The sequence below is a fragment of the Anabrus simplex genome, chromosome 2, assembly GCF_040414725.1.
Source record: "Anabrus simplex isolate iqAnaSimp1 chromosome 2, ASM4041472v1, whole genome shotgun sequence".
Classification (NCBI taxonomy): domain Eukaryota; kingdom Metazoa; phylum Arthropoda; class Insecta; order Orthoptera; family Tettigoniidae; genus Anabrus; species Anabrus simplex.
This window is the reverse complement of record NC_090266.1, coordinates 1,064,882,991-1,064,955,079: the sequence shown is the minus strand read 5'-3', so window position 1 is coordinate 1,064,955,079 and position 72,089 is coordinate 1,064,882,991. Positions and strand designations below refer to the sequence as shown.

General features: G+C 39.2%; 1 protein-coding gene across 3 annotated transcripts; it reads right to left on the bottom strand.

Moving 5' to 3' along the window:
- Window positions 1-18,826: 18,826 nt before the first annotated feature.
- On the bottom strand, window positions 18,827-70,196 carry LOC136864700 (SUZ RNA-binding domain-containing). 3 transcript variants are annotated; one of them, XR_010859358.2, is made up of 6 exons: window positions 70,099-70,196; window positions 69,531-69,592; window positions 32,537-32,735; window positions 32,325-32,413; window positions 31,830-31,988; window positions 18,827-20,616 (listed from the first exon to the last, which is right to left on the bottom strand). XR_010859358.2 is itself a non-coding variant. In XM_067142019.2 (6 exons), the coding sequence occupies exons 1-6, from the start codon at window positions 70,156-70,158 to the stop codon at window positions 20,572-20,574; spliced, it is 633 nt and encodes a 210-aa protein (XP_066998120.2). In that variant the 5' UTR covers window positions 70,159-70,196; the 3' UTR covers window positions 18,827-20,571. The 3 variants fall into 3 exon arrangements, 2 of the variants coding, with proteins under 2 accessions (XP_066998120.2, XP_066998121.2); XM_067142019.2 differs by having other exon boundaries at window positions 31,830-32,007; XM_067142020.2 differs by lacking the exon at window positions 31,830-31,988.
- Between the last annotated feature and the right edge of the window lie 1,893 nt (window positions 70,197-72,089).

The window sequence follows — 72,089 nt, the reverse complement described above, 5'->3', positions numbered from 1 at the left end:
TTTGAAGAGATGTCATATAGCACAGGCCTCTGTATTGCTTGTTCAAAAGAAGCAAAATACGCCGACAGAAAAACTTCTGGGATGATCCAACACTTAAAAACATGTATTATACATAAGGAGGAATAGTCACAGAACATCTCTGACCAGGTCTGAATCACAAGAAGCTATCCTGCCGACGATTGTGAGGCATCCAGGTAGGTTTTCATCCTAATAACAGTTATTAACACATTATACGGGTTATTCAGCTAAAAAGTACACCTGAAATTACTCGTGAACTGCTTAAGATAGCCTACTGGCATTCTGCCTTCACTTTCGTTAATGGTATTAAGGATCTCATAGTTCAACATGCAGTGCTTTCCTAAGCTGTTGACAAAATTTATCGTCACACACGTTTCCTTATAAGAACTGCTGATGATAAGTATCAAGCTTATACTCGTAGTCACTGGGACGTCGCACAGCCCGCAGCACACGAGAATCGGTCTCGAGAGCAAAGCATTGGAGCAAAATCGGGCATTTTAGATTACACGTTCCACTCATGTGTAATGGTGGTTGCATATGTAGCAAAGCACATCTTCCCCGTCGCAAGTTCGAATAATGCACGCCTCTAGTATCCAAGTAGGTGTACATCCTATCTACAGTTATTCACAAATTATGCAGGGTTATTCAACTAAGATGGCCACCCCAAATATTAATATACGGACATTCGTTTTTCACTTTCGTTAATGGTATTAAGAGGTTCATAGTTGAACATGCAGTACTTTTCCAAGCTTTTGACAAAATGTATTGGTTCACACGTTTTCATATGAGAACGTTATATCACGCAATAACTTCCAATGATATATTATCAAGTTTACAGTCGTAGTTACTGGTACGTCGCACAGCTTGCACTACACGAGGATCGGTCTCGAGATTCTCGAGCGAGAGCGTTGCCCATCACTAACGGTACCTACCTGATTATGACGCGAATACTCTATAGCAGGGCCATCCAAACAGCGCTCCCCGAGCGCTAGCGCTCTGGCCGCGCTCCAAGCCAGTGCTCCGAGGGCTTTGGGGTAAGGTAGTTTCGGTAGTGGTGGGAGGAGCTTGGCTAGCTGAGCGAGCGGTCTGCCCGCCGGGCCGAAGGGAGCAGCCGATTTTTTAGTGTGCCACTGAGATTTTATGTGTTAAAATACACAATTTGTAACGGCATTACAGTGCCAACCACAGGGATGATTACGGTGATTTGACAGACGCCAGTCGCCAATCGAAGTTGGAAGAACTGAAAGAAAATTTCAAGCAGCACTGTTCTGTAAGTATTATTGTTTTAATTTTTAATACTTGTTTACAAACGAGAATGAATAAATGATTCAATTATCTGAAGAACACTAAAGTTGTGACTTGCCGTATTTTTGTCTGACAGGAGATTGAGGAGAGTGAGGTTGGTGGACCCACTTTAAGAACAAGCTACAAATGTTCGTCGCAAATTGCCAAAGCTGGGAAACCCTTCGCGGAAGGGAATGTAATCAAGGAGTACCTAATGGACGCGGCGGCATGTATTTGTCCTATGAAGCTAGTTGAGAAGTTTCACAAAATCTTTCTTTCTCCTCACACTGTGGCTCGCAGAATAGACAATATGGCGGTTGATATGGAACAGCAATTAATGGAGAATGCAGCAAATTTTGTATCCTTTTCCATCGCCCTCGATGAATCAACCGACACTGCGGACACAGCTCAGCTCGTTATTTTCATTCGAGGGGCAGATGACGATATTCGGGTCACAGAGGATTTCCTAGACTTGGTAGCTCTCAAAGACACCACTACCGGTTTCGATATTTTCAAAGCAGTGGGGGGCGTTTTGAGTCAATGGGATTAAAATGGGAGCGGTTGACGAGTGTAACGACGGATGGAGCTCCTGCATTACGTAGTCTACGCACGGGGTCCCTCAGCTATGTAAAATTAAAAATGACTGAGAGCGGTAGTACCCTAATGGCGGCGATCCAGTGCTTGATACACCAGGAGGGAATCTGTACAAAAGTCGCCAAACTTAAAGACGTAATCGGAACAGTTGTGCGAGTGGTAAATTTTCTTCGATCCCATGGACTCATGCACCGTCACTTCAAAGAGCACCGGGCGAGTTGGCCGTTCAGTTAGGGGCGCACAGCTGTGAGCTCGCAATCGGGAGAACCCCACTGTTGGCAGCCCTAAATAGGTTTTCCGTGGTTTCCCATTTTCACACCAGGCAAATGCTGGGGCTGTACCTTAATCAGTACCTTAATTAAGGTCACGGCCGCTTCTTTCCCATTCCTGGGCCTTTCTTGTCCCATCGTCGCCATAAGACCTACCTGTGTCGGTGCGACGTAAAGCAAATTGCAAAAAAGAACAAAAAGAAAAGAAAAAAAGAAAAAGAAATTCAAAGAGTTCTTGGATGACATCGAAGTGGAGTATCCGGATATCCCGTACCATGCAGAAGTAATATGGCTGAGCAAGGCGAAGGTGCTTCATCGAGTTTTTTGCTTGTAGAATGCAAGAGATACCTTTTATGACATAAAAGGGCGGCCCGAAATTATTTTGCGTGATCCGAAGTGGATGGCGGACTTGGCCTTTTTAAGTGACTTTACTGCCCGTCTGAATACTTGAACACTTCGCTTACCGAGCTCGATAGCTGCAGTCGCTTAAGTGCAGCCGGTATCCAGTATTCGGGAGATAGTAGATTCGAACTCCTCTGTCGGCAGCCCTGAAGATGGTTTTCCGTGGTTTCCCATTTTTACACCAGGCAAATGCTGGGGCTGTACCTTAATTAAGGTTACGGCCGCTTCCTTCCCATTCCTATCCCTTTCCTGCCTCATCGTCGCCATAAGACATATCTGCGTCGGTGCGACGTAAAGCCAATAGCAAAAAAGAAAAAAACTTCGCTTCAGAGCGGAAAGCACAATATCTGCGATTTGGTGGAAGAAATTCAAGCGTTCAAAAGAAAATTGATTTTGTGGGAAAACCAGTTGCGTGCAAGGAACACAGGACATTTTCCATTGCTTGAAACAGTGAAATAAGGTGTCGACCTTGATGAGTACTGGCAGGTAATTCGCCAATTACAAGAAGAGTTTGAAAAGAGATTTTCAGAATTATCAGAACTCCAAGCGGTGTTAGATGTATTTGTTCGAACATTTTCACTTAGTGCAGACAGTGCTCCACAGCTATTTCAGTTAGGGTTGCTTGAACTGCAGTCTTAAAGACCGCTTTCTAATGTCACGAAGTTTGGAAGAATTTTACAGCGGTTTTCCGCAAGAAGAATACTCCCTTTTATATAAACATGCATGTAAAAGTTCTATCAATGTTCGGCTCAACGTACATTTGTGAGCGTTTCTTTTCAGTTCTTAAGCTTACCAAAAGTAAACATCGTGCAACGACGAGCGATAGAAACTCGCGTAATTGTTTAAGAATATTGGTAAAATTTTGTTTAATTTTCCTCTCAGATATGTTCATAATTTCAGTTTTGAATAAATCGCATCACTGTATTCTTTACTTAACACTTGATTTCGTTTCCTGCATATTCCATACATCGGAGTACCTTTCGATTTGTATATGCGGTATATGTGTTATGGCAAAACAGCCCTATCAATATGATGTCAACAAACCCACAAAAGCCGTCGGACGCACGACTGTACGTATCTATTCAGCGCGGTCCGAACATCGTCCGTCTCAGGTCTCCTCGCTGCCACACTGTAGTGGTGGTAGGGGAAGGAGCGCTCGTCTGACTGCCCAGTGCTCCCCGAGCGCGGGCGCGCTCTCGGAGCGCAATAGTTGGATGGCCCTGCTCTATAGCAATTTAGATTCCACATTCCACTCGTGCGTAATGGTGGTTGCATATGCAGCAAGGCGCATCTTGCCTCGTCTCGAGTTCGAATAATGCATGCCTCTAGTATCCAGGTACGTGTAGCTACACTAGCCGTCAGGTTCTGTACTTAAACCACTCATTCGTGTACCTACCAGTGCATACAATGCCCGAATGCGTATTCTTTATAATTATGTTATACTGCGTCAAAATAGCCCTCGGTTTAAATGAACGCCCTAGTCGCTTGTTGACACGTATTTACGAAAATGAGGCCCGTGGTTGGCTATTCGCATATTCGGAACAAACAACATTCAGCTCCGACTACCTGCAGGCCTACGAAACGCTGCTCGCCGCACATTGTGGGGTCAACGTTCTCGAGATTTCTCGCGAGAAATAATGCCTGCGCTAGGCTCGAAAAATCCCGAGAAATCTCGAGACCTCGTCTCAGACTGCCCATCACTAGCTCACATGTCTTATTCTCACCCGTGTTTGTTTCCTTTCTTATCTTTTGTTGCGTCACTAGTCTCTTAACTCGTGGATGCTTTAAAATTTTGGAAGGCTTTGCCCGTTATTAGAATGAATTATAGCTAGGCTTGAGTAGCTGCAGGCTGTTTGTGTGTGTGTCATTGCTCCATTTTAATTGTGGAACAAGTAATTTATTCTTCCCTTTGTAAATTTATAATTGGTTTGGGGAATATTCTCTACTAATTATTATCCTTTTTTAATTTAATTATCTATTTGTGTAATTTTCACTACTGATCCTGTCACATTTTGTGTTTGTATCCATGCTTTCGTGATTGCTTAAACATTCACGTAAGGATGAATGCAAACAAATTTCAGTTTAACCAGATTGTTACTGGCCAGTATTTAAATTTTGAAAGGCGTACCTTAAAATTAAATTTTAACAGTAATCATCTACACGCATGTCAACCTTTTCAGTATTCTTAGTTTTTGAGCAAATGGTTCAACTGAACATTATTTAGTAACTTACTAATTGATATCTGTTTCTCAATATATATGTTATTGATCCTTTGAGTTTATAATGAAATTTTAATTTTATTATTTTAAAAGATAATTTGATTGTAAATATTAATGAAATTTAAACCTTTATTCTTTAAGTAAATATTTTAATTTAACTTTTAATTTAGTCTCTTATTTGCTTTGACCTGGAAACCTCGCAAGTATTAATTGAAGATCCTGTCCTCTTTATTCCTTAATATTTCTGGGCCCTTCCACATTTTTATGATGATGCTGCTTGTTTAAGGGGCCTAACATCGAAGGTCGGGGTCGAAGGGGTAGTATGTGGTCCTATGGGTGCACTTCTTGCTGATGGGAGTGCACTAGCAAAACACAGGAAATGCCATTTATTCCTACCAAGTCCTATACATGCACGTCCACGCCGTGGCCTCTGGGCAACGGCTACATTCTTTAAGGCACACGGCTAAGTCATGTAAGGGCAGAAAGCGAGTTCCCGACGCTTAAATGGGGACCAATCAGCTAAGGGAGACAACCCTAACAGAAAACATCGGTCCTCCAGGATTGCTGAGGGTTGGAGCAGGGCTAACGATGAGCTAAGCTAAAGGCAATGAACTATGCAATTGGTACATGGAATGTACGCACACTTCTACGAGCCGGAGCACTGAAAGTACTGATGCAAAAACTAGAAGTCAACAAAGTGGACATAGCAGCCATACAAGAAACTAGATGGTCAGGAAGGGATGAGATCTGGGACACCAAAACCCACACAATATTCAGTAGTGGGAAGTCAAGGAATGCACAAGGAGGAGGAGTAACATTTATAGTACAAAAACAAGCCAAAGATGATGTACTACAGTTTTTGGCAGTAAATGAAAGATTGGCAACACTGCGTGTTAAAATGCGATTCGATAATTTAACAATTGTAAATATATATGCACCAACGGAAGACAAGGAACAGATAGTCAAGGATCAGTTCTATGCTGAACTGGAACGAGTGCTAGATTCAATCCCATCAAACGATGCTAAGATGATAATAGGAGACCTAAATGCACAAATTGGGAAGTAGGAGATATATCAAGGAAGAATAGGGATCCATAGTTTACACAACAATATTAATGCTAATGGACAGATTGCTTGACCTTGCTACCAGCAGAAACATGAAAGTGATGTCAACTTGTTTCCCTCATAAAAAGGTACGTACACAAGCAAACATGGATATTGCCGGATGGAAAGACCTGTAATCAAATAGATCATGTAATGATGGAGAAAAGATGGGCATCCAATATCATGAATGTCAGATCATTCAGAGGAACAAGTTGTGGCTCCGACCACTTTCTAGTTCAAGCAATCTTAAGGTGTTGCATTATGAAAACAATAAAGGAAGGAATGAGTAGGATAGAAAAGTACAATACTAGTGAACCGAAGAATAAGGAAGTATCAGAAAGATACGGAAAAGAATGGCAGAAGTGCTGGTAGAGAAATATAATAAGGACCAAACAGCAACGGTCGAGACCAAATGGCTTGCTCTGAAGGAAAGCGTTAAGGCCGTGGCAAAGGACACACTAGTCATTGTACTCAAAAGGAACACAAAGGAATGGTTTGATGAGGAATGCCAAAAAGCCATAGAAGAAAGAGATAAAGCATACCAAGAGAGACCAGCAAGGGTGAAGAAACAAGAGGTTGAAAACCAGAATAAAGAAGTAAGGAATGTATGTCGAAGAAGAGAAGAAAATTAAATGAGAAAATGTCTAGAATAGTGGAGGAATTTAAAGAAGATAATAGCTACATGGCTTACAGAGAAGTTAAGGAAGGCTTTTGGGAGATAAAGAACAGTGTTGCCAAATTAGCGGATTTTCCGCTAAATTTGGCGGAATTAGAAGACTGTCAGCGGAGAAATATATCATTTAGCGGCGGAATTCTAGATTTATTATAGCGGAATTTAGTGTTTGATCCATTTTACATATTTTTTAAATTTGTACGCGTGTCTGTCTCCGAGCTATTTCGTATTTCCTGTCAGGAGCTAGCAGTCACATGAGGAAAACCTGATATTTTGATCTGATGTTATGAGATCATGGTATCATAAATTTGTAATGCGTGCGGAATGGGTACTTATCTCTTACTTGACGAATGACGACAGATAATGAAACTGTGAAAGAGTAGTATTTATATTTATGCTATGAAGGAAGACCGTTTCATGAAGTGGCCTGTTCTGTGTATGGCTCTTGAGGTAGGGGATTCCTAATTTTCACCCGGCAGTAAAACGCCTACAAGTTTTAGCTCGCCGGCTCGCAGGCAGGGGTTAATCTCAGTGAAACTCACAGATCAGGTGAGTGCAGACATTTACTTTTATTATTGTTGCTGTTTATTTGAGATCGGATTTCTTGGCGGAATTTTAGTAGTATTTAGCGAATTTTGAAAATATAAGTTGGCAACACTGATAAAGAAGGGATCAAAGATAGTGGAAGGAATATTTCTAACACCTCCTGAACCCAGTAAAAAAGAAAGGGAAAACACCAACTACTTCAAGGAATAACACTGAGACAAATGAATCAGAAGTCATAGCACCATCCATACAAGAAGTGATAGAAGCCACACAGCAACTGAAAAACAATAAAGCACCAGGTATCGATGGAATCCCTGCAGAGCTGTGGAATACAGAAGTGCAGAAGAAATGCCTGAAGACTGGCGCAAAGCATCATATGCCCAATATACAAGAAAGGGGATAAGTTGGTATGTAGCAATTATAGAGGGATCACACTGCTGTGTACAGTACATAAGCTGTTCACCTCCATCCTGAAGAAGAGACTAGAACCCCTGGCAGAAGAAATTCTAGGAGAATACCAGGCAGGTTTCCGGAAAGGAAGATCCACTATTGATCAGATATTTACTGTGAAATAAGTGTTGGAGAAGTGTTGGGAACGGGGCATAGATGTGGTACAGATGTTTATCGACTTTCAACAAGCATACGACTCTATTGACAGGGATAAATTAATGGAGATATTAAGAGAGTTCAAGATACCAGAAAAGCTGGTGCGAATGGTGGAATTAACTATGAGAAATACGATGGTGGGAGTGGAAATTCAGACTGAAGTAGGCAGCTTCTTTGAAGTGAATCAGGGATTGAAGCAAGGAGATGGCTTAGCACCAATTCTATTTAACCTGGCACTAGAATCAGTGATTAGAAAGTTAAGGGTGGACACCAGTGGAACACTTCTATACAAAACAGCTCAACTAGCTGGATATGCTGATGACATAAATTTGATGGGAAGAACAACAAGGGCAGTTAAAGAAGCATTTGAAGACTTGAGTAGAGAAGGCAAAGAGATTGGACTTAGGATCAATGAACAAAAGACGAAGGTAATGGTGTAGGCTCGGAGAAGGAAGTATACTAATGACCAACTTGTCCCTGAAGGATCCAAAGTGGAGGTGGTGGATGAATTTAAATATCTTGGTGTACATCTAAGCAACAAGAATGAGGAAATGGTGGAAATACAGGCAAGAATTCAAGCTGCCAACAGAGATATAAACCAGAGCCTAAGAGTTATGCTATACAAAACCCTCATTCGCAGTATAGTGATGTATGGAAGTAATACGTGGACCCTCCCAAAGAAAGCTGTGGAGAAGATAGATTCCTTCGAAAGGAAAATCCTGAGGAGAATTTATGGACCCATATGCGTACAAGGGGAATGGAGAATTAGATATAACAATGAACTATATTCCCTGTATGGGGAGGCACCCCTGTCGCATGCCATTCGAATGAAGAGACTTAAATGGGCAGGTCATCTAATTAGGATGGAAGAACACCAAATCCCAAAGAATGTATTCTTAGGAGACTTTGGAGGAGGAAGGCCTGTGGGAAGGCCACGTAATAGATGGGAAGATGGTGTACATCAGGACACAGCACACATCCTCAAGATCCAGAATTGGAGAGTAGCTGCACGAGATCGACAAGATTGGCGGAGAGCAACTGGGGAGGCCATGAACCGAAAACGGGCCGTCACGCCATAGGTAAGGTAACATCGAAGGTCATCGGCCCCCTTCCACGTTTTATGTTTGATGCTACTGCTCCAACATACGTAATTTAGTGCTTTATGTTGATTTTGTCATTTCTGTGCATTCATTGTTGTATGTGTCCTTGGGCATTGCACCTTTGATGTAATTGAACATGACAAGCTATGGTGATGTTTGAATGAAATGGGAACACCAGCACACCTGATCAGATTAATGAGATCATTTTAAACACCAAAAAGCAACCATTAAAAAACCATATAGGGACACAGACTGGTTTAACATCCGAAAAGGAAAATGTCAAGGTTGTATCCTATCACCTTCGCTTTTAACATGTACGAAGAAACTGTCATGAGGAAGGCTGGTCTGGATGAGTCTTGGATTGGTGTGAAAATTGGAGGCAGAAATATTAACAACCTCCGATATGCTGATGATACCACCCTTTAGGCAGAAAGTCAGGAGGACCTTCACTATTTGGTACAGAAGGTGAGGGATGAAAGTGAACAGGGCGGGGTGTTTTTAAATATCAAGAATACAAAAGATCTTGATGACAGCAGAAAGCCTGGATATTAGGATTAAAATTAACGAGGAAGTTGACGTATTCAGAGGCATCTTAAAACCACCTGAAGCCAAGGTAGAGAGTCAAAGGCTATCCTACTTCGGCCACACAATGAGAAATACTTCCCTGGAAAAGGATGTCATACCAGGAATGATGGGTGGTAAAAGAAGACTTAGCTGGCAAACGTTGCATTGGTTAGATAGCATCTAACAGGACACTGGTATGTCTAGTGCCGAAGTGAAGGAAGCTGCAAGGAGGGATGAATGGCGAAATGATCCAAGGGATAACAGAGTCGTATTTGAACGGATAAATGAGCTATAATTTTATAGTTAAATGCAAAGATATTTAAAAGAAGAGAATGCATAATTTCAAAGAATAACATTAGTCAGTTTTTAACTGTAAATAATATTCCATCTGTTTTTGAGAGAGTTCCTAAACTGGGTTTTATCCCATTAAATTTCTCTCTGCAAATAAGCAGTTATGTTAATACAGTGGACTCTTTTTTAATTCGAACTCCAAGGGAAATTACAAAAATTTCGAATTATCCAAAATACAAATTAACCAAGAATGAAAATTTAACAAAAAAAATAGTATAGTATTATGCATTCTACTGTACCTTAACAGCTGCCATGTTGTCCTGTACTGTAGATGAAAGTTTTCACACAAAAACACACTGTATAAGCACTAGTAAAACAAAGGTGTTTGAAGTAAATAGTGATTTTTGTTTGGGTTTGTTCAGTTTTACATCATAGACAAAATGTTCAATTTCATTTAAAGCTTGAAATGTCTCAAACATTTGGCTGAGCTTCAGATGTGGTCGATACAGGCTCTTCCATGACATCGCGACTGCTCTCCTTTTCATCATTGGATGGACTGGAATTTTTTAGCACCTCTTGCAGAATCTTGTCTCCCACCTGATCTCCACATGCTTCAACTGAAGTATAAACAGCTAAATACACGTCATAACCAACAAGTCACTACTTCTTGCCAATGCCCACGTTGAATGAAATAGGAACACCAGCACATCTGATCAGATTAATCAGATCACTTTAAACACCAAGAAGCAACAATTAGAAAACCATATAGGGACATAGATTGGTTTAACATCTAAAAAGGAACATGTCAAGGTTGTATCCTATTGCATTCACTTTTTAATATGTACGAAGAAGCTGTCATGAGGAAGGCTGGTCTGGATGAGTCTGGGATTGGTGTGAGAATTGGTGGCAGAAATATTAACAACCTCCGATATGCTGATGATACCAACCTTTTGGCAGAAAGTCAGGAGGACCTTCACACTATGGTACAGAAGGTGAAGGATGAAAGTGAGCAGGCTGGGCTGCTGGCCTTGACATTTTTCAGCGAGAAGAAATTCCTACCTGTGAAGCTAAGATTATTATCAGACCTGCTTTTTCCTACCCTTTAACAGATGTAACTGAACTTCAATGTATAATCTGTACATAATAATGCTTTACTAAAGGTATTCCCTATTCTTCTGCAATACTTTGATGTACAATCAGGTTGGAGATCAAAAGTTAGAGACCAACTGCAGCTCAAAAGAAAATCCAGACAATAGCCAGTTATCTGACACAAAATAAAAACTCGCCAAAGGAAGGAAAGTAATAGCTTTTTTCTGGTGGCATTAGAAGCAGTTCAGGAAAAAATGTCTTAGGGAAGAACTTGTCTAGTCCATGTACACTGAATGGCCAAAAGTAACGGGAAGGGGTGTTCCATAAGAAAATGTTCTGTTTATGACCCCGGAGCGTTCCGGCTAGCTGCGGCGTAGCTGAGCAGTTCGTCACAGACACCAAAGTTGTGAAGATGGCAACACATTGCGAGTTAACAGATTTTGAGTGTGGGATGATCATCGGCGCATGGGTCATATAGCATTGCAGAGATTACACGTGAATTTGCATTTCTCAGGTCAACAGTGTCGAGGGTGGAGCCTCAATATCCCAGAGAGAATGTTACTACACACGTAAATCTGCTGCACGGGAGGACCACATGTATTTAACAAACGGACATCACGTCACCTCCGCTGAACCATAATGGGTGCTTGACGGGCTACTGTAAATCAGATCACCGCCCAGTTGAATGTCAGGAGTCAGGAACCCATTTCTACCAAGACTATAAGGAGGCAACTGGACCGCATAGGCTTCACCAGCCAACGACAAACTCTCGTCCCTTTGCTGACATCTCGACACAGAGCTCGACATGCATGGGCCTGCGAACATTGGCGGCTTGTGGTATGGTCCGATGAATCCAAGTTCCAGTTGTATTGAGTTGATGGGCGCGTGAGAGTGTAGCGTATGCCCCATGAAGCTTGGATCCTGCAAGTCAACAAGGTTCTGTCCAGGTGGGAGGTAGCTCAGTTCTGGTCTAGGTGCTGTTCTCATGGACGCAATTAAGCCCCAATGTCCAGCTGCAGGGAGCGCTGACAGGTGCACGTTCTTTCAGACCATCTGCATCCCTTTCTAGCCCTAGCATACCCTGATGGGGATGCCATAATTCAACAGGACCAATGCGCCATGTCACTGCTCTGTGGTGGCACGCAGGTGGTTGGAGCAGCACTCCAGTGAAGTTACAACCATGGATTGGCCCTCCAGATTCCCCAATCTTAATCCAATCGAGCATTTATGGGGATGTTGTCGATGCTGGTGTATGCTTCATGAACCCTGCACCAACTACACAAGACAAATTGTAGGTAGCAGTGGAGGATGCATGGCTCCAGATCCCTCCAGAATGATTCCAACACCTTATAGAGTCTATGCCTCGCCGTATTGCTGCCATTTTGAGGGTTTACAGAGGTGCAACTCAGTTAAGTGAATCATTCAGCGCCCTCCCATGACTTTTCACCACTCAGTGTACTACTTAATGCACTTCTCCCACACCACAAAGCTCAGTGTCCACTATAATCAAATCCTCTTTGAAGATTAGTTGGGTGAAGCAAGACAAATTTATTTAGTTTTTGATCACAATCTTCCACAGAAATACACCCAATTTGGAGAAGGAATCAAACTCTGTAGCTGAAACAATTTCAATTTAGGAAACTACTTTAGGGGCAATTCAGGGAAGATGACAAATAATGTTATTGGTTTTACACTCCACTTCACATTTTTACAGTCTTCAGAGAGAGTGAGATGCCAGAAATTTTGTCCCAAGGGAGTTCTTTTCATTGCTGGCTAATTCACTGACAAAAGGTGGCTGTATTTCAGCTGCTTCAAACACTACCAACCTAAGGTGGGATTGAACCATCTTGGACTCAGAAAGCCAATGATCCACCATCTGAACCACTCGACTTTGCTAAAGAACGGCTGTGAGGCATTCCAATTTCTCTAGGTAAAAGAGATAATTCAAAGGAGAGAGGGGTCATGTCCTAGCCATTCAAACAGTTACAAATGGAGTAACAGACTGTTATTCTGTAATATCAAGTATTTGAAAAAGTAGTTACCTCAGTATTAAACATCAATAATTAAAATGGCTGAAACTCTCAAGGTTTAAAGAGATGTAGAAGAAACTGTCAAGCACCTTCACGGAGAAATATATGAAATAATCGATAGACTGCTCTTTGCAGTTTTATTATCTGACAAAGTTTCTGAAAATTCTGAAAGGAAGTAAAAGGAGGAACTAGGAACTAAAATGTGGAGTCAATATTTTAGTCAGTAAATGCTTCATGCCAATTTTACAATTTTTGTTTACTCCCACCCACACTATAAATACAGACTCTCTTTTCTCATGGATGAATGCATAGAAAACTAAGGGCACACACAGCTTCATAACTGAAAATGTGGGTGTGCAGTACAATTTCAAATATCTCAGCTATGTTCAGTTTTATGAACGCTTACTATGGAATAACAATTTTTAAAATATATTACTTCTGAAAAGTAATCATGGCCCGCAAACTTGACTGAAAATGACAATGGTGAAATGCCCTGAGTAGAGTGATGGAGAAATTGACCCTTTACACATTGAAATATGAGCACTATCATAAAAAAAGTCTCTTAAAAATAACTTTGATCAGAAAAAAGTAATATTTACATAAGCCACAATTTTGGTCACATGTTAGCTACTGAGGAACATGCCTCCAACTATACAAAGAGCTTTCCATCTGGGTTATCACTGGATCATCCTGAGAAGACTTGTGTGACTCTAGATAAACCACCAACATATATGTCCTTTCTCCCCTCTTACCTCTAGCTAGCCTGTAATCTTCTCTTCAACAGCAATTTCTATAACTTTTCTTCTAACACGTGCAGTACATTGCAGCTATATATTTCCCCAAAATTCTTTCAGCTCATAAAATTTGAGAAGTTTAATATTCAAAGAATATTCTGAGTTCTCTCTTTTCATAACCAACACTAACCACATCATTTCTTCAATCACAGGAATAATGCTACTATTAATTCTTTCCTTGCACACAGGATCCATGTTTAATTTTCGCGGAGTGTCATCCAATTGTAAATTTTTACCTTCTAATATATAAAGCGAATGAATGATGAAAGAATGCCAAAAAAGGTGATGGAAATGCAAATGCAAGGAAGGAGAGGCAGTGGACGACCATGATTGAGATGGAAGGACACAATCCAACGCAGTATTTGAGAAATAAACCTGGACTGGATGAGGAGTGGTGGAAAGACCGAAGAAAGTGGAGAGGAACCATATTTGCCCCTACCCGGCTACAGCTGGATGATGGGAAATGATGATGATGACCCTGAACAAAATGTACCAGCTTATTCTTGATCACAATTTAACCACTGTAAAATAGCTATTCTAATGTACCACCAATTCTATTACTGTAGTATACATTTAAATTCATCACAGTTCTGTTAAGACCAACTTACAGTTGCCTCTTTAGTGATTTCATTCATAATACCCTAATACGTCCCCTCAGAGCGAGATAACTACATTCTTATCTGGATTTATCTTAATGTACTGTTTTACTTTCTGTAGAAGACACCTTGAAATACTTTGTTTACACATCAACAAAGGTGTACTATTTTCCTTTTCTATTATACATTAGGGCTGATTTGATTGTTGGTTGATTATACCACTATATTACTCTTCGCAAGAAACTATTTTCCACACCAGCAAACTAATGTGCTGCATTTTCCTTACATAACAATGGTTGGTTCCAAATAGGCTCTTCTCATACACTAAATTTTTTCTCCCATAAATGACCAGAAGAATGTGGACATATTCACAGTTGTGGTTCATGCCTACCCACCATCAATATTTTCATACTCTATTCCTGTATGCTAAAAACATTGATAATTTATTTGAATAAATATCTACTACACTCCCATTTACTAGCTTTATGATTTTAACTGCTTTCACTTCAATTAATTTAGACAAAAATTACTTCCTATACCAATATCATTTTACAGGAAAAAATAATTTTATTTACAAACCAGAACAATTTTTGTTACACAGATTGTTTCTCAGTAGCTGTGGCCTATATTTGACCAATGTATGGTAGATACTTTGAAGCACATGCCAACATGTAAACTGGCTTTTTGAACACATCACATATGACCCTTGTCTCATGTCTGGCTCTTTCACAGGAACACTCAAAGAATCCATCACTGATCTGCATTTAGGACTGTCACCCAGGTGGCAGATTCCCCATCAATCAACGATTCAACAAACCTTGAAATTTAATGAACATTTTCCTTGATAAATTATTCCATTCCCTAACTCCTCTTCCTATAATAAATGAATATTTGCCCCAATTTGTCCTCTTAAATTCCAACTTTATCTTCATATTATGACCTTTCCTACCTTTAAAAGCTTCTTTTTTAACCGGGCGAGTTGGCCGTGCGCGTAGAGGCGCGCGGCTGTGAGCTTGCATCCGGGAGATAGTAGGTTCGAATCCCACTATCGGCAGCCCTGAAGATGGTTTTCCGTGGTTTCCCATTTTCACACCAGGCAAATGCTGGGGCTGTACCTTAATTAAGGCCACGGCCGCTTCCTTCCAACTCCTAGGCCTTTCCTATCCCATCGTCGCCATAAGACCTATCTGTGTCGGTGCGACGTAAAGCCCCTAGCAAAAAAAAAAAGCTTCTTTGTCTACTAATGTCATTCCACGCCACCTCTCCACTGACAGCTCAGAACATCCCGCTCAGTGATGATGCTTGTTTGAAGGGGCCTAACAACTAGGTCATCGGCCCTATCCTGCTTAGTTCAGCAGCTGGTATCCTTACTCTGGAATCTTCTTCATAAACTCTAAGAATTGTATCCAATTTCAAACTCAGCAAATATAATTTTTGAAATATGTAGAAATCATGGGGCCATGATAAAAGCCCTTTAACCCTCCAAACTGTACCATATGTATATATCTTAACATTACGTATTTTTTTAAAATAGTGGCATTCATATCAAAAAAGGCTTTCACGGCCGCAGATCTTATAATCACAGCAATAGAACCAGCTTTTGGGTGGTTAGGCTGTGTGCATTATGCAGAGTTTCGTCCAGACGTGCCATTTGGACTCATCAGCTGGAATGGCACGCCCCTCCAGGACTCTGCTTAGCAGTGGCAGACCAAACTGTGTGGCCCCGCCGTGTTAGCAAATCAAGTTTGCTAACCTGCTAAAGGAGCTCCTACTCGTGTTTGGGCTGGAAGATATATGAGAAATGATCAAAACAGCACAATAAACAGCAGTACTATTGTACGCGCACTTTTTAGTGATAGATATTTGTACTCGGTTGAGGAGTAAGGAGGGAGCACTGCCGGTTCCGGTAATAGTGCCAAATGAATGGAAATGAAATCTGAATTGAATCGATAATATGATCGATCGATATGAATTTTCTGAACCTTTATCATCTTACGCCAACAACTGTGTCACACACACAATATATAATACTATATAACATTTCTCGATGCGAAACGAGTTCCTAGCATGAATTCTATAGTTTTGATTAGCTGTGTAAACAACAACAGTACGAGTACGTAAAGTGTACGCCAGATGTCGCCCAGCGATCATAAGCGATTCTTAGTTTATGTTTCAAAAGTTGCCAATACGAATCTCGAAGATAACAGATAACGGAAGTCGACCGATTCAGCACTAGGGTATAAATCTATTGCTAAAAAGTGCGCAGATAATACATGAGGCAAGGTTCATATCCACAGTAAACGTGCCTGGCATGGCGATTTCCTTCGGTATCAAAAACAAGTTGAAAGGCAGACAAACATCTCTGAATCCATGTCTGTGCTGAGAGTTCCAAAAAGGCACATTAGATATAAGGTAAAAGCACAAAAATAACTTCTTGTTGTAGTGATAACCTATGAGCAATTACATTATTAAAGGTAGGTAGACCACAGGAGGGGAAACGGATAAGATACAAAATGATCAGTTTGTAAGAAAATTCTAGATGGATGTTTCACAGTTACAATCCACACACACTAAGACTGGTTAGACTCAATCCGTCTTACTAATAAACGGTATATAACTTCTATACAAGGTTTATACACCGTTTATGTGAAATTCGTTACTAATAAACCGTGTATAAGCCTCCTGTGTATACATCTGTTATAGTTATTCATTGGATTGCTTATACAGACCAGGACCGTTGTATAAGCGTTGTATAGCAGCGAGGAGCGGAAAAAGAAACGAGTGAGCAGTTTATTTTCGTGGTATTTATTGTCTACAGTAATATAATCGCGGTGAAATATTCGACTTATCCATGTAACATTGAAAGAATGGACGATAACGTTGATGATCTTCACGATATTTTAAACATAGAAGACATACACCATTCAGAGGTTATGGACGCTAGACATCTTCGTAAAGTAAAACACTTTAAAAAGACGGAATGGCAATGAATAACTATAAAATAAATTATGGTTGGGCGTATTTTTGTGTAGTAATGTGTTACTGCTTAATAGACACTTGATATTGCGAGTTTATTATACATTATCTGCCCCTTCAAAGATCTTTCTCAAATTTGAGTACCTATAAAATGGGACATATTCCTCGAGACGAAAAATGGCATAACTTGAAAACCATACGTAATATGATTTCCATACTTTGTAGCTGAATACCCAGAAATATGATGTATAAATGCCTAATAGAAACTTTTTTTTATCAAACCTTTTTTCTAAGCTACAAAACAGTTTTTCCTTTCACGTGAAAAGTAAGGATTTTGGAACGTGTACCCTTTTCAACTCGCCGATTCAATTACAATTGCTTACGTTTTCGGTACTACCCCAGTTAGGAGCTTTTGATCTTTTCTTAGCTTTTCCATTTCTTTTTTCGCGTTCATTACACAAGCAAGCTGAAGAAATGTTGATAACAATGTAAGTCTATTTCCAGCTGTCTCATGGAATGACAATGAATAACAAGTTATAAAAGAAATGATGGTTGGGCGTATGTTTGTGTAATAATGTATTACTGCTTAATAGACTTTTGAAATTGCGAGTTTATTATACATTATCTGCCCCTACAAAGATCTTTCTCAAATTTGAGTACCTATAAAATGGGACATATTCCTCGAGATAAAAAATGGCATAACTTGAAAACCATACGTAATATGATTTTCATACTTTGTAGTTGAATACGCAGAAATATGATGTATAAATGCCTAATAGAAACTTTTTTGATCAAACCTTTCGTTTAGCTACAAAACAGGTTTTCCTTTCTCCTGAAAAGTAAGGATTTTGGAATGTGTACACTTTTCAACTCGCCGATTCAATTACAATTGCTTGCATTTTCCGTACTATCCCAGTTAGGAGCTATTGATCTTTTCTTAAGCCTTTCCATTTCTTTTTTTGGCGTTCATTACACAAGCAAGCTGAAGAAATGTTGATATCAGTACAAGCCAATTTCCAGCTGTGACAGTGTTGCCACTGCCTTTTCGACATGCCGTGCTACTGTGCGACTTTCCGGAAAGTTTTGCTCGTAGATAACCAGCAGAAGCGATCATAAAGGCGGTGAACGTTCGAAATACGTCAGTGAACTGCAGGAAGAGATTCCTACGCCTTGGAACGAGTGTATACGTGCTGTATAGTAATACAATGTGTATACCTCGTTTATTAGTAAGAAAAATGTAAAACGCTTATACAGGGTTTATTCACTATTTAACTAAACAAGAGTTAAACAACTGTATAAGGACTTTTTATTAGTAAGACGGTTAGTCTACTTCATCTCTACTAGGGCTCCTACATTCATTACAGGAAGTTTTTGAATGGTTTTAGAACATAAAACTTCATCAGTGCTGATAAACTACAAGGCAGGGTACATGTTAGTTTTTATTACTGGATACAGTCAAATGCAATTCCGTCAGATAATTCAAGTTTTGTTACTGTACAGCAAATAACTGTTCAGAAGGGATAAGAAAAGTTCAGTACAGTGAAGATGAGATGTTGACTTATGAAACAATTTTAGTACTTAAACTACTTAGCCAAGCTAGTTCAACTCATCTCTTTGTTTTCTTACCTCTTTAACACTTTGGTATACTGCTGGATAATACAAAAGAGCACGCCTTTCTCTAAGAATATATTTATCAGTTTTGATACACACAATGTTTTCAACATGTATATACAATGCACAAAGAACACTGTTCCTATTATGATCAAAATCTATTGATACTTCATATCAAAAGTATAAAAGTGTGCAAAATAGACACTACTGATCACAAAAGGAAGCACAAGGCAGCAGTAGTTGACGTGGGAAGGATGGCTGCTATTCTTCTGAATTCAAACTCTCTAGATTAGTATAATTTTAAGGGCAGAACATTCCAACTGTAGCAAAAAGCCATTACGGTATAATCTTAATATTTGTAACCCTGCTCAATATTATTGTTCTGTGGTGTTCAAACTGAGATCAAAAAATCAGTGAGAGTCAAGCTCATAATCTCTTATGACAGTAAGGTTAGTCTATATTTGTCTAGACTTTCTTGAACTGCTGCTACTTTACATGCGATCAACTTTTGTCTGTACTCTCAAAATCAATAAATATTTGGCTCCCTAACTTCTGGTATGAGAAGCCTCTTAGCTCTAAAGTGCATACAACTTTTGTCACTTTTTCTTAATCACTGTACATTCATTGTATTAAAAAAATCTCACAGGCTACCCTAGTTACACACACCTCTATCATAAATGAGCATTAAGATACTTTAACAAAAATAAAATTTGTTCCAAGAGATACATCAGACAACCAAACCCTACGGCATTAAAATATGGCCAACTGAAACCCTTCTTTACATCTGTACATCCAAAACAAATGACCAAGCATATGCCGTTAAAACCCAAGCTCAGTTGTGAATATCTGTATGTACAAATTCAATATTCCAAACTGATCAGGGATAGTAAACAGTTGAGTTTGCCTTGCTGACTGATTTTCTCGACTGGCTTTTACCATTTTTTAAACAGAAAAGCTTAAAACAGTAGTAAGAAATTATTTTCGTATGTACAAATTAATTGCTGTAAATGACCTTACCCACTTTTTACTTTAAGTAAGACCACATAAAACATTACTTCGTATGTACAACATCAATATGATATAAATGAATACAAGTTCATTAATTAAACAAAAATATTTCTATATGCACAACTTTGATAAGAATCGTTTAAATTGTCATTTAGGAAAGAAAGAGAAAACTTTTCGTATGTACAACTTCAACTTTACAGACACATTCTCTCCTCACTCACACATATAAGTACAACTCCAAGAAATGTTGTAGATGGCTGATATTGTACTTCCATATCATTTAAAAAGAGCTCTCAGATTTTTCCATCATATACACTGCTTCATACACCACCACATTTAAACAATTTCAACAGCATTCACACAAAAAGAACAAAAAACATCAAAGCTTTCAAAACAAATATTCAAAATCATTGCTGAAATAAATTCATATATCACAAATTTAATTCTGATACTATTGAGAAAACACTCATGTTTCAAGAATAGTAAAAGAATTTCAGATGCCAATGACAATTTGAAGTCGCAGCACCAACAGTATTTTTAAAATTAGGCCTTACGCTGTGGCAGCAGCAAAAAGCCATGTCGCAAATTATTTGCTATCCAGCAATGCACATTCAAATCATTTAGCCATTCTTCTTGCCTAATTTACTTGAAGTGAGTCACAGTAGTCCGCCAATGTTCGATCTTGTTCAAATGATTCTGCTTCCATGAACACTGCTGTATGAAGATATCACTACCTTTGAAGATTGAAACCTCTTGAACCATCAGGTCCCTTGGGTAGCCGTACAACATTTGCCGCATCAGATGCTCTTAAGAGCTCCAGTTTTGTTTGGATTTTGCTTATCCTGAAAGACAATATTAAATCATAAACTACTCATTACAATGCTCTACTTAACTAATGAAAATTGTAGTTTGCAGATACAATGATAAAAGATAATGATAGACTGACTACATTATTAGAGATCCTTTCAATACATTTTTTTAACCTCATAAATGTGAAGATTGTAATCTGAAAGATGATGTGGCAATGAGGGTAAAAAATGGGAGAAATTCATAAAAGAAAACATGGGGAAGGTTTAATGTTAATTTGAGAGTATTCATGTCCTTATTCAGGTGAAGATAAATGTTTAATAGCATGCTAAGCTTTTGCTCCTAATTCTGATATAGATTTCTGCTGAAATTAGAATTAAGTAGAGATTTTTTAAATTAAGCCTTGTGTGGAAGTATAGGACATGATCCTCTTGAGAACAGGGAACTTTGTATGACTTCGTCTAAATGGAACGATTATAATAGTGAGCATTAATAACTACAGAACAATCCAGAGTCAAAAGCCACCCATGTTAGATTATGGAGATGCCAGAGAGGAAGGTAAAGATTACCTACAATTTGTAATCTCAGCACTAAATAAGAAAGTGGTTACCACCATGCTCGACTGAATTACAGGTTTGCAACTGATATCAAGAATTGTTGTAGTGTCTGTTCTAGTGCATTATATTTTTACTTAGCCATAATATAAATAATCTAAAATTCTGATGTAAATAAAATGTCACAGCATTTATAATCCCTTCTAACTATAGTTACGTAAATCAGTTATTATCCTCGGATTCCCTGCTACTTCCGTAATAACTCAGTTTTTTTATTAAAAGCTGTTAATCAAACATCTCTTAATTTCTCCAGGAATTATAGTAAAAGGATGTAGACCACATCACTAGGGATGGAAATTCTGTCCGGATAAGTGCATGGAGCACGCCCATACTCTGTCAGGCAGTGGGCTGTACTAGCGCACGTAAGTACAATAATGGTTAAAAATGATGATTTATTTTATTTGAGTGAGGATAGTAGCTTTTCCAACATAAATGGCACAAGAGGTGAAATACAAATGTGACTGGTACCATAGAGGAACAATAGAGGAGAACGTAAAAGATTTAATATAATAATTTTCACTGTAGAACCTGACTGTGAAACTACCTTATAACAAACCAGAAAGTATCATTTTATGTTGATCTCCACGGCTGAGATGCTCACCAGATTTCATAAAAAGAAACAGTCATGGGTGTTGTAGGGGTCAGCAGCTCTAGGTTCGAGCCTATCCACAAGCAGGTGTTGAAGAGAGTAAACTGACAGCTTGCAGGGGTGAAAGTGAAAGATGAGCCAATCGGAACCAAGAAAACCCTGGAAAAAGGTCGAGACAAGTTCTACTGAGCGGGGTGCTGAGTGGACGTGGAAGATTTCTGCACAAAATGCAACCAGTGTGCTGCCATCAAGGGAACAAAATGGAGATATAAAACGGGGGTACACCCCTTGAGAGTGTGGCAGCTGAAGTGGCTGGACCATTCCCTACTGGTGATGTGGGAAATCACTATATACTCGTAACGTTGTAATGAACTTTCTGAATCTCCGAAACATTCTTCCATGTTTTCAAATTTGGTCTCTGGCACCACTCATCCAAACCTTCCGACCGTCATAACTCTACTGCTGCTGCCCAGACGCGTTCAACATTGGAAGAAGTCATCAGCCGCAATAGTTGAGAATGTTCCCTCAAAGTTTCAGCAAGCGTTGCTGTTCTCTCTGCGTCCGTGTATTAACTCTCCTCTCTCCAATGGGTATATAACCAACCTTGTGCTGTCCCATCTTTCGAGTCTTTTTCGACCCGAAAAGAGAGGAGCAGCTTCCTGGTCATAGTCTCCAAAAACTGTGTATTTTCACTGTGCATCAGGATGGCTATTTCTTCGAGAAGCATGAGGTATTAGACTGCACACTTATATTTTTGTCCCATTTTGGGACTTCCGAGTTATTCATATTGGACTGCATAGTGAAAATGAGTGCTAAGCATCTTGCTATTTCCTGGTTGGAAACTTTCATCATCCTATTTAAAGATATATGTCCTATAAGGTTTAATTTTCTCTACCGATTCACGTCGGAAAATTTGAACTCTGCTATGAGGTCTGGTTATTCGGCAGAGAAAATCTATTGGGTATCATGAAAGAATCCATGATATTAAAGTTATGTTAGGAGTGCGACTGACTCTATATTCTGGAAACTGAACAGTGATGCTACGAATCTTCGGAAATGAACTATTCAAATGTTCCCTTACTCTATTTCAGATTCTGTCATGATAGTGTCTCTGTCCCCCTTTGGGAATAAACTCTTATTTATCATTCTAAATATAGGAGGTTTATTCTACTTTTATGATATTTATGTTTTTCCTTAAATCCTCTCTCTCTCTCTCTCTCTCTCATGTTTCCTTGGTATTGTAAATGTAATGTAAAAGGCACAACTGGGAAGAAACTTATAATTCAATGTTATACTAGAAGCTTACAAATGATTTTGATCATCTCTAATATTCACATTTGCCAGAATGTTCTCCCTCCCCCACTAAAATTTTGTTTATTAATTCGGTCAATTCTTTATTGGACTTGTTATGGATTGTTATTTAAAAAATATTTTACTGAATTAATGATTGTCATAATTCGACCAAGGTTACATCTTACCTTCTATCGAGCCTTCCGCTTTGTCCTGATGATCGAAAATTATGATAAGGCATGTCATGAGTGGAGTTAATATTCGATTTCCTTTATATATTTATGATTCACCCTTGTTCTCTTCGTACCATCTGCATCCTCCCTCTATGATGGACTATTTCCCCTTAAAGAATCAATGGTTCTTTGTCATCTGGGTTGTCTTAAAATATTGTTTATTACATGCTTCAACTCTGCTCTATTATTATACTTTGCTATCGTACGCCATGACGTGTGTCAAGCGTTTTTAATTTGGAATACACTCTAAACTCTACAAATCTTCAGGCGTCGTCACAGACTACTTAACGAAGTGACAGGCATATGCACTTCTGAACCAGAACGCACCAGGCGATTTGGCTGTGTGGTTAGAGGCGTGCAGCAAGCTTGCATCCGGGAGACAGTGGGTTCAAATCCCACGGTTGGCAGCCCTGAAGATTGTTTTCCGTGGTTACCCATTTTCACACCAGACAAATGCTGGGGCTGTTCCTTAACTAAGGCCACGGCTGCTTCCTTCCCACTCCTTTCCTATTCCATCGCTGACGTAAGACCTATCTGTGTTGGTGCAACGCAATGAAAGTTGGAAAAAAAAAAAACAGGAAGCAACTATGTTGGTGGAAATCTTTGTGGACGAGTTCGTCAGCAAATACAGAACATAATATCAAGCCAGTGGTCTTCCAAATTCTGTGCCATTTGCTAAGTATCTAAAAAACCAGCACAATGCCTCTACATTCCTAATTGGACGGAATGATAGAATGACTCAATAGGACCATCGAGAATCAGCTGCGAATAGTCATCAGCGAGCATCAGAGGGACTGGGACTGTCATTTTCCCCTATTCGTCTTGGTGTACCGGTCTGCATTGCACGAGGCCACTGGATGTACACCAGCAAGGACACTGTTCGGAAGAGAACTGTCCCTCCCAGTGGATTTAGCGTTTGGCCAATCTGAGGACCATCCTGTCCCTACCGACCAGTACTGCCTGGATCTAGCAAGAAAACTAAAGGATGTACAAGCCACTGTCCAAAAGAGATTGAGATTGAGAACAGAGTGCGGTCGAATGAAGGCACAATACAACCAATGAGCGTATGTTACCAGATATCATAAAAATGACCTGGTGTGGCTGTATAACCCAGTAAGGAAGAGAGGCTTGTCCCCCAAGCTCCGGCTGGCATGGGAAGGCACTTACCATGTTCTGAGGAGAATAAATAGTGGAGCCCGAGAGGCAATATGAAGGTGGTGCATCTGAAACAACCGGCGCCTTACCGGGATACGCTTAAGAAGGTAAATGATCGGGACGATCAGCTCTCGAAAGGGGAGAGCAATGTTACATGTTCAAATGACTGTCAGACCTGTTGTAGCTACCTTCGTTATTTCATGGAAGGAACTAGTGATACAGCTGAGAGCTCCTAACCTGAGGAATAGTAACAACCTCTCTCCTCTATTGTTCTCATTTTTTGGTTTCCACCTGCAACTTCTTGAACACGATATGGGAATGTTCTGTCTCTAGCTGAGTCCTGAAAATCCTAGTACTCCTTAATCGAGATATAAACACAAAGTCACCGCAAACGAGGAGTTGTGTCAAAATGTCAAGTGAGCAGCTGGACTGGTACAGCTGTAGCAGTGCTGGCTGTCATCACTGTTCCACCAGAGTCAGAGTATCGTGGTGTACTAAGCAAAGTACTGTGTGGAACATTGGATGCGAGTAATTAGAGAAGTGTTAACTGTCTTTGTTGTGAGAAACACAGTATTGTTGTGCTAGTTAGTACTGTTGAGCTGTTGCTGTTTAGCTGTCAATGTTACGTAGTTCACTGTGTGTGACTGTGTGAGTTAGTGGACTTTCTCTGGAGTTGAATCAAGGAACAGTCTTTTGCCTTGTGGAGGGCAGCAGCACTCTGTTCAAACATATCCATCTGTACACAAGTGCTGTATGGGGTGACTGGACTTGTGAGATGAAGTGAAAGTAAGGTGAGCCTGTCAATAAGGATAATAACAGTCTCACGTAATACAGCTCCCAACCTGAGGCATAGTGACAGCCTCTCTCCTCTATTGTTCTCATTTTCTGGTTTCCACCTGCAACTTCTTGAACATAAAATGGGAATGTTTTGTCTCCAGCTGAGTCCTGAAAATCCTAGTACCTGCTGTGTGAAGAGGACAAAAGTTTTGTAAATAGGCAACAATTAGCGAATGGGGTCATTCATGGTTGAATAGAATTGTGTGTGTAGTGTATGTGTGTCTGCATTTACTGGGTCATCCCGAAATAAATTGAAGCAATAAAACAGACAAAATTTTATCCATAACAATATAAAGGCTAAGCTTACTCCTTTAGAACAAGCTGCAGATACAGAAGGTTTTATCTCAGCAGTTCACTCTGCAAGGAATAAGGTAAATCCTTTTAATAATTGAAGATTCAATTTTCAAGAATTCTGTAGTAATATCTCAAGCTTTCTTAAATGACACTGTTAAAACAGCTGAGATTATAAACTGTTTGGTGTTGGTAGCCTTTCATCCATGAAATCTGGTAACTTATAGCAAATTTTGGCTAATTGTAGACCTTGATAAACAATGCTGACAGTGAGCAGGTTTTATCCCAATATAGAACAAAAAACTATACGGCAATGCTGAACTACTTTTGATATCTTTGTTTGAAAGTAAATTTTCAGATTTGTTTAAAATGAATTTTCTTGCATATTTTTGTGTATTTGTGTATTTGAACTAATTTGAAGAAAAAATAGACAATTTCAGAAAAATTCTTAATAAAATAGAGTCAGTTCTTGTTATATGCTTTCTCACTTGTTTCCGTTATATGCGATTTAAAAAATAATTATATAAAATACTAAAAATTATACAAGCGAGGTTGCAGATTTACAGTCACTCTGTGGACGATTTCATGACCGAGTGTGCAGCGCTGCAAGGCGGTGTGTAGTTAGTCTCAAAGAGAGCATGAGTAGCTGTGTTGTGTTGTCCCGTGGAATGTGGTCAGTATTAATGAGAGCACTGACTTACCAGCTGTTTTTTATTGTTTTGAAAAATGTTATGGAAAAAAGAAAAGGTGGTCAAAATGTTTCCAAAAGCAAAGAAAATCAATAACACTTGAAGAAAAGCTGGAAGTTATAAAGCAATATGAACAACATGAGTGCCCTGTAGACACTGTCAGAGCTACAGGAATCTCAGAATCAGCCCTGAAAACCTTAAGAAGTCAAGCAGAAAAATGAAAGCTGCAAAAGTGTGACCAGAATGTCATCCAGGATAATACACCTTTTTCAATACAAAAACAATGTTGACAGATGTTTTACAACATATCTTTAATTGCAGTACTAGTTTCGGCGCTAATTACAGTGCCATCATCAGCTGCATGACAGTAAAGAGAAACTTGGCAATACACATAAAATATACAACATATTCATACAAGTAACTCCTTAATATTTTGTGTTAAATTGTGTTAAGTAAAAAATAACCCCAGATTACTACAAGTTAACAACTTGTGGGTCAAAACATTAAAAACATAAGTGAAAAATCTCATCTCAAGATGAGTCAGATTCCATTATTTAGTAATACTTAATACTTTTTACGCTCTGTATATCAGTTTGTTGGCATTGAACTCCAAGGTCAAATACTATATTAGAGTTAAACAGTGTTTCAAGGGACGACATGGATTCCATAACAGGGGAGGGCTGCAGGAGGTAATAATGTTGCTGCTAAAAAAAATTCCTACACTATTACCGTATTTTCTCGCATAATTAACACACTTTATTGACGAGAAATACAGGCAAAACTTTGGATGCATAAATTATTCAGAGGAATTCAGATATTAAAAAAATTATTTACAATTCATTTACATTTAAAAGATACATCATATATAATATACACACAATTGGTTCAACACATTTTCGGTTATCGTCATTTGGCGTAATTTTTTTTCTGAAAAGTCAAATAGGGCTCATCAGGAAAGTTGGACACATGGGTTTGAAGTACTGACACTGGAAAATATTCTTCCCGTTACGAGGTGGCAATACGACCTGAAGTGAAATAAACGAAGTAATAAAAGTACAATTCATGTAAGCACATAATAATGACATACCAGCAAAGAAACAACCACCTGTCCAACATGAGAAGGGACCCTGCGAGATTTCTCCAAACTGTTCGTATACAATCTTTTGTATGAGTGATGTGTCCATCCATTCTTTTTATTGGCTGCGAATATGGACCCCTCACTGAAATTTTACTTTAGGTGTTGTTTTTCGTTTTAGAACAACGTAAGGTGCAAACCTTCTGCCATCACCTGTTACAGCAAGCATCGCAGTACATCGTTTTTTCCTTCCGGTAGTGCGTACGATAATGCTCGATGTCCCTTTCTTATTGACTGTTCGACTTTGTGGCATATGGAAACTGATTGAGGACTGACCTGCAGTTCTATTCGGGAGAGCAAGTATTCCTTCACTTTACATTTCACAATGACAAAGCAATGAAAATCAAATTTTGGTTGAAATCATTTGGCATTTTTTGGTATAATGTTGTTCATCGAAGAGAAAGTCCGTTTCTCTTCATAAAATTAATCGCCCAGCCTCGGCTAATCTTCAAACGAGACACTGATTCCATGTGCAGCAGCTATGACTCGTCCTTTAAAATACAGCATTTTGTGAGAAACGGCATATCCAACGTTGCGTAACAAAATCATATTTAAGCAGATCCTCCTGTACTTTTTGGTCCAGGTGCTTTGCAATACTTGTTGGTCGCTTGAATTGCACTCTCTGTTACCGCAGTAGCGCACGATGCATTTGGACACTGAATACTTGCGACTCGCTGCCCTACGACTGTATGTTTCGGCATAACTGAACACCGCGAGTTTGTATGATGCAGAATTACTCAAATTCTAGCTCACTGTGGACTAAAAAACAATTCTGAGATCACAGAAAACACATGTCCCGTACCTGAAAAACTTGTAAAATATATTTGTATCAGATTGGAATAGTGTGTCACTAGTCATTTCTGCGCTGATTCTCTCACTGAACTAGTGCAGTGGTATTTCCTATGGCTGATAAGGTAACAGCACATTGATCAGTATTTGGAATTAGTAGTTGACATCTTTATTTCGAAACGTATCAGGAGCTGCATGATGGATGTTCAAAGAAGTGGATGTGTCAAATACGTGAACATTTCTTTTTCTCCACTTTGGATCAAAAAATATTGGGATGCGTAAATAATGCAAGAGCATTAATTATGCAAGAAAATACGGTATAAGTAGTGATTGAGGAGCATGGATATTTGTTACAACAATCGTCCAATTTAGATGAAACGGGCTTGTTCTGGAAATGTACGCCAAGTAGATAATTTCTGTCAATATGAGAAAAGAAGGCCACAGACTTTAAAACCTCCAATGATTGTCTCACCTTGTTATGAGGAAATGCATCTGGAGACCATAAAATCAAACCCCCGTTGGTTTATCACTCAGAGAATCCAGGAGCGCTCAAGGGCTACTCTAAGTAAGAACTGCCAGTTGTTTGGCGTTCAAACAAGAAAGGTTGCATAACAGGAGGAGTGTTTGAGCCCTACTTCTCCAATGAACTCAGTCATGAGCTGCAAGCTTATTGTAAGAAAATAAATGTGTCCTTAAAAATCCTACTACTTTTGGATAACGTGCCAGGCCAGGCTCCGAATATCGCGGATGCCGATAAGAACATCAGTGTTTAGTTTTTGCCACTGAACACAACATCCCTGATTCAACCCATAGATCAGGGTGTTATTGCAACCTTCAAGAGCTACTATCTCCACATTCATGCAACTAGTTGAAGAAACAGATGGGAGACTAAACTCGTGTCACACAATTTTGGAAGAACTTCACCATAAAGAACGCAATTAAAAACATTGGATATCCATGGGCAGAAGTTAAAAGATCTTGTATGAAAGGAGTTTGGAAGAATATTTGGTCTCATAGTGCAACTTCTTTTGATTTCGATCCCAAACCTGAACTTACCACTTCAACACATGCAGTCGCTGACATGGCTTTTTTATTTTTTCCTTGAAATAATCCCTATCTCCTATCTAACCCATATTATAACAAATTCACTTTGTGTTTTCGTATTATGCGATGATTACTTGGAACAAATTAATTGCATAAAGTGAAGGATACCTGTATAGGCCAATAAGAAGTCACTGTAGTGCATAATGCAGGAATCATTTATTTCTACAGAAATTACTACAAAATTGTATAATGTGGATCACATACAGGCATCCAAGCTAAATAGCCAATGCAGAGATGCAAACCTTCAAGTGTGGTTGTCCACACTAGGATGGGATGGTCTGTTACAGATTAAGGGAAGGTTATATTCAACCAAAAAATATGCGAAATAACATTTGAGCCATTAAAAAACTATTATTGTGACTTTTGAAGTAAAAAAAACAAAACAAAACAAGAGTGTCTAGCATTGCCCTTCAATGCATCCATACTCTTCATATATTTTATATTTCACATGGTGTGTGACAAATGTCGCCGTCTCATATTTTCACGAACCACTTTCTAACACCGAGTCTCCGATGTATGAGACTTTTCTTTTTGGGTTCATGGGAGAAATGAAGAATTGTATTAATCAGTACTGCTTTCACATTAAACCAGTATATGTGAGAAAACCATAGCAGTTGCAGAAAATCCGTAGTAATTGGCATCTCTCCGAACAATAAAACAGCTGTCGTCGGTAGATCTGTGCTTTCTATGGTTGTAGCAGATACAGAGCCCAAGAAGCAGCTATGGTATTCTGTCAGGTGTACAGCATACAAAATCATTTTTTGGAATACCGCTGGTGTTCTTGTAGCATTGGAACGTAATTGTCTTTGGAACAGCTTGAGAATACACACAAAAGGCCATCCACATAATCTCTAGCTGAACGGAAAACTGGGTTTAACAAAAACGACAGCAAGATATTCATGGAAACAAATATTGTAGCTTGTTTCTTAAGATATTTTATTGAAAAACTGAATTCTGATGCAAAACGGAGAAAGTTGACAGGGAAAAACAATTGTACTGTCATTTGAAGCAGAAAATTCCCAGTTAACTCAAAGAACTTAATCACAGAAATTTATATGCTTAACAAAACAACTGTTATAATTATTAATTAGTAGTGACGAATTATCAGATTTTTCTATGGAAACAACAATATAAATGATGAATGTTCACACTTGGTGCATATCTTACATACATAAATTAGTAGGTACTGATATCAAGAATCTTCAGAAAGTAATTATCGCAGCATTCTAAACGGCAACTTAGTAGTGTTAAATCATGTGGCCTCAGCTATTGTGAGCAGGTATACTGATTTGATGCCATCTAGGCTACCTGCAAGTCAATTTTGATGTGTACATTTTCTCTACCAGTTGGCAGAATAAACCAGATCTCTCTTGGGCAATATATATGATTTACAGTACTAACTACTCTACCACACAGAGGGAGCTAAAAAACACAAACACATATGCATGCTAAACCTTCTAGAGCATAAATCTATTAAACTTCGAACTTAGTTTTCAGCAACAACCATCGCTGCCTTCTCTTCCCCATGCTCTATTGTGTTTACAAATTAGCAGCCAAAATAGTAAGACGGACAGTATCAGAAAATTACCAGTGTCAAATATACATAAAAGATGGGAGTACAAAATTAATTTAACATTATTTCATTGGTATAGATTTTAAGACACACTGGGGTATTGGACGGTCGTTCTGCGTAAGTATGCAGGAACCCGTATAGAAGATTTTGATTTCAATTTTGATTTACAACTTGAGTTATATGGATCATTTGTTAGATATTTGTTGTCCAGCAACATTAAGCGACAGCAGTGAACTTGCTTACTTTAAATGACCCAGTGTATTTTATAAATAAAACAAAACACACATTCATTCTACCCCGAGGATGGCGGCTAAAAGCGCTAATCAGTACACCACGGAGGCAGTCTCTTCACAGGGTTAAGCATGGGCAATAATATATTTTTCAATTTGGCATTTTCATCACCATAAAAGTCAGTACTCTTCTTTTTGCTTCAGATAGGATTCTGAATATGCTTAGTAGTATTTATGTGCACAGAGATTTTAATCCAGTTTTATATTGCACTTGTAAGTGAAGAAAGGAACACAAACATAGCAGACAAGGGCATTTTATGTGCTATGGGCCGTAAAGTACACTCATATTCCAGTTCCTTCTTGTGCAAGCCATGTAGTTATCAAAACAATGAGGATAAAATAAATCTGTATCTGTTTCCAGAGCAAGTACAATAAGTTTAATATGATCCTTGTTTCCAAATATAGGTGGAATTAAAGAATCAACTACTGATCATCCCAGCTAAAAATAGTACCAGTGAACTCACCATTATGATGTTCACACAGTAACTTAATGTATATGAAACAACTAATGGAGACGAGACTTCTTTCAAGAGTAAAGTTTTGATGTAGAGAGATACGAGAAAAATGGACAGATTCCTACAAACAAATTATGTGAATTTTGCCTTAGTTAGTATTCCAACAACATTCCCATAAAGTAAAATGCTATCTGAGTAGCTCACATGGCAAGAGATGCAGCGCATCCGAGCCGTAACATGTGTTCTCTCTCGTACACTCACACTGTACTGTGTCAGCCCATGTAGCTTCTGAAGATGTGAATTCACAGTACATTTCTGGCTGGTTGCACCCAGCCGGACCTGACTGCGTACAGCTGCCCATGCCTGATGTAAAGAGATGTTTCTATATAAAAATAGAACAAATCGATCAAGATTATTAAGCACTATCACAGAAGGAACTATATGAATTCTAATCTCTGGACACTTAATGAGTAGAAGAATCTCACTGTTAATACAAAAAGTGTCATTACCCATTCAGTTCAAAAGAAGTTTGAGTTATGAAGTTTGCTGGTTTCCTTCCCAGAAAATATTTTATTAGAGAGAAGAGGAAGAAGAGAATCTTTGAAATATCTTGCCTGAAGCATATACATTATCACATGGGATCAAGCCAAGGCTGGATATCTCACATATTTAACCAACACTATATTCAAATGACTGTACCTATCATCGGTAGCTACCGGTAACTGTTCTTCAGGACTCCTTGCTTCTCCAAGAATTCGAAGTCTAGCCTCTGCATATTCCTGTTCTCGCTAGAAGACAACAAGCAGAAACAATCAAATACTAATAAAAAAGGAAGCATAATATAAGATTAATAAAAGCACATTATAAGCAACATATTAAGTTTAATATAAAAGATGCATCAGGTCTATTACTTGTTGAAGTGTTTTGATGGGATGTCGAGGCTTTGCATCTCCATTTAGTAAATGTCCTCCTTCGTTTCCATCAGCACATTTCTTCGGACGTTTCAAAATTTTTACAGTTGGTTCTGGGGGTAGATAAATATTTCCAACATCATCTCGGAAAGTAATTGGTCCATTGTTTCCATTTCTGCTAGATAGTAGAGAACTGGTCCTGTACAAATACACAATAGACATTTATGAATGTGGAACAGAGTGCAAACAAGACAAACACAATATCTGAACTAAAGTGTGCAAAATACAAGCAGCTATAAAAAATGTGGAAATGAGATAGATGATTAGATTATAGTGTTATCGAACCTGGTTGTGTAATTCATGACCTAGAGTAGATAGAATATTTTCATGAATGATTCCCCACTCTCTTTTCTCATGCCATTTAGTGAGCTATAACTGTGAACTTAATTTATTTTGTGTCCATGTGTGATACCAATCATATTGAGAAAAGAAACATACGGATGCTAGAACACTGTATTGTGCAGTACACAGAGACTTGACCTACTCTCAATATATACAAAATTCAGAGTTGGAAGTACTTGAGTAAAAGTAATGAAATTAATTGTACAGAATACCTTTTTAGTAATTTTTACTTGTGATCGTTACTTTTCACAAAATGTCATTTTTACTTGTAATTTTCTTCTTGAAATAAAAATAAAATTGTAATTGTTACAGGGTTAGTAGCCTAATCAATATACATGACATTGAAAGTATAGCCACTGGAGCCCTAGCACTCGTAAGACATCACACCAAGTGTATAAAGCCAATAATACGCCACGCACCAATTCATTTACTTGTATCTTGTTGTGGTTACTGGCCGAGATTAAATGATCAAGAACTACGAGTTCCTGAGTTTACAGGGGGTTGAAAATGGAGTTGAATGAAACACATGACTGCGGAAATAAGGAATTTCTCCACTCCTATTTGAATAAATATATTGGATTACAGCAGTTGGCCTTCAAAATAATGAGAACAGGAGTGTGAAATGCAAACCTTGATTGGGAGCATTCTTTAAAGGTATCATGCTTAGTCCTATTTAGTGATGTTAGCAACTTAACATTTCTATGCTAAAAGAAACCCACACAAAATGAAGTTAATATCTTTTTCCTTGCAAACTTTGGTATCATTCCAGCCCCACGTGAAGAAAATTTGAGAGATTTCCTGATGATTGGTGCTTTGTAAATTAGCTGTAATTTTACTGGTTGTCTACTACATAATCCTGTTTTTTTTTTTTTTTTTTTCCTAGTTGCTTTACGTCGCACTGACACAGATCCTGTTTCTTGATATGGGGTTTGGGATGAGGCAAGATAAATTCATATGACATGATTTTACAGCCGGACGCCCTTCCAGCTGCTACCTCAGTTGAGGAGCTAATGAAGGTGAAAAGAATGATTGTGAATTAAATTGGATAAGGAAGTGGAAAGGATCTGCTGTGCCCTATGAATAGGAACTGCCCTGGCATTTCCCAGGAAACCACAAAAAACCATTCTCAGGATATATGTCGGCCGGGCTCAAACCCACACGTTTTCTGAATGCAGAGCTTAGCTCTATAGTCGTAGTTCATTAATATGTGCGGCTACTCAACTTGGTTTTGTTATTTATTGATTACTTCTTGCAAAAATAATTTTCAATTGTAATCGAGTAAAATATTTCTCACGTAACTGTAATTCAGCCCAGTTAATTTTATTTCGTATTTTTCCCATCAATGACAAAATTATGAGTGAGTCAAGTGTTTCAAATTACAAAACTACAACTGCTATCTTTAATTGGCCTTTTTCCTGTCAAGAAATATTCTGCCTCCCCTTTTTCTATTAATCTGATGACCTTGTTAATTTCTATTTCTTAACTCACATCCAAGAAAATATCTGACTTGGTGCAAAAATGGCAACATGGGCAATCCTACAAATATTACAGTGCACTTTGGATACCACTTCCTCAACAAAGCAAGACGTAATATATTTAAAATCTATTGGCATTATTAGAGCAGCCATGCGTGATCATAGTTCACTTCTGAGGAAGCGGAGTATTCGCAAAAGTTTCCCTGCAATTTCTCTCTCACGCAGCAAAAACCCAAAAGAATACTATGTCAATTATTCTGAAAGCATCAATCTAAATTTTAGTTTTTATACCTTGCATCGCACTGTTAAACAGAACTAATACTCCCAGTTGTTGATTGTATATTGTAAAATGAGTAATTTTGTCTGAAACACACCAATAATTTTGTGTTAAAACTGGATATGAAAACAGTCAACCAGTACCATCTGAAGTACTATTTTTTTTAGAAGAAATTAGCAAAGTGCATCGCTAACTATACTAACCCCATTTTCAATACTGAATGTCAAGAATATGTAGGGCCCTATTCTTCACATCCTCAAACTCTAATGACCTGAGTGTTAGGCTCCTTCAACCAACAACCACCCACCTTACTGTAACCCTGGGTGAGGGGGCTAAACAGTGACAAAAAAAAAAAAAATAATAAAAAAATAATAATAATAAAAAAAAAATTTTTAAAAAATTAAAAAAAATACGAGCACCACTCTCCAATAGGTCTAAACATAAGAGCCAATGAATACTTTCACATCTTGACTTCACAGTGTAAGTCGTGCTCTATCACATGCTACACTTGGGATGACATTTTTGGGATCTAGAGATCTGGTACAGTGTTATTTCATATTCTAAGCTTCTAGTCTAAATACAGTGAATTTCACTTTCTCACATAACTCTATAAAACACTGCAACAGTGACATGCCAACCACATTACCTGCAGTACTGTCTGTCTGTGTCTTAAGTCATCAGCCCAGAGGCTGGTTGGATCCTCAGATAGCACCACCAAAGGCTATGCAATTATAGGAAAACCACAAAAACCAATGGCAGAGCCCAAATGAGGCATACTAGGCAAGATGAGGAGTGAGGTAGTTTGCCATTTCTTTCCTCACTGGACCAGAAGGTGCCACTGCAGCACGTCTGATCCTATGAGCAACACCTTTCATAACACTCTGACACTATTTGTGCTCCAAATGTCATTACTCAGCACTGCTCATACCCCAGCAGCTTCCATATTGTCACAGCCATGGATGAGACTGGGACTTCGGTGGAAGCTACATTTGCTCTGGCCTGTGCCAAGAGACAGATACAAAAATACTGCATCCATCAAGAAATGGCAACAGGCACTTACTGTCCGTAAGAGTGATAAAATAAATACTTCATTTTATCTCCATTATTTCAGTTGGGGATATGATTAGCTCAGTGGCTTCTGCTGGCTTTCCACCCGGAAGACTGAGGTTCAAATAGAGCACGAACCTGGGTTGAGACTTTCAAGTGAAAAATTATTTGGTGTCAGGAAGGACATCTGGTCTTAAAAACCTGGCCAAAACCAAAATGAGCCTGGGTTGCTCCCAAGATAATCTGGGTTGAGCTGAAGAAGGTTTAAAGTCTTCCACAATTTTAATCATGGAAATCTTTCAACAGTCTTGAACATTAATTAATGATATGTTTCCACACAGTGTATACCAGAGAGGCAATCACGAGAGAAAGTCACAGGTATAAAGCAATGAACATACAGCTCTTTTGGGTGTTACCTTACAGCTCAACCGAGAATAAAGCTGCAAGTGTCGACATAAAAATTGCCCGCAACAACCTGACGTGAGGCTGCTGTGGACAGCACAAACGGACCAGCATTACCGTTTAGAAATATTGGAACAGTGCATTTTACTAGTTGTGCAGTATTCTGGCTTGCTTTATTCTGTAAAGTATGGATAGTTCTGCGTGTTAAACATATAGTATACTTCAATTATTGCAGGTCCATTTTCTCATGCAAATGAAAGCAATTGTGTTGTGAAAAGAGCCTTAAAATAATCTTTCAGCTCACATTCATCTGCGAAAAAGAAAGTAACGGACAACAGGACCCTTAGTGATTTAACAATTCTCACTACGATGGCAACAGGTAGTTATACGAGGCATTTCAAGCTCATGGTAATGGTAAGCAGACAATCCTTGACCATGTGTATGTGCAAAATGAAAAATAAACGGTGTGGAAAATACAGACAACTTCAGAGCCCTTTGCAGTCACGATGTATATTCTAGGAAAAATATTGCTTCTATGCACTCACTGGCTATGTTTGTTCAGACAATAATTGATTTTCACTAAGCGATGCATTTAAAAAATCTGCTGTTGTCTGTGGTGCTTCGGGCTATTGCACTGCATTCTGGGTTGGTGAGTCGCCATCATTACAAAAGACTTTGTCAAAACTGACTGCTCCGCGAAAAGAAATGCGGGAGTATTTATCCTTTGATGTTAGACTGTGCAGTGAAATTTCTGTCACCCGGGATAGTGCAGGACTGTTCTCTTCCCTTTAATGCTGGTTTTCAGACAGTAGATAACCACTATCCCTAATATCTATTCAAGTTACTGGAGCGTTTTTAAATTTCTATAGCTTCTCTGATTTCTTCCGCGATGAAAGTGATGGTTCAAGGCTGTTCTCTAGAAGCTTTGTTTCATCAAACACGATGGGATGTCTGCAGTGTGACGAGTGTTCAGCTATGGCTGATATCAAGAGCTGTTGGAGAAGTGAGCATCTCGTTCTCTCCGTCTTGTGGATGCGAGCTGGCCCATCTTCCTGACATGGACCTGCCTGCAACCTCCAGGGTATTCTGTATAATCCTTCCCATCGGATGAGATCCCAAACCTGATTAACATGATCAGATGTAGAAAATCCAGATTGAAATCCTGCCTGTTCAACCAGCTGGTTAGAATTTAGGGTACTTCTCAACATAATCTAAGTAAAAAGTTTATATACAGTACGCAAGACATAAAACTAATTGGACAGTAACCGTTAATGGCATCCATATGGCCTTTCTTATGGATAAGTTTTATTACAGCTAGGGATAATAATAATAATAATAATAATAATAATAATAATAATAATAATAATACACTGCTGTGCAAAACTTAAAGACGAAAGTAACTTTTGCATGTTGTATCACTGCCAATCTCACGCTCCACAGAGATACGCAACTGCATGTGGGTGGTCTGTTTGCCCGACGAATATTACGTTGTGTTCCATTGACACCCGCACATCGGCTCAATGAAACTTGAACCATACATAGGAAGAAATGTTACAGTATGGTATGGTAGGCAACTGAAAGGAATATGCGATGAGACAAACAGAAACGACACTTTTATACATACATACGTAATCATTATAGACTGTTATGCCTTTCAGCGTTCAGTTTGCAAGCCTCTGTGAATTTACTAAACATCGCCACAATCCTCGATTTGCAACTAGTGTTGTGGCCTCATTTAGTTCTATACCTCTTATCTTTAAATTGTTATAAACTGAGTCTAACCATCGTCGTCTTGGTCTACCTCTACTTCTCTTACCCTCCATAACAGAGTCCATTATTCTCCTAGGTAACCTATCCTCCTCCATTCGTCTCACATGACCCCATCACCAAAGCTGGTTTATGCGTACAGCTTCATCCATCGAGTTCATTCCTAAATCAGCCTTTATCTATTTATTCATTCATTCATTCTTTCTTTCTTTCTTTCTTTCTTTCTTTCTTTCTTTCTTTCTTTCTTTCTTTCTTTCTGAGTGCCCTCCTGCCATTGTTCCCACCTGTTTGTACCAGCAATCATTCTTGCTACTTTCATGTCTGTTACTTCTAATTTATGAATAAGATATCCTGAGTCCACCCAGCTTTCGCTCCCGTAAAGCAAAGTTGGTACGAAAACAGACCGATGTAAAGATAGTTTCGTCTGGGAGCTGACTTCCTTCTTACAGAATACTGTTGATCGCAACTGCGAGCTCACTGCATTAACTTTGCGACACCTTGATTCAATTTCACTTACTATATTACCATTTGGGAGAACACACAACCTAAATACTTGAAATTATCGACCTGTTCTAGCTTTGTATCACCAATCTGACATTCAATTCTGTTGAATTTCTTACCTACTGACATCAATTTAGTCTTCAAGAGGCTAATTTTCATACCATACTCATTGCACATATTTTCAAGTTCCAAGATATTAGACTGCAGGCTTTCGGCACAATCTGCCATTAAGACCAAGTCGTCAGCATAGGCCAGACTGCTTACTACATTTCCACCTACCTGAATCCCTCCCTGCCATTTTATACCTTTCAGCAGATGATCCATGTAAACTACGAACAGCAAAGGTGAAAGATTACAGCCTTGTCTAACCTCTGTAAGTACCCTGAACCAAGAACTAACTCTACCATCAATTCTCACTGAAGCCCAAATGTCAACATAAATGCCTTTGATTGATTTTAATAATCTACCTTTAATGTCAAAGTTCCCCAGTATAGCGAACATCTTTTCCCTCGGTACCCTGTAATTTGCTTTCTCTAGATCGACGAAACAAACACAACTGCCTATTCCTCACGTTGCATTTTTCAATTACCTGGCGCATACCGAAAATCTGATCCTGACAGCCTCTCTGTGGTCTGAAACTACACTGGTTTTCATCCAACTTCCTCTCAACCACTGATCGCACCCTCCCTTCCAAGATGTCAGTGAATACTTTGCCGGGTATACTAATCGATGAGATACCTCGACAGTTGTTGCAATTCTTCCTGTTTCCTTGCTTACAGATAGGTGCAATTACTGCTTTTGTCCAATCTGAAGGTACCTTACCAACACTCCATGCTAATCTTACTCTAGTCTATGAAGCCATTTCATCACTGCCTTCCCACTATACTTCACCATTTCAGGTCTAATTTCATTTATTCCTGCTGCTTTATAACACTGGAGTTTATTTACCATCCTTTCCACTTCAAGCGTAATTTCACCGACATAATTCCACCCCCCCCCCCCCATGAGCTTGGCTGTTCGCAACACCACCAGGATGATTTCCTTTTACATTGAGATGTTCAAAATATTCCCTCCACCTCTCCAGTGATTCCCTGGAATCTATTATGAGTCGCCATAAGACCTAACTGTGTCGGTGTGACGTAAAGCCAATAGCAAAAAAAAAGAAAAGTAACAGGTGATCTGCAGTACATATCTGAGGTAGGTTGAAGGATCATTTCTTTTGCTGAGTACTGTAGTTGCTGCCCTTAGCAGCTTGTAGTTGCTGTTCGGTAAACGTACACTGGTGACATGCTATTCCGTTTGATATCGTGTGCTTCCTCTGCACTAACAGAGCACTTACCAGTTCGGTGTTCAGGTTATGTAGCGCATACCTATCTACAAAATGCCACTGTAATATTTGTCCCAAATGGAACATAATCGTTCCTTTTACACAAATGAAGTGAAAAATCTTCGGTAAATTAAGCAATACCGTCGTTACTAGAGAAATATGTATACGTTCTTACGGGCTTTAGACAGTAGGGTTGGGCACCATGTCCCTGTTTTGGCACACTGTGCCGGTGCACAGGTATGTTCCGCTGTTCCAGAACACCGAGTGTCAATTGTTCCGAAACATTCTCAAGCGAGCCGGAGACACTGACTCGCTGCCCCGTCAGAAGCGTCACTATGCACTGCCCTTCGCCTACTAGCTGAACTGTGCAGCAGCCGCACGGGATGTGGGACTGTAACTGCGCAGTGTAGAGAGAACTTCGAGAGGCAACATTATATGCTCCGCGCCAGTGGGAACTGGGAATGTGCCTGTACGGAACGTGCTGTGTGGTGTGTGCCTGTGTGTAGTTATGGCCATGGTCCAGCATAAAGCTGCAGGGAACGTGAACGAACAGTCGGAACACTGAAATTGGCGCGCAATAATCACGTTTAAAGGCTGCTTTCAGGTTAAGATTTTTCCGGTCAATATAAAATACACATAACACGGTTACAATGGCAGTGCAGGTGTTTAAAAGTAACCAATTCAAGAATATTTTCACCAATTGAATGTAGTGGCCTGTATTGTGAGTAATTAATATCTTGAAAATTTCCCTCAACACTTTCTTGGGGATTGACGTTAAAAATTAATTTGGACTTTAAGGAAACTTTTAAGCCCAAGAAAAATATGGGTCGTCGCTTCGGAATTAAAAATATAACTGGATGAAAATATTGATGTACTTTCGTGCTGTTATGCTCTCTGCACTTCGAATTCCTTCCCTCTCAACTTCCATTTACTTTCTTCAATATCTTGAAAATTTCCCTCAACACTTTCTTGGGGATTGACGTTAAAAATTAATTTGGACTTTAAGGAAACGTTTAAGCCCAAGAAAAATATGGGTCATCGCTTTGGAATTAAAGATATAACTGGATGAAAAAATGTTGACACTCCAGCACAGGGCGGCACACAGCCGGTATCGACAGGCAGACACAGCCAAGGCCAACTAATCTATCTAGTGCGGCCTTGGCACAGCACGCTCGGTTCAGGCACATTCCAGCTGAAGCGAAGCACGTCCTGTTGCCTCTCGAAGTTCTCTGTCCCGTGTCCTGGCACTCTATACCGAAACACTCCGCCTCAAGTTCCTAATGTTGCGGAACAAATGAATGTTCCGGTCTGCCCAACCCTATTAGACAGGACTCACTTATGTTTTATTCTGCTTCTCGTGCCGTCTTTTGTTTCTTTCTTGAGGTCCAGGGCTAGCACTGATGAATGGGAGTGCTATGTCTGTGAATTCTCATTGTCTTTGTCCATAAGACTAGCGCGGGCATTTCAAACAGCAAAAAATATATTACTTTTTTGTTGAAAGGAAAATAGCATAATCCCTGGACCAATAAATATATCATTTATGAATGAGTTAGGGCACAAAACGAATGAGCAACATGAAGAAAACGACACCTAATTAATGCAAACAACTTCAATGAGCAAACACATCACACACGAAAGTGTTAGACAAACAAAACACATATGGAAGCGCTGCGACGTAGCAGAAAAAAAAAAAGCTGTAAGGTAGTAAAGTATGTATCCATATCATTCTCTTCAAGTAAAACATTTCGTACTTTTCTTAATTTACCGCATATTTTCGAGTTTATTTGTGTAAAATCAATTATGTTCCATTTGGGACAAATATTAGTGACATTTCGTAGATAGGTATGCGCTACGTAACCCGGTGTTCATATTAGCACAGAACTCAGTCTTGTTCTTCGTCACCATACGCAACTGAAAATTTGTGGCTACACACACTACAAAAACACCCGTGAATGAGATTTTGAGGAACGCAATAAACAGGGCCATTCCTTCTAGTATTTCTCCCTAAATTTTTTAACTACTTTTGGTTTATTACTAGTGTCACTAATCATGTTAACGTCACGTATTTTCCTGCACAATAAATCGCTTCATTATTTCAAACCTTTCGCATTTTGTAACACATGATTAGCATATATCCTACAAGAACAATATATGTAAATTTGGTAACCAAAATCGCAATAAATACTTCAACAGTCACGCACGCAGTATCCACAATGAAATGGAGTTTCTCACCACTTCGCCGCCAAAACAACTCGCATTTTTGAATGGAAGTCTGGTCATGTGACGAACAAAGATAACAGCTCCGCAGGATATACCACTTCACAGGTGCCGATTTCTCCGGTAATGGAGGCACACACTGAGTTTGGCGCGAGAAAACTCGAAATATTTTCAAACGAGGGACAGGAAATAATATTCTGAGAATTAAAGCTGTAATGGCATTCCTTGTCTATACTTTTGAACACTTGATACACTTAGATTTGAAAATCAACAAAAAACCGTAATTTGAGGTGTTTGAAAATCAACAAAAAATCTTAATTTGAGGTGTGTGATTCATAAAGGCATAATTGTGATGGGTAATTCATAATTATTACGATTGAATCGTAATAGTTGGCATCTTTGCTGTCCAGAAAGGGTTTCCTTGCTGCTTGACCTAGCCTTTCCAGGTTATTACCAAAATCTTATCACGACTTCTTTTTGAATTCAACAACTATTTGTTTCGCTCTGTTTCTTTCATCTACGTACAGATCCCTGTCTGCCTCGGCCCTTGTTTGGAGCCATTTCTGATAAGGCTTCTTTTTACGCTTCTCTCACTTCATCATTCCACCAAGATGTTCGCCTTTTCCCATCTCTACACACAGTTATTCATAGGCATTCCCTTGCTGTTTCTACCACAGCATCCCTATATGCCACCCGTTCACTTTCTATATCCCGAACCTGCTTACTGTCTACTGTTCGAAACTTCTCACTAATCATATCCATTTCCTCGTCCTGGAGTTTTTTACCCTTATTCGTTTGCAGACAGATTTCACTTTCTCTACCCTAGGCCTAGAGATACTTAGTTCACTGCAGATCAGATAGTGGTCTGTATCATCGAAAAATCCCCAGAAAACTCATACATTCCTAACAGATTTACTGAATTCGAAGTCGGTTAAGATATAGTCTATTATGGATCTGATCTCTAGCCTTCCATGTGTAGCAGTGAATAGCCTTATGCTTGAAGAATGTATTCGTAACTGCTAAACGCATACTAGCACAGAAGTCCAGCAAACGCTTCCAATTCCCATTAGCTTCCATATCTTCCCCACATTTACCAATCACCCTTTCGTATCCTTCAGTTCTATTCCCAACTCTCGCATTGAAACGCCCATTAGCACTATTCTATCCTTGCTGTTAACCCTGACCATGATGTTACTCAATGCTTCATAAAACTTGTCAACTTCATCCTCATCTGCACCCTCACATGGTGAATACACAGACACAATTCTAGTCCTAATTCCTCCAACTGACAAATCTACCCACATCATTCGCTCATTTACGTGTCTAAAACTATGTTGCGTGCAATGGTATTCCTAATAAAGAGCCCTACCCCAGACTCTGCCCTTCCCTTTCTAACACCCATCAAGTACACTTTATAATCTCCTATCTCTTCCTCGTTATCTCCACTTACCTGAATATCACTTACTCCTAGCACATCCAGATGCATCCTCTTTGCTGACTCAGGCAGTTCTACTTTCTTTCTTCCATAAGCCCCATTAATATTGATAGCTCCCCATCGAATTTCACTTCGTTCGCCAAGTTGTTTCCAAGGAGTCTCTCGCCTGTCAAACGGGAGTGGGACTCCGTTACTCCCATAGGTCCGAGGCTTGCTTAAAATGTTCTGAGCTCGGTAAATTCATGAAGCAGAATGCTACCCTACTTGCACATAGTCCAAGTGAGGATCTCTCCTCTAACGGGTTATGGACCAATGGTGAATTGTATAATCCTAGCCGCCTGAGCACAAGGAGGGCCATGACTCAGAATATGTCGGAGATGCCCACTCCCATTCCATAGCAACTGGAATCCCAACTTCAGGACCACTTACTAGGCCACTCAGCCATTGCCCATGGTTCACGAACTAGGACGTGACTACAGTAACCCACACCATGAACCACCAATTTTATACAGAGACAACAAATTACATATAAAATTACATGATGGTCCCCTGGACATCACAAAAGAAAGGCCATGTTTCTTATAAGGGTGTGTGATCACCACAGACAGCGATGCATGCTCTGCAACATGTTCCCATACTGGCCACGAGATTGGTACGGAGTTCCATTCCTTCACTAGCACGGTTGACAACTGCTGAATGGTCGTTGGTGCACGTGGACGGGCTGCAATACATCTACCCAACATTTCCCCCATGTGCTCGATGGGATTTAAATTGGGGAACGGGCAGGCCAGTCCATTTGCCGCATATCCTCTCGTTCCAAGAGCTCCTCCACCTGCGCTGTTCGATGACGTCGTGCATTGTCATCCACAAAAATGAAGTCAGGGCTGAATGCACCTCTGAAAAGACTCATGGGGAAGGAGTACACTGCCACAATAACGTGAGTGTACCCTGTTCAAATATCTGGAGGTCGGTGCGCCCATGCAACATTATGCCTCCCCACACTGTAACACTTGGACCACCAGCATGATCATGTTCGACGATGTTCCTGGGTGAATTACATGTCCCCACCCCTCGCCAGACGAGGGTACATTTAGCATCATTACTCAGACTGAATCTGCTCTCATCTAAAAAGAGCACGTGACCCCACTTCCCGTTAGTCCAGACTTGATGCTCTTGGCACCATCGCAAACAGTGCTGCCGATGTGCAGGTGTCAACGGACCACAACGTAATATTCGTCGGGCAACAGACCACCCACATGCAGTTGCCGCGCCTCTGTGAGCGTGAGATTGAGTGCCCTACAGTTCTGTTAAATGGGGTTACATAGCGCTCGCTGTTTGATGTGAGTTTCTTCTTGCCTGTTGCACAATGCAGCGGTCATCCGCTGCTGTACTTTTTGACAGTGGTCGATAGCCTCTTCTCCAAGATTGAAATAATAACATTAAGTTATTTATTGACCACCTAATCAATACAAAATCGTCTTGGATGATTTACATAAATTTGTTAGCTTTGTTATTTGTTATTTGTTATTACATGTAAAGCCTCTTCTCCTTCAGGCAACAGTGCCTGTGGTTCGGAATGATCTCCAGGCACGTGAAAGAATACTGTGAGCAATACCAAACTCCTGGGCTACACTTCTAAATCTAAATCTTGTCACAGTTCATCGTCCTTCCACTTTCATGACGATTCTTCCCCGTGTGAAGTCATCCAAATGTTGTCTCCGGGCCATGCTGTAATGAATAACACCACCACAGTACACCGTAACAGCTCACTGATTGACTTACGCTGTCTTGTCCCGTTCCTTCAACTGCCAGATTTCTATGCATGTGTGGGAGACATGTAACCTCACTTTCATTCATTTCCACCAAGTAGTTGATATGTTGCTCTATTTCGTCCTCAAGTTTTGCACAGCAGTGCAATAATAATAATAATAATAATAATAATAATAATAATAATAATAATAATAATAATAATAATAATAATTTAATGTCCCATCTACTAATTTTACAGTTTTTGGAGATGCTGAGATGTTTCACCCCACAGGAGTTATTTTACATGCCAGTCAAACTATTGACCCAAAGCTAGCATATTTGACCACTTCGAATAACACCAGACTGAGCTGGGATCAAATCTGCCACCTATGGCTCAGAAAGACTGATCTACCACCCAAGCCACTTAGCGCATTAAAAATAATTCATTTTTGGTTTAGGACTCGTGGTTTTTATCCCTTGCAAAATAATTAGGCTCATTTTGAATTTGCAACAGTAATTCCATAACGGTATAAGTAGTTGTACAGAAGTGCTGGCTTTTTACCCAATAATGACGGGAAACCAGAATATGTTTTTCTGACAAACTCCGGCTCACCTCAATGACAATTTCTCCAACCATTGTTTGCTTCAATATCACTTGATTCACTCTCACAAACGTACTCTGTAATATGGAGCTCATCATTACATATTTTCATCTAAGTGAAACTAAAATCTGCTAATCTCAGATATACTCACATTATATTGCCCGAATGAGATCACATTTATAACCTTTGTTCCTCTCATTTAACTACAAAACTTATAAAACAAAATGAAATACTCATCTAGAAGGCAGAAATGGCACAATTTTAATTTGTTATTCTTTCAGCTTCAAAGTTCTAGAAATCTTACTTTGATGCGTACTATCACCAATCCCAATCTGAAAACCAGAATACCAAAAAAAGATCCTAATTTGTCCTAGTGTGTCTCAGGGTTAGGTCCAATATAGTGGTAAGTTAACCACTCTATATTTTCATGAATAATCTATACACATTTTTGAAGATACAATGGGCAGGATGTCTTAAAAGTTTGTACATCTTTCTCTCTGTAGCATAAACATAGCTGTTACGGTTGTGCCTTACCAGGTGCTATTAAGTCAGTAGGTGTGTCTCAGTGAATTTCATTAGTCTATGTACATTCTCCTTTGATTCCTTTTGGCATTTAATCTGGTGTATGACTGAATTATATTTTTAGTGTAAAATGTCCAGCGTACATTTTACGTATTTTCCAGTGTGTTTTCTAATTCAGTTGAGAAATAGTATGGTAATAAGTTTCAACGGTGTAAAAGCAATTAAAAAGGTTTACGCATATGATTCTTAGTAATTATTAATCATCTTAGCTTTATTTTACTAAGATTAAAAGCATTTACAATGGAACATTATTTTTGATTTTCATATTGGCCAACTGTGGACCATGTAACATTTTAGGCTTTCTAGTTAGTCTTCAGAACCTCTCCATTTGCCATTTGCCTTTCTCTGCTCCTCGGATTTTGTCCAATGGGGTCTACTCTTTAGCTGCTTCTTCAGGAATTTATAGAGATTGTTGATTTGCCCCCTGAACCTGATTTGATCTATCCCTCTCAACTTCAGCATTCTTCTGTAATACCACATTTCTAAAACTTGTATTCTATTTCTTTCCGAGTTAGTTATCGTCCATGTTTCACTTCCAAACAATGCCATGCTCCAGACGAAAGTCTTCAAAAGCATCTTTCTAATTCCTATATCAATGTCCAAAATGAGCAAATTTCTTTTTGTAAGAAAGGCCCTCATTGCTTGTGCTAGCCTGCATTTTATGTCCTTACTTCTGCCATCATTACATATTTTACTACGCAAGTAACAATATTCATCTACTTCATTTGCTAAGCTAACATAACCTGCACCACCTGACTTCATACGATTGCACTCCAGTGCTTTTGTTTTGGACTTGTACACCTTACCCAAGACTCCGTCCATACCATTCAGCAATTTCTCCAGATCTTCTGCAGTCTCAGATAAAATCACAATACACCGGGTGAGTTGGCCATTCAGTTAGGGGCTTGCGGTTGTGAGCTTGCATCCAGGAGATAGTGGGTTCAAATCCCACTGTCGGCAGCCCTGAAGATGGTTTTCCGTGGTTTCCCATTTTCAAACCCGGCAAATGCTGGGGCTATACATTAATTAAGGCCACGGTCGCTTTATTCCAACTCCTAGGCCTTTCCTATCCCATTGTCACCATAAGATCTATCTGTGTTAGTGCGACGTAAAGCCACTAGCAAAATAAAACAATTATAACAATATTATCGGCAAATCTCAGGGTTTTGATTTCTCCTTGGATTGTGATTCCCCTTCCAATTTCCTTTCTGATTCCTTTTGCAGCCTGTTCTATATAAACACTGAAAAGGAGGGGGGCAATCTGTAGCCCTGCATCACTCCTTACTGGATTGCTGCTTCTTTTTCAAAGCTTCAGAATCTCAAATAGCTTGGTCTAATCAACATTATCGAATGCCTTTTCTAGATCTACAAACGCCATGTACGTGGGCTTGTCCTCCTTAATTCGATCCTCTAAGATCAAGACGTAAAGTCAGGATCACTTCAAGTGTTCTTACATTTCTTCTGAAACCAAATTGTTCTTCTCCCAACTCAGTTCAAACTTACCTTTCATTCTTTTGGAAACAATACTTGTTAAAATTTTGCAGGTGTGAGATACTAAACCAAAGGTGCGGTAATATTCACACTCCCTTTCAGATTCTCTAACCTACCAGAACGATTCAAACTTCTAACATTGCACACTCCGACTCGCAGAATGTCATTACAAGATATTAGAATCATTCCGTATTGACGGTTTTCACTTTACAAATGCCAGTATAAATCTTCCTGACGATTGCCCCCTCTCGTGTAGTCCCCACCTGCAGATCCAAATGGGGGACTATTTTACCTCCGGAATATTTTACCCGAGTGGAAGCCATCATCAGTACAGCACTCTAAAAAAACACACAGAGAGAGAGAGAGAGATCTGCATGTCCTCGGGAGATAGTTACGACTGTAGTTTCCCGTTGCTTTCAGCCACATAGTAGCATCAACATGGCTAAGCCATGTTAAGTATTATATTACAAAGTCACATGAGTCTATCATCTATACTATTGCCCTTCTCGCATCTTTCAAAAGACTGCTGCCCCCCTTTCGATGAACCATGCGTTAGTCTGGTCTCTCAACAGATACCCATCCAATGTGGTTGCAACTACAGCTCATCTATCTGCTTCAGTAGGTTGCACAAGCCTCCCCCATCGCGGCAAGATCACATGGTTCGCAGGGGAGCATAGGAAAAACATAGGAGTCTGTAAAGCAAAAGTAATGCGTCATCTTTGGGGTGGAAATAAGTGAATGCAGCGTGTATAAATTTGCAGTACTTGAATCATTTCTAAACAGCATACTTGAGACTAGATGTCTCATTTCCTGATCATATCCATTTCTGAAGATGAAATTTTTAAAAATAACTTCTTCCTATATTTATTGGCACATTACTTTACACAGAACCATATAGCCACTTGTTGCCATTTCTTGTGATGGATGCGGTACTTTTGCATCTGTCTCTTGGCACAGGCCAGAGCAAAGTGTAGCTCCCACCGAAGTCCCAGTGTCGTCCATGGCTGTAACAATATGGAAGCTGCTGAGGTATGGGTGATGCTGAGTAATGCCATTCTGAGCAAGAATAGTGTGTCTAAGTATTATGGAAAGTGTTCAATAGCACTTTCTGGCCTAGTGAGGAAAACTACCTCACTCCTCATCTTGCCTAGTACGCCTCATTTTCGCCGTTTGTCTTTGCGGTTTCCCTACAACCACAAAACCTTTGGTGGTGCTATTTGAGGATCCAACCAGCCTCTGGGATGATGACCAGACAGACACCCAGAACCATATAGTGATGTCTAATTTAACAGAGTGAGTTGATCATACGGTTACTGTTGCATGACAGCGAGCTTGCATTTGGTAGATGGTGGGTTCGGCAGCCCTGAAGTTGGTCTTCCGTCTTCCCATTCCATCTTTAGTCACCGAAAACCTTCAATGTCACAATTTATTAATATCATTGTGGAATTCCATATTGGCAAGGTCAGTCTGGGAAGGTCTGGTCACGTTACTACAATCCTTTGTGGTGGTTGCCATACTGAGTCTTAAGCATCATTATGCAAGCCCGATGTGATAATGTGAAATATATTTGCATTTTTAAGGAAAATGGGGTACTGCTCTACACCAAATTGTCAGAACAAGTCAACCTGCAGAATTAGAGAGTTTTGCTTTCAAGTGATATGCAATGGTAAGCTCAGTGGATACGGTACAAAATTACAGGCATGATAAATGGCAACCCACTTATAATTCCATCTTGGTCAAGGCTAGTAAGTTATTACAATGACATTATTCCTGAAGAATAATATGTTTATATGAACAATTTTTGTAATTGCAGGTTCCATTATTTATTTTCTTCTGATATCATTTTGATGAATCATAGTTTGAATAGAAGAGGGAAGATGGATAGAAACACATGTGGAATTCCATCCTAAAAATGTTCCTAATCCACCCAAGTCTTTAAAATGTTCTAGGAAAGCTTCCAAACTAAGATTTTTTAAAAGAAGCAACCGCAACTGTATAGTAATATTCTGTGTGTTTTCTTTTCTTTGATATGAGTACCAATGGACCAGCATGTTTGGCCAATGTAGCCTATACCTTACTACAAGTACAGAGAATTTCGTATACCCCAGGATGTAAAAGTGGGGACAATTTGTCCTTGGTTTTACTCAGACTGTGAGCAATTTTAGTGACTGTGCCAAACACTGTTTTTATATTGTGTTTGCGGAGGGCCTTGGCAATACGATCTGTGGTGTTGTGAATGTAAGGCAGGTACTCTTATCAAGGACCTAGCCAGCAGCAATAGCTGAGCACGCTCTATTGTCGGGTCATGATGTCGTGTTTACCCACACTAGACACTACAGGTCCAGGATTATACGGGAAGCTGTGGAAATACACAGAAATCGTAACAATTTCAACAGGGACACTGGCTATCAATTAAGTAATACGTGGTTGCCAGCCATTAAGGATTTACGTAGGTAGTTCCCTTCCCTGTTCCTTCACTATTGTTATTTCATTTCGGTGTTTTCCAAATTCGTACGTTCCTCATCGCCAGATGTTTCATTCTAGGCTTGTGTCAATGTCATACCTTCATATGTGCATACACCTGTTATGTGACCTTCTCAGACTGACTCTGATGGTTCTGTCAGCTTCCACTTCGAACACTAGTGATACCACGTTCGGAGAGCCATCTGGTGACGAATGAACGTACCACTTCCACTTCTATTATAATGTCTAAATTACAAGCTCATTGTTTGAGAAGTCTTTCTTGTGGAGAGTCGAGATTTTCTTCTGAAGATAGAGAGCAAAGTTCTTTGCGAAACGTAAAGAATTTCACCTTATTTTCTTCACATGGTATAAGCCCAAAAGCCTATATCATGTCTGTAAGTACAGGCCGTGAGAGTGTCATACATATTTGTGATTTATTAATATTAGAGGTTTGGATTACCATTATTCAACAGGCATCAGTATGTTAGTTAATGACTCATTATTATAGGATGGAGATAAAGCTAATAACTTGGACTTCGGACTGGGGTTAAAGTCCCGAAAATTGAAATAAGGTATAAACCTGAAAGATCATTGAAATAGACTTTCAACCTATTAGGTTGTGTTACGTACATTTAGAACGTGTTGAAGACATGTTAAGCACAGAACAAAAATGGCCATCCGGACACCGGTGGGATCTGAACCCACAACCTCCCGATTTTGCGCCACTTTTATAGATGGTTAATTTGGTAGTACAAGTCAAGAGCATTGAGGATAGAAGTTTTCTTAAAGCAAAACAGGCTCTGTTTAATTTCATATGATGTATCATTTGAGGAGGTAACTGTCTATCCCAAATATTTAAACTGCTCAACTCTCTCAAAGGTGTAATTGCAAACAGTTATTGAGGCTGGCATGTTCTCCTTGGATGCTTTTCCAGCAGCAATATATTTAGTTTTCACCTGGTTGATGTTCAGTCCCATTTTCCTGTTCAAGGGCGATTAATGTCTCTTCCATTGCCTTTCGAATTCTTGCCCCTATATCACCAGCATAGGCAAGTATCTGCACTGATCTATAGAAAATTGCTCCCCAGTTCAGGAGGTTTGCATCCCTCATCACCTTCTCCAAGGCATGCCTCCCTGCCGTACCCCATTTTGAACATTTAATGTCTCAAGACATCATTCCTCCCATTCTTATACTGCTTTGATCCCACTCTTTAGCTAGCCATACACGGAAAGGAATTGTGACAGGCAAGGCCTCTTGTGACGTGTACAGACAGGCTAGGACTGCTCGTTCGTGAGCGAGGCTAGTTTGAGGTGTTATCTGCTACAGGCGAGACCTGTTGTCAGCAAATCAACAGAAAGACCTCGACTCACAGATCAAGCCTCTTGTAAGGAAAGCATCGAGTGGACAAAGGCACTGCTGGAGAAATTTATTGAAATGTCTGAACTGCAATTCCTGTTGTAAATTTCAAATCTTCGAAAGACCGCCTGGTAGCTAAAATTCTCAGTGTCGCAATCACGCATTCCTCAGGTGGTATGCTTTGTCGCATTACAGTATCCTCTTTCTTCTGCTTACAAGCTACAATATCTACAATAAATACACTATCAACAAGTCATTATGTATACGTCTTACACATAATGAGAAAAATCCATACATGCTCACCTAACAGCATATCATAATGGCTCTGGTCCATTCGCAAATAATTCTTGTAATCGTCCAGTTCATTTTCTCTTAGGTGTTTTATGAGGCGTATGTGACTAAAGTTGCCTCACTCTCCTATCCATTATTTCATCCACTTCGATCGATTTTTCTTTTTGCACAATTTAACTTACAGCGAAATGCACATTCCAACAAACGCAACAGCAAAATGTTCTATTTCTCTGTACACTGTCTGCTTCGACGTCCATTGCACAGTTCTAAGTACGGCAGATTCGATCGGCAAGGATTTCAAAGGCCAGCAGATGAGGCTTGGCCTGCCGAGAATTAACGGGAGGGTCTGGACTGGACTGTTGACAGATCATGTTGCACAACACGACAGACTAGGCATCACAGCTGATGGCGAGCAGAAGGCCTGGTCTCTGAAGGTCACGCCTGACATGCGGCCCGTCGGATCTGGCCCCTAAGGCGAGGCCTGCTTCCGTGTATGGTCAGCTATTGTCATTCTCACCAGCCTTTTCAATTTTCCAAGAACTCCCTGTTCAATTATAGCATGATACAATTGCTCTCTGTTGTACCATCATATGCTGCTTTGTGATCAATGAAGAGGTGGTGCGTGCCAATCCCAAATTCGATTGTCTTCTCTACAACCTGCCTTATCTAATCTCTAGTTGACTTACCTGGGATAAATCCACATTGACATGATCCAGTCTCTCCCTGAACAATTGGGAGAAGACTGTCAAATAGTACGTTGGAGAATACTTTGTATCCCAAGTTAAGTAATGTTTTTGTTGACCATATATGTCACATTTTGATTTAACTCTTCACGTGGACTGTGAATCATCCACTTTAGTTCTCTGAACTGTAAATCACTGTTGCTGGGTATTTCAGCTGAAATAAAATAATTTAGTTCCCCTGGTTGACAAATTTTGCCATTTGTAGTCATAATCATAAGTGCATATATGGGAGTCCTCTCTTTTGGTATTATATAGTACGAACAGAAGCAGCGACCCTTCCAAAGACCTCACTTTAGTTGAAATCTTCTATTATTTGATTGAATTTAAACTTAGGAACTCCGGTATAAGGGCAAATTTGTGGGAGTTGCTCCAAGATAATCCCATCTTGTAAAGAAATTCGCAATGCTTGTTTTACTTCTGGCCAGGTAGGATTTGACATCGCTGTGGTAAAGAAATCAGGGGATACAAGCCGTCGAACGATAGCCATCGCATCTTCAAAATTTTCTATGTAATAGAGCTGAACTGGAAATGAAGAAGGTAAAATAATTTTTTCACCAACTGTGGCATTCATTTTTTCAGCTAGTTCCTTCATGAAAGCTGTTACTCTCGTGTATTGTTCTATGAGAACTAATTTTGATTATGTTTTATCTATTGAATTTGGTCACATTCAACACAAATTTACATATCAACCGAGTACTGTTGAAATAATCTTCCACCAAAATGAAGGTCGTTGAATGGAATTTGTCATAAATCAAGCCTGTTGTTGTTACTGCAACCAATAGGTATTTAACTAACTCAGGTCGAAACAAAAGTCTGTACTGTGCCATTTCAAGGCGAGTTAAATGATGCATTTGTAAATTAATGTGATAACCATCGGTCACTTCATTAACAGAAATGTATTTAAAAAAGTAAACACATGTAAACGCCTGAAAATGAATCAGAAATTGTATACCACCATCTCTTCTAACCAGCCGGCTAACAAACTTATGTTAAAAATATCTGCGACCACTGGGACTCTTAAGCTGGGCAACAAACCATAAGATTTAAGTTGATACACTCAACGATCATGGCCACCACGCATGCTGCAGGATCTTTTACCAGTGTACATATCATGGCCATCATTGTATTGTTTTAGTAACCCATATGCCTGATATATTAATTTTTCTGAATATGAGACCTTTACCGATCAATTTCTAGTCCCAAGAAACCTCTACTCTGATTTTCTTCAGTCTTTAGAGCTGTTTCTGAGAAAGCTAGTACATACAAGAATTGCTTGTTTAATAGTGTAAGATATTGACCTCTAATTATGTTAGCTGCTAATCACACAGCAGGTTCAAATCCCTACAGTTTCAGGGAATAATTTTCACTGGAAGTCATGTGATGACAGGAAGGGCATCCAGTTTTAAAGTATCAGATAAAACTCAAAACAGCTTTAGCAGGCTCTAAAATGACTAAGATAAACTGAAGAGCCTTTTTATTTAGTTTTGGTCATGAAGGCAATAGTAAAAAAAACAAGTTGCAAGTCACAACAGATGACTCTTTTAGACCTATAAATGTTTGAATGAATTCCAATAATTGATGTTAGAGCCATGGTCAGCCCAATTTTTATCGATTGTGGCATTGTTCTCTTACATTTCATTTTATTAGTGTACTCTATCATGCACCGGTGTTCCAAAACATATTAACATGCCATGTGCATAATTGAACTTGACAGAATACTTCAGCAAAGTTCAAGTCTAGTGCAAGGGGAAGAAGATGAAATAAGCAGAGTCAAGTAAAGAAATGCAAATGCAAGTATGACCTCTTGATTTTTCAGTATGTAGGTTTTTATAATTGAAGATAACTTTTTACTTCATTATAATTTAAATAGAACTGTTTATATTATTAACATCAATTGAAATACAACAAAAACCTCATCAAAAATTAGACCATACCCCTGTGGCCTTCGAGCACATCCCTTCCCAAATACTATCAATATAAGAAGACTAATAAAGAGAAGGTCAACAAAGTGCCCGGCACATGTTTATTTTAATCGACAGTGAGAAAATGTAGATCTACTTGCAAAGTGCTGACAAACATCAGAAAGAGACATTCTACCTATCATGCAAAGGATTATCTGAGTTATGGAATTATGACTGTGCTACTAAGGTGAAAGAAAGCTGAAAGAGAATTTGATTTAATCAGTGTCTGCAGAGGTAAGATAATATGTATAATAAATATAACTGCACATTTTCATTAGTTCTTAATCATTATTATTATTATTATTATTACTGATAACTAGGGCTCGGATGTTTAGGAAAAGTCATTTTTCCTGTGTGTCTATTTTCTTCCCTGATTGGATTTTAGTGCAAATCAGGTGAGTATAGTCACAATTAAGTGATTTTTATTCGTCATATAAATGCATATTTTGGCTATTTCTGTCATAAGCTATTTTCGTAGAAACGTCATATTTCAGCGGTTTGGCGACAGTTGTAGCTGTGCAAAATCATCGTCAACTTTCCGAATGAGAACTAGTATTTACAAAACTGCTTTTCCGTATCATACCTGTAGTTAATACAAATGGAATACTCTGCCTCTTCTATCAAGATTGCGCAGGAATTTTTTTCCTACAGTTTGTCAGAATGTCTGACATATATTAAGTCGAACTTTGGAATTATATCGAGTGCAGTTACTCGTTTAGAAGCTGCTAGCTTAGAAATTCATGCAAGTATTGAAATTGTGAGAAGTGGTGAACTTTCAGCACAACAATCGCATGAAATAGTAAAATGAAAACTTTAAAATGTACTTAATCAAGGTGACTGTTTTTGCTGTGTGTGCAGGATAAATTATGTTCTTGGAGGAGAAGGTACCAATACACTCGACAACAGTGACTTAATATTATTTACATATGCACCAATAACTTCTTGTGACGTAGAAAGGAGCTTCTCTTCTTACAAGAATGCATTAAGTGATATTCGGAGGTCTTTTGTGCCTGATGCTTTGAAGATGAATCTTGTCATACGCTTCAGTACCATCCGCGGAGAAGAACAAAAATGTTACGCGAGTTTGCACTATATGCCGAGCCGGCCTACCATAATGTATCCAAAGACATCTACTTAATTAGTCTCGTGGTGCTCAATTTAAACTTTAACGCATTTGAGCAATATTAATGTAATCTGGGCTTAAACGTTCCAAATTTTTTTTTAAAAAATAGATTGATTTCTAGTTTTCTTCGTATTTCAAACCACCAATGAAGGGTACAAACATGTTTTGACTTTTAAATTGTTGTGATCTGATAATCTTAGCGAACTTAGTACTTTATATAGGTATGTATTCACAAATGTTTGATAAGTGAATCGAGGACAATAGACTAATAAGTGCTAAATATGTATATTCAGAAAATTAATATGAAAGTAAGAATGAAGAATTTAGTTAACAAATGTGTATCAAAGTAATTGTCATTTCAATTTATAACTTATTTATAAATGGCCATATTTAGATTAATCATTTTCGGGTCATAGTTTTGTAATTTTTATGTCATATTTAGTCACTTTTGAGGTCATATTTAGTCATTTTTGATGTCATATTTGCTTGCTTATTTGGGTTATTTTTAGGTCTTAAACATCCGAGCCCTACTGATAACTGTATTTCATCATGTACCATATTATTATTATTATTATTATTATTATTATTATTATGTTTTTTATTCACAGTAGTGTATCAGTAGAACTATGTAGATAAATCCATCACTGACCTGCAAACATGTTTGTCAGATCAATTGGATTCAGGAGGCCAGTTAGATTGCATAGCCATAGATCTTTCCAAAGCCTTTGATAGAGTGGAACATGAAATTTTATTAAAGAAATTGGAGGGAATAGGATTGGACGTACGGGTTAGACGTTGGATAAAAACATTTCTGAATTCAAGGGTTCAGAAAGTCAAAGTAGGAAATAATGTATCACAGGAAGAGAAAGTTTGGAAGGGAACTGCACAGGGTAGTATAATCCGTCCGTTACTTTTCTTAATATACGTAAATGATTTAGGGAATAATATAGCCAAACATCAAAAATCAGATTGTATGCAGATGACAATTGTTTATAGGGAAATAAATAACATTGAGGATTGTTCAGAATTACAAAGGGACCTTGAGAGTATCCAGCAATGGGTTGAAGAGAATAATATGAAGGTTAATGGAGGCAAATCACCTGTTACAACATTTACAAACAGGAGTTTTAAAACTGAATTTGAATATACTTTGGATGAGGTAGTTATCCCAAAAGATGGCAAGTGCAAATACTTAGGTGTGAGATTTGAAAGTAATTTGCACTGGAAGGGTCATGTGGATGACATTGTTGGGAAAACATACAGATTGTTACATGTCATAATGAGGCTACTTAAAGGATGCAACAAAGGATTAAAAGAGAAAAGTTACTTAAGTATGGTTCGTCCATTATTGGAATATGCAAACAGTGTTTGGGATCCACACCAAGAATACCTAATAAAAGAAATAGATAGTGTGCAGAGGAAAGCAGCAAGATTTGAAACAAGGGATTTCAGGAGAAAGAGTAGTGTATCAGAAATGTTAAAGGAACTTGGGTGGGAAACTTTAAGTAAGAGAAGGGAGAAAACTAGACTTAAAGGATTATATAGAGCCTATACAGAAGAAGCATGGGGAGATATCCGTGAGAGGCTTTAGTTGGAAAATAATTATATCGGCAGGACTGACCACAAATATAAAATTAGAAGGAATTTTAGCAGAAGCGATTGGGGTAAATTTTCATTCACTGGGAAGGGTGTGAAGGAGTGGAACAGTTTACCAGGGGCAGTGTTTGATCCTTTTCCAAAATCTGTACAAATATTCAAGAAGAGAATAAACAGCAACAGAGAAAATAAATGAAATGTTAGAGGGCATTCGACCAGTGCAGGTTAATGTAAATAAAAAAATGTGTGTGAATAAATTAATTCCATCCCCTGGTCTAAGGAGTTTCGACAGCCAAAGTAGGGGACTGCCTGTAGGGGTGAAGTACAGTGGGGACTTTGAGGGCCCTGGGACCGCTACGGTAGCTTTGAAGGCCCTTCAGGAACTCTGAAAAGTGGTGGCAAAAGGGGCTCTGGTTAAGACACAGTAGGTCGTTATGCTACTTAGGTTCCAGAATGGGGGGGAAAAAAGTAAATAAATGCAATGTAAATTTTAATCTTATACCAGTCGTATAGTATCATTGGAAGTAATTCCACATACTGTATATCAGTTGACTATATTTGTAAGTAGTACAGGAGATATAAGTAGAATTTTGTAAACAATATAAATTTATTAAGGATGAGCTGTGTGTTTAATAGAAAAAATTGTTAGTGTAAATTGTATATTGTATTTTGGGAAAATTTTCTTCTGTTGTTAATTTAATATTTAGTGCTTGACAATAATGTATTTTAGTGTACCATTTGCCACCGAGGTAGACACCTCATTTGCAAATAGAGAGATTTTGATTTTTTAAAAATAGAACTGTCACCCAGGTGGCAGATTCAGTGTCGACTGGTTGCCTAGCCTTTTCTTAAATGAATTCAAAGAACTTGGAAATTTATCACACATTTCCCTTGATAAATTATTCCATTAATTCTTCTGCCAATAAATGAACATTTTCCCCCTTCCAACTTTATCTTTATATTATGATCTTTCCTATCTTCAAAAGGTCTACTCAAGGTTATTCATCTACTATTGTCATTCCATGCTCTCTCTCCACTGACAGCTTGGAACATTGCACTTTATTGCATATGATAAACTTCATGATCCATTCCATATTGACTTACAACCGCAATCTGATAAAATTTGTCATAAAGAAATGATACAAGTCACATCCACCTATTCAATACAATTTGTGTCATCGGCTGTAACTCGATCTGAGTATATATAACATTTTCCTGCATACATTGAGCAGTTCAACTCAGTTTGTGGATGTGTTTGCTATGACTAAACAGACCAATTTTGGCATAAAACATACACCCACACAAATCACACTGGATGGATGCAGGAGGGCAGGGTTGTAATTAACAGAGTTTTCTTGCTTGTCGCTTGGCCTCTTGATATCTACGGCGTTCTCCTTCAAACAAGTTGGCAGCGGGGATGTAGTGTTCTGCCAAATAGAGCAGTCCACAGCACATTCTTCCCATGTCTGTATATTTATACCAGTTGTCTTCATGATGTGTTTCTGCTGATCCTTAAAACGCTCAAGAGGGGCTCCACGAGGTCTACCGCCGAAGCAAATTTCACCATAAAGAATTTGGTGAGGAAGCCTGGCATCACCCATGCGGTGAACATAGCCTAACCATCTCAGTTGATGAGCGATTGTTGTTGCCTCAATGCTATTCAGCTGCGCTTTGTTGAGAACTGCCGTGTTGGTCAGTCTTCCCACTTAATATTCAAGATGTATGTCACTTTCTGTTGGTGGAAGTGCTGAAGTTTTCTGATATCACGGCGATAGTGTGCCAAAGTTTCACAGCCATATGGCAGCGTGAAAATGACAACAGCTTTATACACCAAGAGTTTGGTATGCAGTTTTAGGTCCTTACTCATGAAGACTCTGTGCATTAACCGTCCGAATGCTGCATGAGCAGCCCCAATTCTTTTATCAACATCTTGTTCTCAGGTACACCGTCTAGACAAGATGCTTCCAAGATATGGAAAGTGATTGACCTGTTCCAGTGTTGTGTCTAAGATGGAGATAGTGAACTCAGGAAGAGTTAATCACCGAGCTCGATAGCTGCAGTCGCTTAAGTGCGGCCAATATCCCGTATTCGGGAGATAGTAGGTTCGAACCCCACTGTCGGCAGCCCTGAAAATGGTTTTCCGTGGTTTCCCATTTTCACACCAGGCAAATGCTGGGGCTGTACCTTAATTAAGGCCACGGCCGCTTCCTTCCCACTCCCAGCCCTTCCCTGTCCCATCGTCGCCATAAGACCTATCTGTGTCGGCGCGACGTAAAGCAACTAGCAAAAAAAAAAAAAAAGGAAGAGTTAATCCTGGGGTAGGTTGTGGAAGTACCTTTGTTTTTTTCCGCATTAATGGCAAGGCCAAACCAATCACATGCAGTTTTGAAGTAGTTGACTGACTGTTGTAGTTCTGCGGGTGTTAGAGCAGGAGATGCGGTGTCTGTCACTTGGGTAACCAGAGTACGTCTTTGTGAGCGAAGTCTTGCCAGATTGAAAAGGCCTCTATCAAAACAAAATTTGATCTCCATGCCTAAACTGTTTGCAAATGATTTATGCAGCATGGCAGCCATGTACAGTACAAAGAGTGTAGGAGTAAGCACACAGCCTTATTTCAATCCACGAGTGATTGGGAACAAATCTGATACTGAGTTACCATGAAGACCCTGTCCAGACATGCCATCATGAGGAGCTTGAACCAATAACCAATAACGTTCAGGACTTCCAAAATGTCTCAAAACCTTCCACATAGCAGATCTTGGTACTGAATCAAAGGCTTTTTCCAGATCATAGAAAACTAAATACAGAGGCTGCTGTTGCTCTGCATTTTTCCTGGAGTTGCCTAGCACAGATCATATCTGTTGTACCTCTGGAGGTTCAAAAACCACATTGAGACTCAGGCAAAATCCTCTCCGAGATATCTTTGAGCAGGTTTAATAGAATTATTGTGAGAATTTTACCCGCAATTGAAAAACCGATATACCACGGTAGTTCCCACATACACTACGATCGCCTTTCTTGAAGATAGTGATGATGGTAGCATTTTTCAAGTCGTCAGGTACTTCTTGAGTTTCCCAAATCAAGAGGATGAGCGTGAAGAGTCTAGTCTTCAAGGGTATACCTCCATTTTTATCAGTTCCAGAGTGATGTTATCAGGACCAGGAGCCTTTCTTCGTTTTAGTTGATTGAGTGCTTTGGTGAAGTCTCTGTATGTGGGTGGAACTGCCATCCATGTTTGTTGAGGCTGCTGAGGGACATTACGTAGAAAGTCCTCAGCGACACTGCAGGCACGATTTAGAAGTGCAGAGAAATGTTCCTTCCAATGCTCTAAAATTTTCTCCATTATCAGTTAAAATGATGTAGTTGTCAGCAGTCTTCAATGACCCCGATGAAGATCGAATTGAACGATATATCTCCCTTATGCCAGCACAGAAGTTTTGCAGGTCACTGGCATCAGATAGTCTTTGCAGCGCTTCAGCTTTCTGTTGCCACCAGTCATTCTTGATTTCCCTAATTTGTGCCTGACATTTGCCTTTAAGTTCCAAGAAATGTGATTTCTTCACATTGGAAGACGGATATTGAAGATAGGATAGATGGGCTTCCCGTTTGGCATTGAATTTCATTATTTTAATCGCACCAGTCTTGTCATTTTTTTCCCCTCACAAAACCAATTGTTTCCTCAGCTGACTCAGTGATGACCTCCTGAAGTGTGGCCCACTCCTGCTTTGTACTATCAATGCTGACTGGATGACTAGCCAGTTTGTTTGAGATTGCATTTCAGTAATCTGTAGCAATGGATTCAATTAGAAGTTTAGAAGTATCAAATTTCTATCTGGGCAAGTTGTGGATGGATCTATTTGGTTTGCGACAGACTGAGATTCTCAATTGGGGAAAAAAGGAGCTTGTGATCTGTCCATGAGTCATCAACGTTTCTTGCGGTCCTTGTAACAAGAAAATCTTTTCTATCACACTGCCTGGTGATGATATAGACAAGGATGTGCCAGTGTTTTGAGCGAGGATGCAGCCAAGTAGGAAAGATTACAATATGAAGATAAAGTTGGAATTCAAGAGGACAAATTGGGGCAAATATTCATTTATAGGAAGGGGAGTTAGGGATTGGAATAACTTACCAAGGGAGACGTTCAATAAATTTCCAATTTCTTGGAAATCATTTAGGAAAAGGCTAGGAAAACAACAGATAGGGAATCTGCCACCTGGGCGACTTTTATAAACGCCACTCAAACTTATTTGTCTACTAATGTCATTCCACGCCATCTCTCCGCTGACATACCACTTAGTCGAGCAGCTCTTCTTCTTTCTCTCAATTCCTCCCAACCCAAACTTTGCAACATTTTTGTAACGCTACTCTTTTGTCGGAAATCACCCAGAACAAATAGAGCTGCTTTTCTTTGGATTTTTTCCAGTTCTTGAATCAGATAATCCTGGTGAGGGTCCCATACAATGGAACCATACTCTAGTTGGGGTTTTACCAGAGACTTATATGCTCTCTCCTTTACATCCTTACTACAACCCCTAAGCACCCTCATAACCATGTGCAGAGATCTGTACCCTTTATTTACAATCCCATTTATGTGATTACCACAATGAAGATCTTTGCTTATATTAACACCTAGATACTTACAATGATCCCCAAAAGGAACTTTCACACCATCAACGCAGTAATTAAAACTGAGAGGACTTTTCCTATTTGTGAAACTCACAACCTGACTTTTAACCCCGTTTATCAACATACCATTGCCTGCTGTCCATCTCACAACATTTTTGAGGTCATGCTGCAGTTGCTCACAATCTTGTAACTTATTTATTACTCTATAGAGAAGAACATAATCCGCAAAAAGCCTTACCTCCGATTCCACTCCTTTACTCATATCATTTATATATATAAGAAAACATAAAGGTCCGATAACACTGCCTTGAGGAATTCCCCTCTTAATTATTACAGGGTCAGATAAAGCTTCACCTACTCTAATTCTCTGAGATCTATTTTCTAGAAATATAGCAACCCATTGTCAGTTTTGTCTAGTCCAATTGCACTCATTTTTGCCAGTAGTCTCCCATGACCACCCTATCAAATGCTTTAGACAGGTCAATCGCGATAAGTCCATTTGACCTCCAGAACCCAAGATATCTGCTATATCTTGCTGGAATCCTACAAGTTGAGCTTCAGTGTAATAACCTTTCCTAAAACCGAACTGCCTTCTATCGAACCAGTTATTAATTTCACAAACTTGTCTAATATAATCAGAAAGAATGCCTTCCCAAAGCTTACATACAATGCACGTCAAACTTACTGGCCTGTAATTTTCAGCTTTATGTCTATCACCCTTTCCTTTATACACAGGGCTTACTATAGCAACTCTCCATTCATCTGGTATAGCTCCTCTGACCAAACAATAATCAAATAAGTACTTCAGATATGGTACTATATCCCAACCCGTTGTCTTCAGTATATCCCCAGAAATCTGATCAATTCAAGCCTCTTTTCTAGTTTTCAACTTTTGTATCCTATTGTAAATGTCATTGTTATCATATATAAATGTTAATACTTCTTTGGCCTTAGTCTCCTCCTCTATCTGGACATTATCCTTAAAATAAAATTAAATGCTAGTTGCTTTACGTCGCACCGACACAGATAGGTCTTATGGCGACGATGGGATAGGAAGGGGCTGGGACTGGGAAGGAAGCGGCCGTGGCCTTAATTAAGGTACAGCCCCAGCATTTGCCTGGTGTGAAAATGGGAAACCACGAAAAACCATCTTCAGGGCTGCCGACAGTGGGGTTCGAACCTACTATCTCCCGAATACTGGATACTGGCCGCACTTAAACGACTGCAGCTATCGAGCTCGGTGACATTATCCTTGTAACCAACAATCTTTACATACTGCTGACTGAATACTTCTGCCTTTTGAAGATCCTCATATACACACTCTCCTTGAACATTAATTATTCCTGGAATGTCCTTCTTGGAACCTGTTTCTGCCTTAAAATACCTATACATACCCTTCCATTTTCACTAAAATTTGTATGACTGCCAATTATGCTTCCCATCATGTTATCCTTAGCTGCCTTCTTTGCTAGATTCAATTTTCTAATAAGTTCCTTCAATTTCTCCTTACTTCCACAGCCATTTCTAACTATTTCTTTCCAGTCTGCACCTCCTTAGTCTCTTTATTTCTCTAATAAGGTGGGTCCTTACCATTTCTTAAACCCCTTAAAGGAACAAACCTGTTTTCGCATTCCTCAACAATTTCTTTAAACCCATCCCAGAGTCTGTTTACATTTTTATTTACCGTTTTCCACCGATCATAGTTACTTTTTAGAAACTGCTTCATGACTGCTTTATCAGCCATATGGTACTGATTAATAGTATTACTTTTAAGACCTTCCTTTCTATCACATTTATTTTTAACTACGACAAAAACAGCTTCATGATCACTAATACCATCTATTACTTCAGTTTCCCTATAGAGCTCATCTGGTTTTATCAGCACCACATCCAGGATATTTTTCCCTCTGGTTGGTTCCATCACTTTCTGAATCAGCTGTCCTTCCCATATTAACTTATTTGCCATTTGTTGGTCATACTTCCTGTCGTTCGCATTTCCTTCCCAATTGACACCTGGCAAATTCAAATCTCCTGCTACAATCACATTTCTTTCCATGTCGTTTCCCACATAGCCGACTATCCTATCAAATCATTCCGAATCCGCGTCAGGGCTACCCTTTCCCGGTCTGTACACTCCAAATATATCAAGTTGCCTATTATCTTTAGAAATGAGCCTTACACCTAGAATTTCATGTGTCGCATCTTTAACTTTTTCGTAGCTTACAAATTCTTCTATCACCAGAATGAATACTCCCCCTCCCATCATTCCTATCCTATCTCTACGTTACACACTCCAGTGCTGTGAGAAAATTTCTGCATCCATTATATCATTTCTCAGCCATGATTCAACTCCTATTACAATATCTGGTAAATATATGTCTATTAAATTACTTAATTCTATTCCTTTCTTTACAGTACTTCTACAGTTCAACACTAACAATTTTATGTCATCCCTACTTGATTTCCAGTTCCTTGTTCCCTTATCACCGCTCCCTAGGCCACCCCGTTTCCCTGAATGTACCTCCCTATTACCCTTCCAAACAAATTTCCTAACTTATACGTACCACTGCAGTTTAAGTGAAGGCCTTCCGAGCGCAGATCCCTATCTCCTACCCACCCATTAGGATCTAGAAATTTCACTCCCTGTTTCCCACATACCCACTCCATAGTCTCATTTAAATCCCCAATCACCCTCCAGTCAGTATCCCTCCTACACAGTATTCCACTAATAACAATCTCCGCTTTCTTAAACTTCATCCGTGCTGCATTTACCAGATCCCACACATCTCCAACTATGTTGGTACTTGTATCAGCTTGCTTTACGTTGTTGGTACCAACGTGAAACACTACCACCTTCTCCTTCCCCTCCTCCCTCTCTTCTACTTTCCTCAACATTTGCCTCAACCTAATTCCTGGATAACAATCTACCCTGGTTCCCTTTCCTCCACACACTTTCCCCACTCCACGGAGTTGTCATGGCTTTGTGTGTACGAGCATCACATTCTCCATGCATTGTCCCTTCTGCATGAAGTTGTACATTCAGGTGAACCTAATTACTTTTCTGAAAATTTTAAATACCCCTCCTGTCATATCATGAACGCTTGGTGGGAGACATACTCGTAGCAAGGGCGACAGACAATCCCCTGAATAGATAAAAAATGTCCCTGTAGAATGTATAACATAATATAAATGAAGATAATTATAAAAATAACAACAGATTAACTACTTTTAACAACTATAACAGTACATATACAGTAATAATAAAAGATGAAATTGCACTATAAGCCTATAACTAGCAAATAAATGCCTATTTTTTTGGAATATGCTCATTCACGCACTCAAACACTTCACCCATCATACAGCACTCAAGCAAGTGATTTCGGCAATCCATCTTACATTTCCCACGAAAATGCAAATCTCTAATGTTGGCACAGAGAGACAAAGGGTATTCCAGAGCCTAGCGGCACTGACATGAAAGAACAGTTGTAAGCGCTACAACAACCACGAGATATAGTTAGGAGCCTGATCATGCATCGCGTTCATGATATGACAGGAGGGGTATTTAAAATTTTCAGAAAGGTAATTAGGTTCACCTGAATGTACAACTTCATGCAGAAGGGACAACACATGGAGAATGTGATGCTCGTACACACAAAGCCATGACAACTCCCTGGATGAAAAGTAGGAATCATACTGCAGCTTTAATATAAGGTTTTAAACTCTATTTAAGCATTTTATTATTGTCGAGATATGTCAGTAAGCACAGTGTCATAGTAGTCTAGAACAGGTAAGATAGATTTATACCAGTTGTATTTTAAGTTGTTTTGGAAATATTATAGAGTAGCGTTAGAGGAAAAATGGATTTCTGAATTTTATGGCATGTATTTGTCACCGCCAACGACCGTAGCCGTGTTGAAACACCGAATCCCGTGAGATCTCCGAAGTTAAGCAACATTGGGCATGGTCAAGATTTGGATGGGTTGCCACGCGCTGTTGGTGGGGGGTAAGGGAATGGAGAAACGGGAAGGAATTGGCCACCTTACCATACGTAAACTCCGGCTCAGGCACACCTCTGCAGAGGTTCAGACCTGCCTTCGGGCAGAATACACCCTTACCTTACCTATTTTTCACTAGTTCATTCCAATTTAGCATCTGTCATAACACCTAAGCTTTATAATGTCAAACAATAGGGCTTGGCAGTATTATTTAACATAATTAGGGGTAAGTTTACTTTTTAACAAGTTAAGGTACCAAATAATATAATTCAAATTTTGTTAGGATTTGTTAACAAATTATTATCTTTGTCACAGACAATGAGTCATTGTTAAGTCAAAGTTTATTCTGTCAATGGCCACATGTACACCGTATGGATAAGAGTGATAAATGTAACGATCACATGCACAAGTGCGATACTTGCTATATTTTAATGCGTCCCATATGTCGTTCACACTAATAACAAAAGTGGGCCCAAGATTAACCCCTGAAGGACAACTATACACTTTTTATACCATTCTGTACACCTTGTTCCAAAAGATATTCGTTGCTGGTGGTCAGTGAGGTAGGAGCTAAAAAAGTTTGAGAGATGTCATACTGAAGTTGAGATTTTGGTCTTTGTGCAGAAGTAACTCGGGTATAACTGTGTCAAAGGCACTGTATAAAGTGTACACTTAGTAACAGATATTGAAAATTAAAATCCACAGCCTGTTTCCAGTCATGCGACCGGGTCAGGAATGGAATGAATGAAGCCTCCATCTAGCAGCGAGGACGGGAATTGTGACGGCTGCTGAAGCCTGTCGCACTCCTCTCGGGCAATGGTTAATGAATGACAGATGGAATTAAATTATAGTGGAGAATGTTACTGGAATGAAAGATGACAGGGAAAACCAGAGTACCCGGAAAAAAACCTGTCCCGCCTCTGCTTTGTCCAGCACAAATCTCACATGGAGTGACTGGGATTTGAACAACGGAACCCAGCGGTGAGATGCCGGTGCGCTGCCACCTGAGCTATAGAGGTATTGGATATTAGTATTCAGAAAATTATGTAACTAAAAATAGATAAGGAAAATAATGAAACCATCAGAAATTTATTGGTTAAATGTTATGATACAGTAACTAGCCACCAATGACTGGATTGCAACACACGGTTCACTCATCCACTCAGGAGTGCGCATGCTGTTTAGCAAGAGCAACCTACACGGTCATCACTACTTTAGACAAACCCAGCACTGTAATTTATCCAACATAATCTTCATTACTCCTTATAAAATCTATGAGACAATGCTGTCAAATGTTCACACCCATCAATCATATCACCATGTGAAAGAAATGAACCAGAGTTTAACAGACATGAAAGGTCAGTTCTCAACTGACTAATGTAAGCGGCAATGACCAGAATTGGAGATGCTAGGGGTGAGTGGAGATAATGGATATTTTAAACATTTCTGAATGGTAAAAGATACCACAGGTCCATGTCTGGGATGAAAAGCAAAAATTACTACTCTTTTCTCTACACCGTAAGAAAAGAAACTAGGGAAATTGAGCAACAATGCTACAAAAATTTAACACAATGAAAAATAATCTTCTATTCTTCAGATACGGAATTATTTTGAACCAAATACTTCCTCCTATTTTAACGACTAAGGTGCCTGGTAGGCACTGTTGTTAAACATTAATTTAATTTACAGGCTTCAAATCAGTCTATCCAGAGAGTTGTCTGATACAAGAGACATGCAGCAATTAACAGAAGTGTACTCTGTATGAATGAAGTCTTAGTAATAACCTGTGAAGGTGGCTGTACTGGTGTATTTATAAATGAGCTACACTAAGGAAAAAAAGTAGTCGTGACCAATATATTGTACACCACCTTGGAATTTGCCTGGAGCCAAAAATGAGTTAACTATTGAAAATCACTTCCAGGATGACCAAATGAGGGATTTAAACTCATCTTGACAATTCCATTAACTGACCCCCCCCTGCCTAATTCAAGTCAAGTGATAGGTAAATCCATGATTTGACCCAGGGCCCATCAGAGAAGAATATCCTACATTAGGGTGAATTTTACCAAAGAAATATGCCTCCTTACAGTTTCCCATGAAAATAACTTTGCTCAAACAATTAAACAGCAGGAAAGTAGAATCACATCAGTACTCCAATAAAGAATGATTACAATTTAAACACTGTTTAACAGAAGAAAAATCCTTCAAAAGGAAGAGCTAAATGTGTGTGAAATATATGGGAATGTGTTTGTGCCATATGCCAATCGAAGTTCAGAGACCAGGATCACAAGGTAATGTGATTACAAGGAATGCTAAGGCAAATTCCCCATTTCTAGGATTAAACAAGGAATATTCAAGCAATCTTCTAATAAAGTGAACGTGATAAATTTCTAAGACTCTAGGCAGCAAAGTATTCCAACACAAAACTTTTTGGAGAAAGCGAATCCAACATGTCCTGTAGGAGATTTTTAATTCACGTGTCTCTGATGCAGACATATCCACCCCACCCTCACCCCTCCAATCTGATTCCGATCTGTTCACCACTTGTAATACTCCAGTTATTCAAATAACTCAGCCCCACTCCCCAAGGGGGGAGTCGCAGCTAAGGCCATGGATCTGCACCTTTAATTTCTCTTCATTGAACACTGTAATACTGATTAAAGAGTTCCTGCTGATTTAAAAGTTGTAATTCAGGATGTATGCTGGATATCCAATTGGAATTTAAAAAAAAAAAATCTCTTATTTCGTGTTGACACAGGTCTTATGGCGATAATTGGGCAGGATGAAACTAGAAGTGGGAAGGAATTGATTGTGGCCTTGATTACGGTACTGCCCCAACATCTACCTGGTGTGAAAATGAGGAAACCATGGAAAACCACATTCAGAGCTGTCGACAGTGGGGTTGGAACCCATTATCTCCCAAATGCAAGCTGACAAGTTACATGGCCCAAACCATACAACCACTTGTTCTGTAAAATTAATCTTCCTAAGTTCTCTAATTACATCCATCTACTTTAATTCAAGGTAGAATATGGGCAAAAAGTGACATGTAAAAGATTTCTTTCAATTTATTTTTTAATGTCACATCAACACAGACAAGTCTTATGGCGACGATGGGATACGCGAGGACTAGGATTGGAGATGAAGTGACTGGCCTTAATTACAGAACAGCCCCAGCATTTGTCCTGTTTGAAAGTGGGAAAGCATTGCTGACAGTGGAGTTTGAATCCAACACCTCCCAAATACAAGCTCACAGCTATGTGACTTGAACTGCATAGTGAACTTGCTCTGTGACATGTAAAAGCAGCCTTCTTCCTTGCAGCAGAAAATTCAATTGAATGAAGTGATGGATAATGCTTAATTATTATTAGGAGAACACCATATAAATACAGATTAACTTATAAACACCTGTATTGACAATGACACTAGTGCAACAATACTTGGCATACAACAATACTAACAGCCCACGCGCGCGCACACGCACGCACACACACACACACATAGGATTACACCAAGAAAGCATTCAATATACAACTGTCACATACCACTTTTCTAGGATTCTCACCTGACAGGTTCATAATCATCCGGTGATGATGGAGAGCCCAACAGCAATTTTGTATCGAAGGTCTTCGTGGATGAAAAACATATAACACACATTATATTAACATTCAATTCTTTACATACGAGAACAAATGACATACTTCACTAGTAAGAATTAAACCTTCAAAAGTACATACTATATCACAAGGTGAAAATTCATCAGTAGCAGAAATTCGTCATCTAACATGATACGTAAAGAGAAAAAGAGAGATATTGTGCGCGCATGTGTGTGAAAGAGGGGGGAGGAGTGAGGCTAAAATCTCGAGCAGGTTAAGATTTACCATGCCTGAAAATTTCAATTTCCTGAGGATTTGCACGATCACCACTTCACTCTAAAATATCGCACAGGAATGGGGTTCGATAAAAATTGTGATTTTATTCAAGATCTGAGGAACTATAAATAAAATTGATCAAAATGTCTGCCAAAATTACATATTTTCAAATAATTATTTTAAATCGCAGAACACAAAATGATGACTCCTTACTTGATTTATATATTTAAAAAAATATAAATTCGTAACACAACAACATACCGCGGAATCCTCGATATCTTCCCAATTCTCTACAATTGCAGCTTGCTCAGTAGCAGCCATTTCGAAAGCGGCTACCTCTTATACTCGGAGAATACAAATCTGCTCCGGAAATAAATACGGCTATCGTCCGCGCTACAGAAAACAAAGCATAAATACAATAGGGATGTACTGAAACACAACAATAGATGTCTCACGAGTGGTATACACGGTATGCGCTTGTTGATTGTCATTTCTTGCCCATTGTTTTTAAATGGAAGTTGCCTAGTTAATTGATGAATATCGCAATGGCAAAAAAGAAATAAAAAAACTGTTTTGCCTGATTATTGCAGTGTTCCAATGTTCCAAAATCAAGGTCAATCGTATTCACACCATCAATTCCCTAAGTAGGAGCCCTTCCGCAAAAAGTGGTTGCATGCGCTGAGTCACGATGTCAAGGTCTGCTCGAAGCATATTGCAGTTGAAGATATCCTCATTACTGAAACGAGTGTATGAGATGATTAATTCTAATTACGCAATAATTTTATAATAAGTTAGTGACGTTCTGATTAATTAATATGACCTATTTCAATCCTTTTAGCCGGGCTGAGTAGCTCGGGCGGTTGAGCGCTTGGCCTTCTAAGACCAATTGGCAGGTTCGATCCTGGCTCAGTCCGGTGGTATTTGAAGGTGCCTGCATAGCATCTGGTAGCACACTCGCCAGTATCGGTCTTAGGGAGTTGCGCGAGATTAGCAAGTCCCCTAACGAGAAACAGTTCCAAATGTTCCCGTTAGCTTGCGCCACTTTGCGGAGATTACTTCGTTCCTACTTTCTCTTCTCTCTCAAAGGTAATTTTCTTTACCATTTTTAAAATTTACAATTTTTGTTTTATGTTGCACCGACGCAGATAGGTCTTACGGCTAGGAAAGGGCTAGGCGTTCGAAGGAAGCGACCGTGGCTTTAATTAAGGCACAGCCACAGCATTTGTCTGGTGTGAAAATGGGAAAAGACGGAAAACAATCTTCAGGGCTGCCGACAGTGGTGTTCGAAACCACTACCTCCGAATGTAAACTCACAGCTACGCGACTCTAACCGCGTGGCCAACTTGCTGGGGAATTTCTTTTCCACGCCACACCAGACCACCCACAATATTAACAACATCTTGCTTCAATGAAAAACAGGACGGCAAATTTTCAATTCAAGTGAGGCAAAAGTTACTGTGCCAGAATGAGGGGCTCACATGGTTGAGGCGCTGACCTTCTGACACCAACGTGGCAGGTTCGGTCCTGACTCAGTCCGGTGGCATTTGAAGGTGCTCAAATACGTCAGCCTCGTCTCAGTAGATTTACTGGCATGTAAGAGAACTCCTGCGGAACCAAATTCCGGCACCTCGGCGTTTCCGAAAATCGTAAAAAGTCGTTAGTGGGACGTAAAGCCAATAACATTATTATTAACAGTAACTGTAGTTATGGTGTATAATTAGCCTCTTATTTCCTGGGTTGTAATTGCCAGATATATTTAAGTTTTAGTAGGAATGTAGTTCATTACTTAACGGTAATAGAGTTCCTTAATACTTCTGTAAGCTATACAAATATGACTCTGAAAATTATGGTCCAACACCCAGCTTCAGATACCACCAGCCGCCACTGTCAATTACGTCAGACTCATGTCGGTAGATTTACTGGCACGTAAAAGAACTCCTGCGGGACAGAATTCTGGTACCTCTGCGTCTCCGAAAACCGCAACAGAACGTAAACATATTAACATTTATTATTATTATTATTATTATTATTATTATTATTATTATTATTATTATTATTATTATTATTATTATTATTATTATTATTATTATTATTATTATTATTCAATGAGCCTCCGTAGCTTATGCTGCAGCGCGCCGGTCTCTCACCCTTGGGTTCCGTGGTTCATATCCCGGTCGCTCCACGTAAGATTTGTCCTAGACAAAGCGGAGGCGGGACAGATTTATCTCCAGGTCCCTTCGGCTTTCCATGTC

Bases quoted from the DNA above. Each gene is read 5' to 3' on its own strand.
- LOC136864700 (XM_067142019.2), bottom strand. From the start codon at position 70,158: ATGGCTGCTACTGAGCAAGCTGCAATTGTAGAGAATTGGGAAGATATC. The intron at 32,736-69,530 runs GTGAGAATCCTA...GTATTTGTACAG, and splicing joins GATGATTATGAACCTGTCAG to GACCAGTTCTCTACTATCTA. The intron at 32,414-32,536 runs GTAATAGACCTG...GTTGTCTTCTAG, and splicing joins CCATCAAAACACTTCAACAA to CGAGAACAGGAATATGCAGA.